Raw genomic sequence first — 72,089 nt, 5'->3', positions numbered from 1 at the left:
ACATGCACATGAATTTTGAGGGGCAGTTGCTCTGAGGGCACCCCCCCAAAAAAACAACAACTCACCGGCTATATGAAGGACTGAGAATAACAGGGTCTTTATTAAAATATATATATAAATAAGTAAAACACTGAAATACAGCACTCAATCACCTTAACTAGTACTAATAATAACACAGCATCTTGGCTTCAAACAAAACCAAAAATAGTGATAGGATTTAGGCATTTAACCATTTAGAATAAAATAATGAATGTGATGCATTACTTCCATCATTAATTCTTCTTGCTAAAACGAAACGTGAGAAACTAACTATCAGCAGACATGTAGCTTAGTTTGCCTAATGCCTACCTACCAAAAAAATGTTTGCCTAGGCTGCTTGTCTGCAAGCTATCTGTCTTATTATTTAGGCATGCAGCGCTGCAGCTACATAAACAGAGTTTGCCCTTCCCCTTCTTACTTTCACTTTTGAGGCCTGAATATGGAAGTGAATGACGCTTTGCGTTTTTTTATCTAGACCTTTGTGAAATTCTGCATTCATTGAATGATTTATTTATTTATTTTCCACCTTGGAAGGGCAACGTGAGGCGAGAAGGGCATCTGGGCAGTTGCCCGGGCAACCTGAGCAACCCCCCTGTGCACGTCCCTGGTAGGCAGAACCTCAAGGTGGACTGTGGTGAGGAAGGCGGGACGAGAGCCGTGACGCGGGGCCAGTGGTGTGAGTGATTGTTGCAATCAGCTGTGCACGCACCGGTCCCGCATCTCTCATGGAGGAGATTGGGAGCTTAATAGGACGACCGGCAGGATTGTTGACGAGAGAGGACCGGGCCCGGACATTGTGTTAAGTTTGTGTTTGTTTTATGGCCGGCAGTCGACTGTGAGGTGACTGCCGGTCTTTACTTCCGTGTTTATTGTTTGTTTATGTTTAATTAAAGTTTCATTGTTTGAATGTCCGCTGGTTCCCACCTCCTTCCTTCCCTTCTATGGAACTTTATTACACTGGTGCCGAAACCCGGGAGAAAGGAGGGACATGCTGTCGAAGTGCCCTCGCTGCCGAGGGACGTCCACCGACGGCTGCCCGAGGCGGTGGTGCTGGAACAAGATGAATCGGCTGGGACGGAGAGCCTGCTGCCGTGCTCCTGGCCGAGGTGGGTTGACCACCGTTCAAGGGAGTGGAGAAGTCGCCGCCGTTCGCCAGAGGCCAAAGCCTGCTGCCGTCTGCTTTTAAGGGGAGGAGCAGGGAATGGGGGACTTGCGGCCAGCTGCCCGAGCAGGAGAGGTCATCGCGAACCGCCAGGAAGCGGAGGAGGATCGGGCCGTCCCCCCGACGTCCAGCACCACCGCATAGCGGTGTAAGGGGTGATGGGGGTATGTGGTGAGGAAGGTGGGTCGAGAGCCGTGACGCGGGGCCAGTGGCATGAGTGATAGAGATTGCAATCAGCTGTGCGCGCACTGGTCCCGCATCTCTCACGGAAGAGATTGGGAGCTTAAAAGGACGACCGGCAGGACTGTTGACGAGAGAGGACCGGGCCCGGACATTGTCTTAAGTTTGTGTTTGTTTTATGGCCAGCAGTCGACCGTGAGGTGGCTGCCGGTCTTTACTTCCGTGTTTATTGTTTGTTTATGTTTAATTAAAGTTTTATTGTTTGAATGTCCGCCGGTTCCCGCCTCCTTCCTTCCCTTCTATGGAACTTTATTACATGGACTTTCGACTCAACCGGGACTCTCTGGAAGCTTTGATGAGGATGCTGCCACAAGATGAAGCACATGGATGGGGACATCTCATAACGTAAGCTGTCCCGGGCCTTTCAGGTGCCAGTATCGTCTGTTTGTAGGCTGGTTCACACAGGACCATAAAGATTGCATCCTTGCGCCAGCAGGTCATTCAGTTCCCAGATGCACAAGACCTTGATGAGGTTGTCCTTGATAAAATTGATGATATTGCGTCTGTGAAAGTCAGGAAGAGTGGTAGACAAAAACACCTTGGAGAAACTCAATAGCAGTGCAAAATATTAAAAGACAATGCAGAAAAGCAGAGCGCTTGTGGCGGAAGACAAAACTTGTAGTCCATTATAACATCTACAAAGACGCCATCCATGCTTTCAAAATGGAACTAGGTAAAGCTAGACAGACTTTCTTCTCAAATATTATGAACAGCAACTTAAACAACACCCGGACTCTTTTTGCTACTGTAGAAAGACTGACAAACCCCCCAAGCCAGATTCCCAGTGAAATGCTCTCAGACAGCAAGTGCAGTGAGTTTGCTTCTTTCTTCTCAGATAAAATCAATAACATTAGAAAGGTGATCAGCACATCCTTGTCACTCTAAAGGTCAAACAACAAAAAATCAAGTCAGAAATCTCTGTGTGTCTCTAGAGTCAGACCTTAGCTTCAGTAGTCATGTAAAAGCAATAACTAAATCAGCATACTATCATCTGAAAAATATTGCAAGAATTAGATGATTTGTTTCCAGTCAAGACTTAGAGAAACTAAGCATGCTTTCATCACCAGCAGGGTGGATTATTGTAATGGACTCCTAACTGGCCTCCCCAAAAAGACCATAAGACAGTTGCAGCTCATACAGAACGCTGCGGCAAGGATTCCGAGCAGAACCTGAAAATATGATCATATCACACCAGTCCTCACGTCTTTAAAATCATTGAAGGTCATTAGGATCGCATCAGCTAGAATTACCAAGGGTTCTCTCAAAGCAAGGAGAGTCTTCATTTAGCTATTATGCCAGTAGCAGCTGGAACCAGCTTCCAGAAAAGATCAGATGTGCTCCCACAGTAGTCACATTCAAATCCAGACTCAAACCACATATGTTTAACCTTGCATTTAATTAATGTGCACTGTGCCTCTGACGGCATGACTGTTTGTGCTGTACTGTATTTTATTTATTTTCTATTCTTAACTGGTTAAATTATTTTTTTCTTATTTCATCACTGTTCTATCAAATGGATGTTTTTAATTTCTTCTATGTAAAGCACTTTGAATTACCATTGTGTATGAAATGTGCTATATAAATAAACTTGCCTTGCCTTTGAAAATTTGGCCAACAGCCCCATGTTCTCCAAGTGTGTGGGTGCTATAGATGGATGTCATGTCCGCATAAAAACCCCCGCTGGACCCACTGGCCAGGACTACATCAATAGAAAACTCTTCCCATCCATTCAGATGCAGGCAGTATGTGATGGGAAGGGCCGGTTTCTTAATGTTTTTGTGGGATATCCTGGTTCTGTCCACGACACTAGAGTCCTGAGAAACAGCAAGATGTATAAAGATGCACTGTATCCTCCACAAGGATACTTCCTTTTGGGGGATGGAGGCTACCCCTACATCATTCATCCTGCGGCCATTATTACTCCATACCGGGAGCCAGTGCAAGGGAGAGTGCAGGCCCGCTTCAATCACTACCATGCCAAGGCTCGCTCCATAATTGAGCGGGTCTTTGGTATGATAAAAACACGCTGGAGGTCCCTGCTTTTCAAGTCCAACATGTTTACCAATTACACCAATATTTTTGTTTTGTACTCATATGGCAACTGCGTTTACCATAAATTGTCTATTAAGGCACATAATGGCACACAAATGATCAATGCAAAAACATACAAACAAACAAAAGATTGTGTTCAACTTTTTTTAATCAATTGTTCAAAGAGGTCAAGGAACCTATTTGAAGTAGATTGCATTAATTTGTGCATGGCTTGAAAACATCCCTCCTCTTTTTCTATTTCCTTTTTTAGAAAATCTAGCACTCTATTGGTTCTTTAATTTTTAGGTGGCGGGGGATCCGAAGAAGTACATTGTGTTTCCTCGTGAAAGTTGCCTGTGCCAGATGGTGCGGAGGTTGTGGAGTCCTCCTCCCTTTCCTCCACAGATGCAGATGGTGACAAGCCAGGCTCATTGGACAAAGCAGAACTGCCTGTGACTTCTGCGTCGCATGAGTCTATCAGAATGGGAGGCTCAATAGACGGCCTCCGCCCAATAGCCTCATGCATCGCAGAAAACCACGGCCATGTGGCTGCTGTGGCCTCCCCACTATCTGTTCCCGTTCCCTTAGGTGGACAGCGGAGCTCCTAAAATAAAATAAATATATTGTCTATTAAACTAGCAAGAAGAAAATTCACACAAAATGAAATTAATACATGCATTCAGTTTGTACCTTATATTTTCTTTTGTAAATTGTCCCATTTTTTGGAAATTTGGTTTGGTGTTATAATTCCTGCCAAACCAATCCTCTGAAGAACCCATGCTGTAGATGACATGACCACCACATTGGGCACTATTTTCTCTAATACATTAGAAGCTGTCGCACCTTTGAAGTAAAAAAAGAATACTGCACCATGAAAAATATTGCACCATGGTACAATAGCACCACTCCCGCCCTTAAAAGAGAAACCCGTTGACCAGAGCGCAAATGCAAAAAATCCCAATTAGAGGTCTTTAAAATTGCGTGGAAAGAGAGTGCAAACTGTTATAGAAAGGCTGAACACCCCGTAACCTCATAGAAACCAACAAAACAATCCAAGGTTTTTATTTAGCACAGTTGCTAAATTAACAAATAAACAGACATCAACTGAACTGGCTATTCCGCCGGACCTCGGTAGCAATAAATTCATGACATTGTTTACAGAGAAAATCTAAAATATTCGCGATTCAGGGATCGATTCTGGGACCCGTGCTGTTCTCCATATACATGCTGCCCCTCAGAAACATTATTAAAAAAACATGGAATTAGCTTCCATTGCTATGCAGATGATACTCAGCTATATATCTCATCAAGACCAGATGATTCAAGTAGTGAGGAGCAAAGAGATTTAAATCTCTATTATCTATTAAGGTGTTAAATAAAAACCTTGTGCTGGTTTTCTTCTATTAGATAGTATTCTTCTAATACTATCCTTCCATGCTATACGAAATACCTCTACTTTAGTTTTCTTAAAGCTGCGCTACATTTTTCATGCCGCTTTCTTTAGAGCCTGAGTGTGTTCATTATACCACAGTGTCATTTTTAACCTTCTTTAAGCGCAGAGGAGCAACTGTCGCACCTCTAGCGTTCATGTTTGCTAATCCCGGTGACAGACACAGTCTCTATTTTATGATGTTTGGGAGAAGGGATTATTGCCTCTTGTGCATTGTGTGTATTCTGCGACGTGAGACGGCGAGCAGACCATTGCTTATGCCTTTCTGTCTGCTTCCTGCCCTGGGCACCAGTGAGTCACGTTTTAGCATTTGGCGCGCTATGTGGTCACGTGACCACTTTCTGAAGAAAGCATGAAAATGGCTGGATTTGTGGAGATCCAATACAAATGTACCCCTCAGGGAGAAAAGAGTGAATTGTGTTTCACATTGGCTTTAAGAAGCAAGAGTAGTTTAAATGCTCACGTTTACAGTTGATATGATGAGTAAATTAATATATAATCACTTTTTGTTTAGAACATGATGGCTGTTTATAAAATGTCTGTTGAGTATTTAGTTGTTTGCTGAAAATGGTAAAATGAAGAAAAGGAGACTAAGTGTCGGAAATGTGATGTATTTTGATGTTGGTGATATTTGAGTAATGCACTGTGGGTAACGCAGAGAAAAGAATGTTGAGTAATGTATTCAAAATAATTGTTTGTACCAGAATTGTACTGGTTGTGCATTGAATAAAGAGATCAGCAGATGAGCTTTGAAAGAGCAGATGCGACTCCTATTTCTTCTGACATTATTCCTGTTTTAAATGGAGCAGTAATCTGGCTGCGGGGTCTGTGAAATCGATACCTGCAACAGAGTATTGGGAGCTCGTCCGGGATCGGCTTCACGTGACACAGGGAGGCTGATCCTGTCATCTCAGAACCGTCGGGACCAATTGGGGTTGGGCTTAAGGGTGGCAGCTGCTACATCCATGGGCGACAAGACACAAGGCATGTGCCAGGTGATCTGCAGATGATTATCTCCATCCTAAGGTTGAGGCTGCAATGGAGGAGAAGACGGAGAAAGAAGTCATGGAGGAAACGCTTGGTGTGGGACATCCGTAAAGATCTGACCACACTACCGGCTGACGATTTGTTCCACATTGCCAAGGCCATTGGGCCTGTACAAGGTAAAGAGTCATCTGAACTGGAGGCCAGATTGGTGACCACTCGTCAGACATCACATATAACAATGTATGCAGACCTTCAGAGAACTTCAGCGATACGACACTGTCAGAGCTGTGATAAGAATCATTAAACCCGGGATATTCAAAGACATGCTGATCCATAAAGACGACATGACGGTAAACGAGCCTCTGCTGAGGTTGGATAATTACCCAAGACTTGGGCGGGTTCCTGGCAAACATGTTCGTGTGGCCGAGACGGATCGTCCTCAATAGGCACTGTGACGGGGAGCTGTGACCAGTCCCCCAGACATCGTGACTGAGGAACTAGAGATCTGTCCCGCCAGGGTCGGGGCCCTGGAGGGGCGAGCGGGTCTGCTGACTTAAATCTTCACTGCCAAATGCACCGTTGTGAGGAGAGTGCTAAGGGCTGTGGAAGTGGCATGTCACAACGTCAAACTTTTCACCGCTGGCTCCAGCACATCACCTGTCCACCAACTCCTGGTACACAAGAATTGTCATTGACTATCTGTTTGTCTGCTTAAGATTTATATTCAGTAATATTAATACTCGTCGCATTATTTTTAATAAAATATCTGGGTTTTAACCTCCCATTACAGCCATAGTCTAATTAATTAATGGGAAACACTGAATAGGTTTAGTCAAATACCATAAAAAGACCAGACCCCTTGACACCTGTGAAACTTTTATCCCCAAACAGCAAAGATTGATTCAAGAAGTGAACATGTAGCTTTGTTTATGAGCCATTCTACAGACTTTGTGCAAACTGCTGTCCCATTTAAGAAGCATTCAAGTATTCAAATCTTAATTGTTTACTAAGATCCTTCAATCATCTTCCGAAACCCACAACAATATTTATAATATCAGTAATATCAATATATATATATAATCCTTATTTGTTTTACTTTCAATTGGGAGATGGGTCTCCCGAACCCAAACCCCAACATTTTAACGGATGCATTTTTTTCCATTGTTGTTTTAAAAAATACCTTTTTGATGTTTTAAAAAAAAGTTCAATAAAAAAACATATTTATTTCATATCGTATTTGTAAATTATCAAACTTTATGTAAAAATAATGTGTCCCAGATTGTCATGTCACTACCGAAAAAGTGGTTGTTTTAGTCAATAGGCTGTGACTGATTTTAACCACAACCCTATATTTTTTTATCAAGAATCTACTGCATATTATTAGAAAATTAGTATGTTATAGTAGTGATATAGTATGTAAGCTGTAGGTTTTCTATGAGATATTAACATTACATTTAGCAGATGCTTTTATCCAAAGCGACTTTAACATTATCCTATACATTTTAAATAGGTATCTGCAAACCCCTTGGATTGAACCCACAACCTTGCGTTGTTAACGCAATGCTCTCATAGCAATGCTTTGTGCTGCGTATGTGCAGGCTGTATGCAACGTACAGCATAGTCAGTTGTTTGTATTAACATTTAAAATTAAATAGTGTGATCACTGCCAAAATATTACCATAAATACTGAATGTGTGTCACGACTGAAACATGGGATGTTTTGTCAAAAATACACTAAGTACATTAAATTATCAACTAAGATGCTATGAACTTGTCTTGGTTCATGTATATAAAATGAATCCTTAACTTTGTTATGCCTTTAACAGAGAAAGATTGGATTCAAAATAGGCCTACTACAAATGTCATAAATTACATTTGAAATATTGTTAAAATTTTAACCATTATTGATATAAGTGTGAAAATTTTTAAATAGCAAAAAATGTATTTAAAAAGTAGATTTAAACAAAATCTTAATATGTAAATATAATCCTTCTCATTAAATTATATATTATTGTGTTTCGGTATGACCCAATTTGGGGAAAGGAAGACTTGAAATCAAAAACTTTCTGAAATTACAAAATGAAAATGAATCTTTGTACCTTTGATATAATACAATTTGCATACATACGAAAAGAAACATTCAAGGTAATTTTGCTCCAACTCTTTAGAATCGGCCTAATATCGCTATGTGTAGAAGAAACATTGGCCGCAGCTAACGTCACTTCAGTTCACTCACGAAACAGCCATGCATTCTCTCTTCACGGCTTTCTTGTAAAATACTACTACAACTACTTATAATAATAATTACAATAATAAGTAAACAAGCACACCACTCCGCTGAAAACACAACTTACCGGCAGCCACGAATGGTTTGTATCCTGGAAATGTGCAAACTGCTGAAGGCGTCTAAACGTTAGAGGTTATCCAAAATGAGGCCATCAGGGAAAAGGTCATCATGTTTAATCATTTCATGTAGGATTAAATTGTTAATTAATTTGACTAATAGTTAGATTGAGCAGGCCTTCACAAAAGGGCCTTTAATTACAAATCTTTTTTTGTGTCGTGACATAAGGGCACTTTCGGCATTAAGGGCCATAGAGGCAAGTGCTCAAGCACCCTCTGCCCCTCCCCCCTCTGCACATGCCTGATTCAGAGGTGGGCTTGCTGTTGTGTTTTAGATCATTGTCCTGCTACATAACTCAAGTGCGCAGGAGGTCACAAACTGATGTCTGGACAATATTCTTTATGATTTCATGGAGTCATGGTTCCACAATGATGGCAAGTTGTCCAGGTCCGGGAGCTGCAAACCCCAATGGTATGGTATGATGTTCTAATTATGAAATACTGTTTTTAATTTTTGCCAGATGTAACGAGCACACACCTTCCAAAAATTCAACTTTTGTCTCGTCAATCCACAGAATATTTGTCCTGAGGTTTTTGTAATCATCAAGATGTTTTTTTGGCAAATATGAGCTGATCCATTGTGTTCTATGGTCAGCAGTGTATTTGACCTTGGAACTCTACCATGGATGGCATTTTTGCTGAACATTGACCTTAACTAAAGCAAGAGAGACCTGCAGTTCTTAAGGCGTTGTTCTAGGTTCATTTTGGTAGGCAGGCCTTTCACCAGTGTTCCAAGCTTACTCTATTTGTGGATAATGGCGCTCACTGTGGTTCGCTGGAGGCTTCGAAATGGCTTTCTAACCATAATACATGCAATAAATGTGTTTTTCGTGGCATGATGTGTTGCATTTTGACATATCTTGGCTTTCTTCACTTTGTCACACAGGTTCTATTTAAGTGATTTCTTGATTTAACAGGTCTGACAGAATTTTATAGTTTTATTTAATTAACACTGCATATAGGAATTTATAGTCTGTCTGATATTTGACCTGTGTTTTGACTTCCATAACCTTTTATGTTTTACTTATAGTCAATGTTTTCTTGTACAGCTGCTTTGTAACAATGGAAATTGTAAAAAGCGCTATATAAATTAAGTTTTTCCTTGACTTGACAGTAATCAGGTGTGGCTAATACAACTTAAATTAATTACTCAATTGTTCACAATTTGTTCATGATTTAACAGTGGGGGCAATTACTTTTCCCACATAGAGACAGGTAGGCTTGTCCCTATGATAGTTTTTTCCTTTAATAAATGAAATGATCACTTAAGCATATATTTTCTAATATTATAATTTGTTTGATGATTTGAATCATCAAAATGTGACAAATATGCAATAAAAGAAAACAAAAAAGGCAATTTTCACAGCACTGTAATTTAGATACTCTTTACTCAAAAATAGAATTTACAATAACAAAGTGATTGCAAATTGTTACCTCAATTTTACTCAGCATGATTCTATAGGTTGTTTGTATACAGTGTTCTTTGTGGCAAAAAAAGATAAAAGTTCATATTCATGTTTAATCAACACAATACAAATGTTTTTTAATTTATTTAAGATCAGTTAAAAATAAAGAAATGCTGGAATAAGCCATTTTCATCTGTCTCTGCATTCCCTTAGTCTTTCATGTAGCTGTTGGGTGACTTCATCCTTCTTGAGATTTGTTTCTGTTTAAAGGCAAAACTGGAGTGGTCTCTTAATTATTTCTGTGGCTGTATGTTAAAAAAGATACTGCTTTAGATATGCAGTCTTGGGAATTTATGTTCCCAAACATTCATCACATCAGTTTGCAGTGACACATTTCCTCTTAAAAATATGGATGGATGTTAAAATGTGGAAATAATTGATTGGAATTGACATGAAATGAGAAGTGAGAAATGAAAGCAGACATGGCTTCCCATTAACAGTTTCAAAAACCTTAGATTTCAAGTCAACCTATTGGCAATAGTATACTTCAGATTGTCCATTGTACATTGCTGCTTTCTTTTGGTCACACAGTTGTTTGTTAAATAATGATCAAACTAACCTTTATGTCCTGGTGATGTCCTGCAATGAATGCAACTGTTTTGATAAGCTCCAATTAGCAGATCCTTGAGGTACAACACAAAACACTTAGCAGCAGGTGCACAGCTATGATGTATTGAAAGTGTATGCCACTTCGTTTTTTCAGGCAAGATTTCTCTCTATGTTGAAATGAAGGGTGAATGTTTAATGCAGTGCCCATGCAGAAAGCACTGAACAGAAAATCTTTTCATTTCAGTGTCTTCTTTAGCCTTTTGGAAGATGAGATTGCCAGTGCACCAATCCAATCATGAAGGAAGCCTTCTGAATATAGGTGAGTGGCACTTAAAATCCCACCAAAGACGTCCAGGTCAGTGTCATTGTATTTTCTATTTCTATGTTGATTTAAAAGAAATCAAAGGTTTTTTTTAATAGGTTTCTTTAAGAGAGAACATTGCTGCTTTAGAATAGAGACAGGCTTTTAGGTTGGCTTTAAGAATCTGAGTTCAAACGAGAACAAGAAATACAATAACAAATCAGTGTTACTGTATGTGTCTCCCTCTTCTCTATAGCAGAACAACATCAAATACGATCTTGGTGCAGCCGATGGGAAAAATAACATCTGCCTAAATTAAGTAGTCCCGGGATCATATATTAAATGGCTTGGGCATTTAACTCAATTAATTGCTGCCTGTGTATGGGTGCCTTTAAGTATATTTGGCATGCATCACGTATAGGAAGCTTCACTTCCTGCGATACCATTTCACTTCCAGTTCATTCAGTTCTATATACTTTGGTTGCATCTTGTGTTTTCTTAGTGGCTAGATTTCCTCCCGCCCATGTGTTACCATGCGCCACTAGGCGCTGAGTCAAATTTATTTACCTGAACAGGTTTAAGTCGAATCACACAGCAACATTCAGCTATCAGCCTCATAGGCTAGTAGCCTCGAACAACCGTTTAAGACCATTAAAATCTTCCTTCAACGTAAGCGGCTTCAGCAATAGCAATTCACTCAATGGCACCTCTGCAAATCATTCATCCAGATCTGTACTTTTTAGGGCTGTGTATTGTCAAGGGCCTTGCGATATGATAGCTACATATCACATTAGATGGGTCACAATACAATATATTGCAATATGATACATGTCAGCAGCCATATCACCCTGTAGCCCAAGATTAGTTGCCCGCAGGGGCGAGCCTGACAGTACCTGGATGGGAGACCTGCTGGGAAAAACGTAGGTTGCTGTTGGAAGTGAGGTGTTAGTGAGGCCAGCAGACGGTGCTCACCCTGTGGTCTCTGTGGGTCCTAATGCCCCAGTTACAGGGTCAATAAGTAGTCTCAATAAGCACAATTAACTACAGCGCCCATAAGGAGAAATTGCAATTATTTTCTACTATAGATTACGATGAACTATCTAAAATCATTAGATAATATAAATCAACAACATGCATGCTAGACCCTATAAATCTACTGAAAGAGATGCTCCCAGAAAGTATAGATTCTCTTCTTAGCATTATTAAGTCATCTCTGACACTAGGACATAAGGTGGCTGTTATAAGGCCCCTTGTCAAAAAAAAACAACTCGACCCTAGAGAACTAGTTAACTGCAGACCTTCATTGAATCTTCCTTTCATATCTAAAGTGTCAGTCTGCCTCTTTACCAGATGACCCACTAGGCGGAGATGAAACCCAAAAGGTGAAGCAGACACAGCAGATCTCAGAAGTCAATTTATTTCCCAAAGGTCACAGGGCAACTTTGTTGTATCCAATACAATGGAAGGAAAATAATAATAAAAGATACAATTAACTCAAAAAGACTCAGTCAGAGTCCATCCACAAGGAAAGTCTGACACTATGTTCCGGTCGTACATCTTTTGAAGTTGAGTCACAAGAATCAATAACATGAGTAGGGCAACGGATGGGTCACACACACTCAAACACCAAGCACAAAACAAAGGAAACAGAGAGCTTAAATACACTCTGCATAAACAGCACACAGGTGAAACTGATGCCATTAATGACACATGTGAAGGGCAAATAAGCACTCAATAGGGCCCCTAGTGGCCAAAAAAAGAACAACGGGTAAACCCTGACATAAAGTTCTGGAAAAACTAGTTTCAACTGAATTATGTTCCTACTAGTTTTCCCTTAAAAACGTCCATTCATTTAACTGTACGTTGGACTTTTTCAGAAGGGTCCGGAGCTGCTTCAGCTTACCCATATTATTAGGATGTAATGATAATAATTAAAAAAATGCATTTTATTTCATGGCGCCTTTCAGAACACCCAAGGTCGCCTCACAAGCAATATACAGGTCACTGCATAAAACAAAACAAACAACAAACCAACAGCATATACATGTACAGTGCAGATAAGTCCCAATAAAACATGTTATAAAAAAGCCTATATAAAAGATATGTCTTAAGACGAGTTTTAAAAGTCAGCAAGCACTCAGTATTGCCAACATCAAGAGGAATAGAGTTCCATAGGAGGGGGGCAGCATAACTAAAAGATCTAGCACCCATATGGAAGAGGAAAATTTCTGGTGGGTTTGGCAGGCAGGTAAAGTTGGGTATCATCCGCATAACAGTGAAAATTACTAAGAGGGAGCATATAGATAATGAAAAGAAGCGGGCCCAAAACAGAATCCTGGGGAACACCAGTGGTGACTGTCGATATTCTTGAACTAAAACCTTTTAATTGAATTTTCTATCTGACTGCGTCCAGATAGATATGACCTAAACCAAGATAGAGCAGTGCCAGTAATACCCATGGAATTTAACCTTTCAAGGAGAATCTGATATGGGACAGTATCAAAGGCAGCGCTCAAGTCAAGAAGGACAAGTATGGTTAAAAGCCCAGAGTCAGTTGCCAACAGTAGATCATTAGTTATTCTGACAAGAGCAGTCTCAGTGCTGTGGGGTGGGGGAAGAAAACCAGATTGGAATTGTTCATACAAGTTATTATTGGAGAGATGTTCATGAATTTGAATTGCAATACATTTTTCCACTACCTTAGAGATAAATGGTAAATTTTATACCAGTGAGTCTTTGTGGTTGTTTGAAAGGCTCTCTTTACACTCTAAAAATTGCTGGGTTATTTCTGTAAACACCTTTTTGGGTTAATTGTGCTGGGTCATCATTTTGGGTTGTTTGAGGTACTGTAGCGGTTTTAACTGCATGTTAAAATAATGATGAGCTTAGCACACCAAATAAAATAGATAATTTGTAATCCGCTATGGCATTTGAGTCCTTAGCGTACCAATTTACTTATTTCACAGTGGATGCTTTCCGGTAAGTCCTAGATTATGCAACTGTGTAATTTCCTTCCAACTTCTTATCTTTGGACGTTTAATGTGCACATTTGTCGATTCCAAAAAAGAAGGAAAAAATCTTCAAACCGTTTATGGCGTGCCACCGTTTGCAAAGGAGGGCCGTCGGTTTGTCTTTAAACTCTCCTTGCGCTGAATACATATCCACTGATTTGGGACGTAATGTCCACAAGGTTCACTTGAGAAAAAACTAATTCCTTCATGGCAATCCAATATTTCAACAAACACACGATTCCGCCATTTCCACCGAGCTCTGACTTCCGTTCCTCCTTTCTCCGATGTAATTTTCTCTCTTTTATAAAATATCCACCGCCTTCTCTCCAGACTTAATTATTTTTTTTCGTTAGGATCAATTATAAGATTAATTATTAAGATTAATTTGTTACAGATTTGTACCTTTTTTGTGACTTTTTCATTTGCTGAAAATGGTGTGACATTTAGCGATTTGGAGTATGTGAGGTGAAGAGCGTATCCATTACAACTTAATATGCGTTCTCTCCAGTCTCGTCCTTGGCCCGCCCCTCTCGTTCCTGTGTCCTCTCGCATGTGTGTGTGTGTTCATAATGTGTGTACTGTAGATGTGACTGTGTGGTGTAGGAATAAATAAAGTGCTCGCAACATTATTTAATACATCAATAATATTGTCTGTTTCAATGCATATGCGCCCCCTCCGCGTGACTTGAAATTATGGCCCCCCTTGTTCCGAGGTCCATGGTTTAGGTTTTTAAATGTTAATGCATTGTGAACTCGTAATTTATCGTCGTGTTAGCACATGGCCTGTTTAAGGTGAGCTTACTAAACTGTAAGTAAAGTTTAATGTTAAAGCCATTTTAGTTGTTTAAAACAGCCACTTGCTGCATCATTCAAGTGTTAAACATTATTATTGTCGATCATTTATGATAGGCGTGTGGCTATTTCAAATAGAAATAAAACCATAAAACTGTTTGTTTAAGCGAGGATGCCATGGTGTTTTACAGCAAATGGCAAACAATTACTAAATAGTATCTTTTTTTTAACAAAGCCTGTATGGGAATCATTGATAGTTTCCTATATATGACGATAAAACTGTATTTTGGTAAGCATCAGTGTGTGGCAATTACGCAAACACTCGTTGATAAGCAAGCTGTGAATGTTGCTGAGTTATGAAATGACAGTGTTGTTTATATGTTAACCAAAAGCAAGTGCAATGTACTCTGACCAACCACCCATTCAACAATTAACGTTAACTCCCTGCTTACAGGTTAGTTATGCGCAGGGCCACACGTAATCTGCTGACTTTTTTGTTAATTCCATGCAGAAACCAGGTTTACAATACAAATGGAATTGGAATAACCCGTTTTCAAAACAAAGCCATGTCTCTTTTATAGCACATCACAAAAAGGATCCAGAAAATACAGTGGGGCAAAAAAGTATTTAGTCAGCCACCAATTGTGCAATTTCACCCACTTAAAAAGAGGAGAGGTCTGTAATGTTCATCATAGGTACACTTCAACTATGAGAGACAGAATGAGAAAAAAATCCAGAAAATCACATTGTCTGATTTTTTAAGAATTTATTTGCAAATTATGGTGGAAAATAAGTATTTGGTCACCTACAAAAATGCAAGATTTATGGCTCTCACAGACCTGTAACTTCTTCTTTAAAAGGCTCGTCTGTCCTCCACTCGTTACCTGTATTAATGGGACCTGTTTGAACTCTTTATCAGTATGAAAATTACAGGCCTCTCTCATCTTTTTAAGTGGGAGAACTTACACAATTGGTGGCTGACTGATAATATAATCTTTATTATCAGATTTGAAACCAGTGACCTTGACTGGATCCAAGATTGGGAGGGCTTTGAGTAGTTTAATGCAAGGATGTCTTTCCATCACAGCCTGTAACTTTATGGAACATTCTGCCATTGCTTCCTTAAACAGATGTGAACAAGTGTGCCGCTCCTGGTCATTTGACTCATACCCATACTCAAATAGCATGCTGAGGTCCTCCAGCTGACTATAGATGGTAGCAGCCACAGGTCTGAAGGTTTCTTCCAGTTTGGTGACGGTGGCAAGTATATCAGAGCTGTGCTCAACGATGAAGGTGGCCTGGACTTTCAGAAGCTTCCTCCTCTGCTCCAACAGATCTTTAAGGTCCTGCACAGCTTTGAAGGAAAGTGGCAGTCTTGCTATGAAGTCATGCAAGGTATCCATGTTATGAGCCAGGTATTGGACTGCTTTTATCCAGGATCCCCATCTTGTCTGGACAGCAAACACTGGCATGAGAGGAGACAGGCCCTGCTGCATTATGAAGTCCCTCAATTCAAGACGACGTCTGGGTGCTTCGCAGAAAACTCGTTTCACCAAACCGCACATCCTATTGAGTTCTCCAAAGGTGTCTGGAAACACTTAAAACTAACTGCAGCAGGTGTGCCAGACAAGTAATGTGTTTGGCATTTGGGAAAGAGTCCATAGAGAATTGTGTAAAACGTTTTTTTCAACTAACTTTCAGAATACATGACAAAAGCACATTAATCATTGAAGCTGATGTTGTTGGAGTAAGACAGGAGATGACAGCATGTGAAACGGTGCTGAAATTAACCTTATCTAAAAAACTATATCTGCTGCAAGAGGGGGTTTGCCCACTGGCTGAAGGAGAATAGCGAGGACACAACGGCCACAAGCATCTGTTGTTTCATCTGCGTTTACATACACAGGGCATTCATGTAACCCCTGCTTGATATTCTTCAAATACTGAGGAAATAAATGTGGAAGGTAATCAGAGCGTAAATGAGATGGACCTGGAATAGCCCCTCCTTGTTTGCAATATTTAGAAGTTTTTTTTTCAAGAGGGATGTCTGCTTCAATGAGGGTCTTCAGAAAATCAAAGATGAATTTCTTTCCTTCTGCTGTCGATGGCGTCTTCGACATTCAGGAGGACAGAGTCTGTGCTCTAAATGATGCTAGGGGAAAAGTATTTTAATTAGAGTTCAATTATTGAATGAATGAAAATTATATAAAATAATTTCTTTAAAAGCAGATTATTAATAATTTTACTTTGAAAATTATAATAATAATAATAATGTCTGGCAACTTAAGCTAAATGGTGTCGAGGAAACCGTTAAGATAATGACACCACTCTCTTTTTTTTACCACAGAATAAAAATATAACTAAGAACTCAAATCCATCCACCGCTTCAGCTCAGTAATGTAAGTAAACAGTTATCAAAGAAGTTTAACTGTATATTTACTGCAATTAAATGTATATGCTGCTATAAACACAAACGGTCAATGTTGTGCTTAATTCATTATCCTCTCGCAGAATTTTGTTCAACAACGATTTCTGACTGCGATTAAATGTAAAAAGAGGGATTATTCTAATTGTGTCAGGTTTTGTTCGGGGGAGACCTGAAGGCAGTGTTTATCCAGTACACAGACAATTATGAGGAATGGCCATCTCCAGTACCGAAGTTGTTCTGAACAGGCGCTTCATCGGAGTGTTCTGGCACAGAGAAGCCACGCCCAACACACAGGATTAGAGACCCAGTCAGAGCTGGAATCCTGGGTGTGATGCCCTGTTTATGCTTTATATTGATATATTTATACCTGGAGTAAATTTAAGTAGCACTAACCGTAGTTCATTGCTGACATTGTGTTGCTCTGTCTCTCTGCATACTGTACATAAAGTTAATCTGTCAAAAGCAGTGAGTGGTTTTGAGAACTTTATAAAACACATTTGACATCACTTACACGCATTATAATTAAATTGTTACTTTTCTTGTCAATCCATATGCATTTTTACAGTGCCCTTAACAATGCACTTTCATATTAACTGAGTGCAGGCATGTGTAACACGTATAGAGTCTAAACGACTGCTGCCTTCTGCTTCAGCGCTGCTCCTGCAACGCAATGTAAATGCTCTAATCTTTTAACATGGCCACTTGAAAACATATTTGACTATTGGATTTCAAACTATTGTAAGCTTTTGACACTGTTTGCACTGATTCTCACATGGCAATAATACATTCTCATTCTAATTGTTCTAATGCTGCAATGTTAACATACTCTAGAATAGGAATCTACATTGCTTAATTCACACAGTTTTGTGTTTTTAAAGAAACTGATCTAAAAAAATCTTGTTTTATCCGTGTCTGTAGGTGTTGAATGAAATGTATGACAATTGCACAGATTCAAAAATTGTTTTAAAATAAAATTGATTAAGATTGATACTTGCAATTGCATTTGATTTGATTTGTGGAATTGTATTACAGAAAAATTATAATAATTTTACATTATTTTGTGTATTATTGGTAAAAAGTAGCAAGGCAATGAGACATCATATAACCCAATGTTCAGGCAATGTTTAACCCAAAAACACAGTTAATCTGACCCACTGGTTGGGTCAAACAAACAACCCAGCATTCTGGGTGAAATGGTTAAACCCAGTACTTGGGTCAAAATAACCCAGCGTGTGTTCTGTCCCAGCTGGGTTAAGTTGGGTTATGTTTTAACCAAGCAATTCTTAGAGTGTATGTTATTCCACAGATTCTCTTTTGGTTTGAGGTCTGTGCCTCTTCAGTAGTTGGATTTTATCTTTATATTTTGTCTCTGAAACCCTTCTACAGTAGATTTAGCTATATCGAATCTACCTTTCATATCTAAAGTTCTGGAAAAAGTAGTCTCAACTCAATTAGTTCCTAACTCCCAAGGAATGACATTAATGAATATTGTAATAAGCCTGCAGGGCAACCACCTAATAGTGCATTACAGTAATCTAGTCTTGATGTCATAAAGGCATAAATTAACTTCTCTGCATCTGATGGTGACAGCATATTACATAGTTTAGATATATTTTTAAGGTGAAAAAACACAATTTTACAGGTGTTTGCAACATGGTTCTCAAATGACGGAGTACTATCGAAAATAAAACGCCAAGATTCTTTGCTGAAGAAGAGGGTTTTATGGAACATCCGTCAATAGTTAAGCAGTATTCTAAACAGCCTTTTTCCACCTTAGAAAATTTCGTAATTTGGCCACATTTCTATGTGTTGCTGACGCAGAGAAACTTATTCATGCATTTGTGACTTCAAGACTTCTTTTAATCACTTAAAAAGCCTTAAACGGTCTAGCCCTTACCTACTTACAGAGCTTCTATCACACTACAACCCATCACGCTCTATAAGATCTCAAAACTCAGGAGTTTTGATAACACCTAGAATAACTAAATCCATCAAAGGGGGTCGAGGTTTCTCATACGTAGCACCTAAACTCTGGATTAGCCTTCTCAACACTATTCGAGGATCAGACACACTCGCCCTATTTAAATCTAGATTAAAGACGCATCTTTTCAGCCAAGCATTCATTTAATGCAATATATGCAAAAAAACACTTGGAGACTTCATTTATTAGATATTATAGTATATCGACTATGCATTCCACTATTCTTTCACTTTTCCGCAGTTATCCTGTTACCATCACCTTCAGGCCTTTTGTCAGTTGATCAGAGTCCTCTACCTCACATTGTTGCTGAGCAGTCAAGGTTTCAAACTTGGCTTTATGTTGTGAAATTGTAGTTGCAAACTCCTGGGTGAGTACCTTCAAAGCTTGGTCCTGCTGTTTGAGACAGTTAAACAGGATATCCCAGTTCCCTTTTATTTGTTCTGACAACTGATAAATTCCTCTGTCAGGAGTTGGGAGAATTCCAGGCAAGTGTTGCTGTGTTCCTGAAGGAGGTGAAGTTTCTGTGGAGGTGCACAGCTGCATGAAATCCGTCGGTGAGGGAGCCCTGTTGGTGGAGAAGCTTTTTCCCCTGGTGATGGAGTAGCAAAGCGCACCTGGGTTCTTGGAGAAGGACTGCGAAACAATGTGGGTGTAGAGTAGAAGGTGGTGGTCTGGGTTGTTGTGGGATTTGTTGCACTGGGACCCAGTTGGGTGTTGCGATGTCTGGAGGATCAATTACCACAAAAGTCGATGGTGGTGTAGGGGTATTGGCCCTGGTTGCTGTGTGTATGGAAATGGAATGGCAATGGTGAAAATATTTCCTGAAAATACTGTAGGGCCTGTCTCAATTTCTGGGGCCCCAAAATAACAAACTACAAAGAGGTTACCCTTTCACAATCCAGAAAAGGAAATACAATTGGTCTGGTATATATATTTTTTCTCTTTTCACAATTTTACCAAACTGTTGTGTAAACAACTGTGTGGCTGATTCATACACTTTCCATTAGCTGAAATACTGGACACAGAGTTCAATCAGAATCAAAAGAACCAGTTCAATCCAAAGTTCCGATAAATCACAAAAAGAGTTCAAAGTCCAATCTGATACAATCACGGCAACATATTCAAACCATCACAGATTCGAACAACCATAAGAAAAACAAATAAATTCAAAAATGATCTTATAAAATTCACACTTTTCAGATTACATTTTTCAAGGTTCAAGTCCATGTTCGGGCGCACTTGAACCTTGAAAAATGTAATCTGAAAAGTGTGAATTTTATAATATCATTTTTGAATGATGGTTTGAATTCTGTAACGGTGACAGCCTGATAAATAAGTAAAAAAATTATTTTAATTTAGATTTAATTCAGGCAATCCTGTCAATAGTTTAAGCAAATAACCCAGATAGCATAAATGCCACTCGTTACATCAACTCAGAGTCAAGATGAAATTCACTATAAAATCACAAAGGACATAGGATTTGGTTTAGAAAAAAGGTTGACTAATGCTTATCCACTGTATGGTTATATGGTAGGAGGAAGACGAATGGTAACCCTGAAGAGGCACATTCTCATATAAGGTAAAGTATTTATGAAGTTTTTAGTAGGATAACTTTAAAAGCAGTAATATTGATCTGGATTACCTTTCTCCAACTTCGTCTTGCACTAAGAACTTAGGTGTTCTCTGGGATCACAACCTCAAATTCGAAAAACAAATAAATGCAGTGATTAGTTCTTGTTTTTTCCTGCTACATCTTCTCTCTAAGGTCAGATCCTCTCTCTCTGAGAAAACCTTAGAGATTGCTGTCCATGCGCTAATTACATCGCGGTTGGACTTTTGCAACTCTCTCTATGGCATACCTAAACACTCTATTGCTCATCTCCAACTAGTACAGAATGCTGCTGCTAAGTTCCTCAAAAGAAAACGTAAATTTGATCATGTTTCACCTATCCTAAAATCACTGCATTGGCTACCTGTGCATTTTAGAATTGAGTTTAAAATTCTTCTTTGTTTTTAAATCAGTACACAATCTGGCACCGAGCTAACTTGAAACTTTATTTAGTACATTAACAACAAATTATTTTAGAAAAGAAGAGAAAAATGTCAACAGGATTGTTTTTGTTGGGGAGGATCATGCAAGAAAACTTACACTCAAGAAAGGAATCCCAGTGTCTGCCGATGAACTTCTCCATGTTTTTGGGGTGAAGCAAAAGTTCAGGCTGCAGTACAAAGATAAGCACTTTGGAAATGAATATGTGAATCTCATGTCTACCAGTGAAATTGAAGACAGGAATACCCTGAAACTGATTTTTCTAGTAACTGAGGACTCTAATTCCAGCATGCAAGAGACAGGCTGAATTTACTGCTTGCCTTGATGTTTCCAACGACTTGAAATACGTTGAAAACTCAAACTTGGGATGGGACATGAATATCCTGAAAAACATTTTCTCTGAACTGATGACACTGATGGAGGAGAATGCAAATCTGATGCCTTTCTCCTTCTTGAATCTCTGAAACGCTTGACACAAAATGTGTCAACCCTTGTGCTGTTTGACCCAGTGTTAACAACTGTTAAAGTTAAAAGTCAAAAGGGTTTTTGTAGTTCCTATGTTCTAGTAGAATCTTTAGGTATGTTGCATACCCTGCTAAGAGCTTGTTTAAGCAGCTGAAGCTTAAATGTTTTTATGTGAAAACTTGCTATGTCAAAATGTTAAAAAGTTGTTACTGTAGACTGTCAAGTTAGAAAAGCTTTCATCTTTTTTTTATATATATATTTGTACATTTTCTGTTCTTTAAGTGACTTGATCTTTATTGACCTAACACAAAATAAGCACAAGAGCTACTCATTTCATTTAAAAGTTCCAATTCAGGAGAAAGCACAAACTTATTTAAGGACTGAGCAGTAATATGAAACATTTGTGACAATTTCCAGGTGAGGAGAAAGCACAAATTCAACGTTACCTTGAAAATGGTAAAATACTGTTCAATGTTAAAATATGGTTCCTTGTTATTCCCGACATGCTGGCACACATTTAAAACAAACATAACTAGAATGTTAAAGGAATGAAACGGAAGTAAACAGTTGCCTTAATATGTTTGTATTCAGATTAATTGTAACTTTGACTCATATAACAATTGCAACACAAGAAATGCTTGGTAATTCAATTGTTTTTAATCATTTATTTAATAGAATTAAAGATATATATATATATATCATTATGTATCGCACAATCTTTAATCATACTTGAACAAACTTAATAAATATTATGTGAAATGATAATGTGAACTGAACGTGATGGCAAAGCTTAAACAAAAAAGTTTCATTTACGTTGGATTTATGTGAATAAATTGGATGGAAAATTGACATGTAATTGAAATAAAAAATGCAATTCCCTTTCTCTAATGAAATTAATTCTCATATTTTTTAAATAAAAGTTCTAAAGGCTTAATGATGCAGATTTACTTTTTTAGCCTTCGTTGATCATATTTACCTAGAGTATGAATAATTTTGAGCTCAAATGTATAACCTACTGCACATTACAATACCTTCAAAATACCATCTTTACCCCCCAAAACATTGCAGTGATTATAGCACATTTCATTAGTTTAACTTTGTCTTTATTATTTTTTTTTCACCACACTCTGTGTATTCACAAATAACGCACGTTTTTAGTAAACCATTACTTTAGCATACACGTTAATCATTTTTACAAGCACTGAGATACACTGGGATAAACATAAAATGGTCAGTTGTATAAAAGGAGCCAACAATGTCATTAAATCAAATAGAAAAACAAAGGAAAGACTTTTTGTTATGTCCCTACATAGCTGTTAACTTTGACGAAGAAATCCTTTCAAGTATGAATACAAACTACTATTAGTAAAAGTAACCTTCATTCTACTGGTGATCTCTTAGAAATTGGTCCATATAGGTAGCAAGAGCCTTTGCATCTTCAACAGTCACTGCATTGTACAAAGAAACCCGGATGCCACCCACAGACCTGAAAAAAAACCAATAAAAAATGTGAGGAAGGATTTTGCATGAACCACAATTTGTTCATTAATTAATCTGTATAAATAAATATGCTTCTATAGCTTTTATTTATTTGTCAGAGCAGATGAATACACTGATGGAAGAGAAGCAGGAACGTCTGGTTACAAAACTTTCTAAATGAATAGAAGTAGAAAAATATGTATTTTTTTACAATTATTCATAGCTGATGGTTAATGTACTGTACCTACATATTTCTGCAATGTTGGCAATGTCTGCTAAATAAAAAACTGTAAATGTAAATCAGTCACACGGCTCTTCCTGTTTAATGGGTTTAATGGTAATCTGACTACACAAGACTTTTTTACCACATTACTATAATGCATTTGTCATGGTGGTCTACACTGTTGCTAAATGGTCAAACTAAAAAGAGCTGACCATAAAGTTTCCATGATAATCTATGGATGTGGCTTTGTTAGTAGAATTCATTAATGAATAGATTTGATTGGGCAATAGTTAAAGTATTCAGGCACGGCATGCACTACATCTTGAATCGACCATAAAATAGCATGAATTACAAAGAAACATTCAATTAAAAAAAACTGTCCAAACAGTACCGGTGTCCTTTCAAACAAATCATGCCAAGTACCAAGGCACCATCCAAAAATTGCTTTTCAAGGGCTTCATCTCCTTCCTTCTTTCCAATGCGGAATGGGATGTTCATACGGCTCCGATAGACCGCATCAACAGGACATCTGAAAAAGTAAATGCAGGCAGTATACAAATGTATATTTACTTGTAAAATTGTGCTTTTAAATTCTCTTTGGAAAAGTTATGAAATTATAGAGTATGAGAAGTAGTACATGCACAATCCATAGTTATGGTCCAAAGTTTTAGAAATGTTTCACATTATCTTAAATAGTTTTGATCCAAATGTGTTGATTTGCCTAAATGTCTGAAATTAGTTTTGTAGACAAAAATATAAATGGGCAAATATGAACATTTCTTTTTATTACAAACTAAATTATTTAATAAGCATGTTTTTCAATTGGATGACTGACTAAATAATGAAAAAAAGAGCAGCCAAAAAAAGCACATAATAGAAACCACAAGAAGATGCTTGATAAAAAATGGCAAGAGAACATTTTTGCAAGTTCTAGGCAAATGGTTTCTCATAGTGCCCTTTGTGTTATTCCACATTCTGATTAGCTTTCAATTTTTTTTTTAAATGTGAAAAATATGAGGTGTTCTAAAATTTCGCACTGGTTGTGTACATATTTTACTTGGCTTATGATGATTATATGTTACCATACAAGTACTGCAAATGACTTTCCATTTGTTAAACATTGAAACAACATTTAATTAAGTCATTTTATGTAAAGTGGGTCTTTCTCCACTAATCACTGATGAATAGTTATGATTTATGTGCCTTTATGTGAAAGACTTCAACTGCAGCTCTGAACACTTTTAGTCAGCGCCAATGATTCTAATTTGCGGAGCCCGTCTGGTCAGCTGTTGGAGAAAAAAAAACAAGACCTGCAAATTCGTTCCCTCAGTTTAAAAAAAACATACTCACAGATTCTAAAACTGTTCCCACAGTTTACAAAACCATGCTCTCGGATTAATAAATTATACCCACGAGTTTCCAATCCGTGCTCTCAGTTTTGGAAATCTGTACCCTCAAATTCATAATCTGTGCCCACGCTTTCTCAATCTGTTCGCACAGTTTTGAAAACTGTAGCCTACTCGCGGAATTGAAGCCTCTGTCAAAAAATAAGATTAAGCTCCTGCAGGAAGATTAACCATGGGTTTATAAATAAATATACAAATTTTAAAGCTCAATAGCATTTAAAGGGAATGATTTCGCTGACAAACTGTAAAGTGTTCATCTGTGTGTCAGATAGAATGTACACTTTTTAGATTATTTATCCGTATTAAGATATATACGCACATATAGGGATATGTGCATATGATATTATTGTTTATTTTAATACTGAAAAATCGAAATGTTGTGCATAATATCTGACACATGAACATGGTACAGTTAGTTTAGTGGCTATAAGTCATTCCCTTTAAATGCTTTTGAAGTTGGAAAAAGGAATTTTTAAGATTATCTAACTTTAGAGACGGTCCCTAAATTCACAAAAATCGAACCAACTTCATCCCAGTGAGACGCGGCAATGAACGCATGCTTTATATGCGCTCAACTTATAAATTGTCTTAATGATTGATTATATAATCAAAAATAAGACAGTATACAACATTCGTTAATGTTCCTGTTGGATCTTGCTCTGTTCTAATGACAGACACAGGCTTCGATTAGGCTACAGTTTACAAGGCATTGCGAAAGCATGGGCACATATTATGAATTTGTGGGTACAGATTTCAAAAACTGAGGGGATGGTTTACAAAACTGAGAGCACAGATTTGGGTACAGTTTAAGAATCAGTGCGAAGGGCTTTTTAAACTGAGGGAACGAATTACAAAACTGTGGCCATGGATTTGCGGGCCTTGTTTTTTTTTCTCCGACGGGTGACCACACGGGCTCCATCCCAATAAGATTTCAGTAACACAACATAAGCTTCCGCTGTCCACGTGAATAAACAATGTAATCATTTAATAGAACAAGTTGCCTTGTTAATATTTTTGTCAAGACTTTGCTTTAAAATGTTAAGATATTTAGACTAAATATCTTAAAGTAATCTAACTGACGAGTAGAACCCATTAGAGTGGTTGATGATGTCATTTATTATGGCTGCTTTCTGTTTGTTCAGCTGTTCCATGGCATCTGCTCCTCCTTTGTTCCTGATCCACTCCAGAACCAAGCCCATGATGTAAATACTGTAAAAACATTAATTTAAAAATATTCATTAAATAACTTCACATTTTTCTATATAACTCGTTATACATATAAAGCACTCCTGAAAACGTAAGCAAAGCTGATCCAACGCTTGTCCATATTAACTTTGTTTCAGTTTTTTAGCACTAAACAAATATTCAGAAAAAAATTACTTGTATAACTGAATCACAATGCTAAACGAACATCTTTATAATTATACATGTAAGGTTAAAGAATTAAATAAATATAGCTGCAATCAGAAATTTCCGATGATTAGTTTCTACACAGCAGATATGTAAAAGCATAAAGAGCACAATATAATTGCTTATAACCTTTGACCCCTAGGAGTTGCTGTTACCAAACTTGTGTGAGAGGAACAATATGTGCCAGTGATGAAGCATACCAAGTTTCGTGTCATTACACAAAGTCGTGCGAAGATACAGCCACCTGTTCGTTGAGGCTGTTTATGAGAACCCTTGATCAATCAAAAAGCTTTTATAAACTTTTATTTAGGGGTGTCTCTAGAAGCGACGAAATTCAGTGTAAACCTGACAGCTTTTGTAGGAGTTCAAAAAACTATGTTTTTATTTTTATAATATTCAATTTGGCAGACAGGAAGTATAGTAAAATATGACAACTTTGACAATGTGATGTCTAACTTGATGTCGACTTCCTCATATGTTACAAGTATTTTATTACATTTAGTTATATCCCTTGACCTCTAAGGGGCACAGGCCTATAACTTTACAGGTCCTCTCAGAACATGTCCTTTATGAAATATGCCAAGTTTCATAGCGATTCACCATTGAAATCTGTAGCATTGAGTCCAGAGGTGGAAGTTTGACCTGGGCACGCATCCTTTCTCTAAATTTTGGGTGCTCTCTACTATGAGCATCTCATCTCTCCATTATGACGTCTAACATTCAGCCTCCACAACTGGTTACTCGGGAGCACTCTGTTCTTAAAAGTGCTGTCGTTGCTCGGCAAGGTTCGCATGTAAGGCAGGCGCAACCTGGTCGTCATCCTGCAACTGTCACATACACCTCAATCGCATGCTGGAATGTGCATTCTCTTGGCGTTAGTTCTGACATGGACTGCGTCTCACCTCGTAAATCAGCTTTAATTGATGCAGAACTACTCCGACTTAACATCTCCATCACTGCCCTGAGTGAAACTTGGCTCAGAACTTGGTGTTGGTTCTGTCCGGGATAAAAACTACACTTTCTTCTGGAACGGATACCCAGACGGTGCTAGACCAATGCATGGTGTTGGCTTTGCAATCCAAAACAAACTCCTGTCCTCAGTGGGAAAACCTGTACCCATCTCTTCGCGTCTCTCCTTACTGCGCCTGCACACAAACTGTGGCCCAGTTACAATGGTTAAAAAACACTGAAGTGTTACTTATTGGACCGAAAACCGCCATACGTAACAACCAAGAATACTGCTTAACTATTGATGGATGTTCCATAAACCCTCATCTTCAGCAAAGAATCTTGGATTTTTATCCGACCTGAGAACCAGGTCGCCAACAAAAATTTACAAAAATGTATGAGCATATTAGCCCGGTTCTGTCAACCTTGCACTGGTTACCTATAAAGCATAGCATTAACTTTAAATCATGCTTATTACCTGTAAAGCCTTGCATGGTTTAGCTCCTTACTACTTGAGTGAACTTCTCACGTATTACAGTCCATCACGTGCACTATGGTCTCAGGCGTCAGGTCAGTTGGTAATGCCTAGAATTTCAAAATCAAGTGCAGGCGGCAGATCCTTCTCCTATCTAGCGCCTAAACTTTGGAACAGTCTTCCCTGCACTGTCCGGGAGGCAGACACACTGTCAGTTTAAATCTAGACTAAAGACGCATCTTTTTAATCTTGCATACAGTACACTATCATAATATATATATATTTCAAAGATTTAGGCTGTACTAGTTAGATCAACCGGAACCAGGAACACTTCCAATAACAACTGATGCATTTGTTGCATCAAAGAGTGCAGAACAGTACTCTACTCTCAGCCAGTCTTGTCTCTTTGTTCCAAGGTAACTAGAGTGCGCAGGACGCAGTCCAAGGTTACCGGAGAGGGCAGGGCATACCCAGACCTGACAAATGCTGTGATGATAGAGCTGGACGAAGGCCGTGGTGACTCTACAAAACTTCAGCCGCTATTAGATTAGTAATGATCATCTTAAATCTAATTTTTTTTATTTTAGCCTTCTTGTGCAGGCACTGTCGAGCTTTTGCAGAGGCTGCAGCTTTTGCCAGAGGGGAACTGGAATCCCCTGGTTAGGCCTGGTTTCCCTCTGAGGTTTTCTTTCTCCTCCAGTGGAGTTTTGGGTTCCTCGCCACCGTTTGCATACTGTTTGCCTGGCCGGGGGGCTGCTAGAATTTTGTAGTCTTATTTAATTAACACTGCATATAGGAATTTATAGTCTGTCTGATATTTGACCTGTGTTTTGACTTGCATAACCTTTTATGTTTTGCTTATAGTCAATGTTTTCTTGAACAGCTGCTTTGTAACAATGAAAATTTATATAACTAAAGCTGACTTGACAATCATAGCCACTTACGCCCCTACACTGACTTCTGATCTAGATGTAAAGGAATCATTCTACAATCAACTGAGCTCCATTATTCAGATGACCCCCTCATCGGAGCGTTTGATGATCCTTGGTGACGTTAATGCCTGAGTAGGAGCCAACTTTATCACAGGGCCTGACATTCTGGGAAGCCATGGATATGGCAACATGAATGATAACGGTCAGCGCTTACTGGAACTCTGCAGCACCCACAAACTCGGTGTCCCTTCCTCGTTCTTTAAGGGCTCAAGCTCCTTCAAAGTCACCTGGTGTCATCCACGTTCTAAGCGCTGGCACCAATTTGACCATGTACTGGTGAAGTTAGAGTTAGAATTTGAGGGAAGTAACACACTGCAGTCAGCAGATTGTGACACTGATCGCGCCCTTCTACAATGCAAATGTGGTCCCAAGTGAGTTTCATTACGCCAGGCCCAAGCCTACTCCTCGTCTGGATGTTTCTGAAATCTATGAATCGCATCATGCGTTCCAGGAACTACGTGCTTCCAGTCTTAAAAAGACAGTTATCCTTGCCCAGCCTGCAACTCCAAACCCTGCAGTATACATTAACAACACATGTCTGTAGACAAATTCATCTACCTTGGTTCCACAGTATCAAACAATAATCTTGCCGCAGAGCTTGACATGCGCATTGGGAGGGCATCATCAATGTTTGGAAAACTGAGCAAGCGTGTTTGGCACAAGAAGGACCTCTCATTACTCCTTAAGGTCTGTGTATACCATGCTTGTGTACTTAGCACCTTGTTATATGCAAGGGAGACAAGGACAACATACAGGAGGCACGAACATCGCCTCAATGCCTTTCATTTTCGCTGCCTGCGTTCCATACTGGGTGTATGCTGGAAGGATCATGAGCAAAAAACTCTGTCGTACTTGAGAGAACTGGTTCCAGTGACCTGAACACCATTCTTCGTGAACGGCACCTCCGCTGGATCAGGCATATTAATCGAATGAATGACACTCGCCTTCCAAAAATTTTGCTATATGGCGAGCTGGCAAAGGCCCCATCTACGTTTCAAAGACATCACTAAGAGGGATCTTCAGGCCTTCTCCATCAACCTGGATAACTGGGAGACACTTGCAAATGACAGACCGAACCAGAATTACAAAAACTCTCAGGAGGCCTATAAGTCATTTTTGGAAGAGAGAGGCTCAAAACGGGAAGCAGTTCGTCGCACTTGATATTAACGGCCATAGTAGTAAGTAAAACAAAACAATAAACATTTTGAACATGCAAACAACAGCGCATTTAAGGCAAATACAGGCATAATCTGCTTTAATATTATAAAGAATATATTTTTTTAAATGTACAGTTGTCATTTACATAGATTACCATGCGTGTTCATTTTACACTAAAATATGCTACTTGTGCGTCAGTGAAAACCACTTCAGAGCGTAGCCTCCTCGTTAGCGTGTCCGTCGTGGACCGATTGCCAGTATGAGGATCATTCGGAGCGGGATTAAGATTGGTGACAAACAGCTAAATCAGAATTGAGTGCATGCAGGAGACCCTATCTTTAAGCTAATACGTGACGTTGAATGTGACAGAATATCACTATTATTATAATCATGAATAAACGCGGACTGGAGAAAATAAACTCCACAAGGCGAAAATGTAACATACATTTTTCTCTTTTAACATACATGAAACGAAAAAACATAATATTTGCCAAAATACGCACTTTAGCCTATATACCGTTTAATCGGTATTCAATTAAAGTGTGACAAAATAGTTTATTGACCTGCATTTAAATGACATGCATTGAAAGTTTTAATTCTCTCCATGTCAGTAGGCTACAGGCTTTTAAAAATACAGGCTGTTTTTTACAAATGTACAAATGTAAAAAACAGATTCCACTTCTCAGTTGACGGGGGATGGGGAGAGGTGTGAATGTCTCACAATTTGAAAAGAGCAGAGTGTAGAATTAATGCCTTACCTACAGGGTGACAAATAAACATAAGAACGTAACACTGATAAGAAACTAATCTCCACAGATAAACGAATAATTTCCTAACCCTATAAAAATAAATCAATTATTTACACGTTTAGTGACCTATTAAACCAGCATCAGTGCAACAATTGTAAAAAACAAGTACAATAGCTTAAACTTTCAAAAATGACATTCAAGATTTTACTGGAATTAAACATTCAAAACAAAAGCAGCTAAATAAAATAACAGTGTCCAAATAAATTTGGGATTAGCGATTTATACTAGTAGCCTATATGACCTTTTAGGTCTGTAAGAGTTTTTGTATTGTAAGAGAAAATGTTATTAAATGATAGTAAAAGTGTGTCTATTACACTGAAATCTTAAAAAATATTTATCAACAATGAATTAAAAGCTTAAAAAAGAATGTTTCATTATTTATTTAAATTATGTTAAATGAAAAGAAAAACATAGCTTTTTAAAATTATGTCGTAATTTAAGGACAAGTTATAACTAGGGTAAGATAACAAAACAAGATAAGATATAAACTTCACAAGAAGTAACCTTTTAAATGCTGCTACTGCTCATGCAAATTGAGATAGCACAGTCTCACATTGAGGCTGGCAACATATTCAAGAACCGAGTTTTTCCGGCACGTAGCAGTTTTAAAGTGTATTTAAAATAAGATGTTTATCTTCTCAATAGTTGGCTACAAAACAAATAAACAGTTTCTGATATTTTGGCAGATGATTGCTTGGTCGATTTAATATTATGATCCGTTTTAACTTTCTTATGGTAAAAAGGTAGTTTGAAAAGAATGATACAAGAACCATGAGGGGGCAAACAAAGAAAGGGGGAAAACCCGTGGTTCTCATCACGTCCTCAATGCCATGGCATATACTGCCCTGCAAAAGCAAAGTGCAGTAACAACACAAACACTGAAACTGAGAAAAATGCCTTAACATTTTTCACACAAGCCAGTCATTGCACAACATCTAGTAGCTGCAATTTTTACACTCTTGTTGCTTTGAAACGGGAGGACACTGGTCGAAACACAGAACAGATGTTACAAAGCCCATTTCAAACCTTATCTTAATTTTGGCCAAATGTGTAGATACAGCTTTTTGCCTTTGTTGGGCAGTATACAGTATTTCATTTGGTGAAAGTTCTAGTGGTATTTCTTCTGTAAGGGGGTTAATATGCTGATAATCCAAGGATATTATAGAACACATTCTGTTTTAAAGGAAATAAAGCTAATTTGTTAGAGTTGGGTTTTGCCATTTTTTATGAATTACGCGTTACACACGAGCAAACACGTGCAGAGATTTGCACAGGCAACTCTCATCTCACTCTCTGTATTTCAAAATTGGCACAGAGCGAAAAAAAACATTAAGATCAGTGTGCAACCCAGCAAAACATGTGTCCCTACATAATTCTTATACATTGAAAATGATTGAAACCGAATAAAGATTTTTTTGTTATGTATTAATGACTAGGATTGAATATAATTATTAGTGCCGGTGGAATTAAGTTCTTGTAACTTTGATATGATACAGCGTTTGTCTTTTACGCCTAAGCGTCCTAACTCTTGCCCTCTGCTGAGTGACGCAAGGAGCTTGACGCATCAACTCATGCTGAGTGAAGATCTGTGAATAGACTGCCACTCAGCGGTAAACAAGAGTCAACACACATTAAAGAAGTACCGCTGCAGGGACGGCGGAAGGATCATTCTGGTTGAGTACCAAATGTACCATCTAAGGCTAAATGTAAATCTTGCTTGCAATAAATCTTTCAGAATTCTCTTGATTACATATCGAGGCATACTATTATGCATTCATGAGTGTGGTGGTGCTCATGGGTTCACTACAAAAATAGACTACACCACTGGCACTGACATATAGTGCAACTGCACCTTTTATATAATAAAATGTAATGTTTTATTTTATGACTCCGGTCTGTTTGGCACAAGCTATTGTTGTCTTGTGATTATTCTCTGCATATTTTGTGGTCTTGCAGCACATGACCTTTGTTTTGACGGCTTGCCATGTGCTACGTTGTCATTGTGGCGTCTTTTTCTGCCCTCTCGATATCAAATCATTAGTTCATTGATTGCTTCTTGGCCTAGATTGGCTGCTCTATTTTGCTACCCTGTGTGCTCTGTCTTGTGCCAGTTCGTGTTCACACATTTAATACCTCTGGTCTCTAGCCAAGCCTAGCACTGGCTTTTCAACTCTCACGTACCTAGTAAGTGTGATCCTTGTTGCTTTAGTTTTGTTGAGTTTTGGCCATTATACTCTCATCCCCTTGGTTTCTACTATGGCTGCTCATCTGTCTTCCGGAGTTTGTTCCTCTTCTCAGTACTCCCCCCTCTTGACTTTCCGGAGTACACATTTCAACAGTGTTTCATGCATTCTGACTTCTTTACAATGTTAAATGTGCTAGCTTCTCATGCTTAACATGGTCAACTTCGAACATTAAATTATGTTATATAACTACTTTTCTTAGTCCCTTATAGAGCAATTCTCCTGGAAATGTATGCCTACGCGTCTACCGGCTAGAGTGGGAGAAAGAGAACACCCATCAATGTGCTTCTTAGAAGTTAAGCTGTGTTTTTTTGTTCACTGCATTTAGGTGAGGAATGTTATATAAACTGTGGATATAACGTTGGATTTGGAGATCTTTTGAAACTGATTGATGGAGCGGTCCCAGTGCGGTAAGTGAACATGAGTAAAGTGTCTGTGTTTTTTTGGCAATCAGCACGTGCATTATGCTATGGCAGGAGACCAAGGAGGACCCCACTGCTGACACAGAGACATAAAAAAGCAAGACTTAAGTTTGCCAAAATTTACTTGAGGAAGTCAAAATCCTTCTGGGAAAACGTCTTGTGGACAGATGAGACCAAAATAGAGCTTTTTGGTAGAGCACATCATTCTACTGTTTACCAAAAACGGAATGAGGCCTACAAAGAAAACGACACAGTACCTAAAGTCAAATATGATGGAGGTTCAAATATGTTTTGGGGTTGTTTTGCTGCCTCTGGCACTGGGTGCCTTGACTGTGTGCAAGGAAAATGAAATCTGAGGAGTACCAAAGGATTTTGGGTCGCAATGTCAGAAAGTTGGGTTTGCATCCGAGATCGTAGGTCTTTCAGGAGGACAATGACCCCACACACACTTCAAAAAGCACCCAGAAATGGATGGCAACAAAGTGCTGGAGAGTTCTGAAGTGGCCAGCAATAAGTCCAAATCTAAATCTCATACACCTGTGGAGAGATCTTAAAATTGCTGTTGGGAAAAGGCACCCTACCAATATGAGAGACCTGGAGCAGTTTGCAAATGAAGGGTGGTCCAAAATTACGGGTGAGAGGTGTAAGAAGTTGATTGATGGTTATAGGAAGCGATTGATTTCAATTATTTGTTCCAAAGGGTGTGCAACCAAATATTAAGTTAAGGGTGTAATTTTTTGAGTTTTGTGTGACATTAGGTCAAATTAGCGTCAAACTACGCTCTAACATTTGTTGTGTTAAAACAACAAGAAGTCATGACTGGACAATATAATGTTTACAGTTACCTAGATGTGTTAAGAAAATACAAATATCAATGGAAATAATGCCCAAGGAACTAGACCACCAGGGGTCTCTGGCAAAGTGAGTGAGGATGGCTTTGAGTGAGGATGGCGCTAGCAACCGTGATTGCAGTGACTCTGAGCCGGCCTGTGAGCACCAAGACCCTCCTCCTCACAGCCGCGAGAGTAACAAAGTACTCTTACACAGTAAGAGTTAAAAATATAAAACAATATAAAAAGTGATTCGGTGAGAAGTGTTCATCTCTTTTCTCTTTTAACTTTCCATAACCACTGCTCAAAGTGCACTCCTCCATAAGGGATAGTAGTCTCGTGGTAAGATTTGCTCCCTTACCAGCGATTTATTGAACACTCATTTCCCAAGCGGCCAGATTGTTTCACGAGAGTGGTTTTCATATTCACCATCAACAGGACACATGGACTCAGGCAATGTATCTTTTTATTTTTTTATTATTTATTATTTTTTTATTATTATGCTATATTGCCTGTAATACAAAAAACTCTCCTTATTTGGAGATGTCAGAAGCTATTTTAGATGTTGAATCATGGCGTGAAAAAGCGTTTAGTGCTGTTAAAGTAACTATTGTGCGCATTTATGTGTTTTAAGTGCAATTTTAAATCCTGTGTGATGGCCATACAGGTGCAACACTGTTATATGTGGTGCCAGTGGGACCTTTGAGACGTCTCTGCCCAGGGCACATAAAAGTCATGATCCGTCTCTGGAATATACTTGAGAAATCTTTCCAAATTTGTAAAGGTGCCAATAATTGTGCCATGGTAAATTGGAGAAAAACATTTGCTTCATAAGTGGGGTTACGACTTTTCCCAACTGAGCAGAATGTGAAGCTATTACTGTTATACAGTTTAAACCATACTTTGAAACATTTTTAAAGTACCGCTGAACACACAAGAAAAAGACAATTATAGGTATGCATTTGTATTACAAAATTGAATGTAAAGTGTCTCTCATTTGCATTTGCAGTAATGTTCAGTAATTTAATTTAATGTTTAAATAAAATTTTCTGGGCTTGATGAAGGCCTGCCAAGTTATTCCAGAGTCCTCACTAAATAGTTTCTTCATGGACCTCACAATGTGTATGCCACAGAACATATATTGGTAAACATAATGAACAACTTGGTAAACATAATGAACAAGCAAAATAATTACCTGAAACATGGAGGAGTATTGTAGAGGGAGTTGTTCCCGGCCTGCACCTGGTAGTCTAGTATAAAAGGGCACTCTTTCAATGCACTGCCCAACAAATCCTCTCTTACAATCACAACAGTCACACCTGCACAGCCAACATTCTTCTGCGCACCAGCAAATATCAGCCCAAACTGTGGAAATAAACAATAAAAAATCTACATCCAATATTAAACAATTGATTTACGTTAGCAACACAGCTAGGAAGTGTTTTAAATTGTCACTTTGGTGCTACTTTTATGACAGTATAATCAATATAAAACAAAAAATGTATTACGTTAATTCAGTTCAAGAAGAAGCATTACCAACCTTTGACACATCTACTGGCCGTGAGAGGAAGTTGGATGACATATCACTGACAAGAACCACTTCCTTTGTGTCAGGAATGAAGTTAAACTCAACACCATCCACAGTTTCATTGCAACAGTAGTAAACATAAGAAGCTGAAGGATTTAATGACCAAGTGCTTCTGTCTGGTATGTCTGAAAAAATAAGTTTGATAAAAATTAAGTTTACACCAATTATACACAGTTGCTATATCTTCAACACAACAGTGTACCAGTCAGCTATTAAAACAAACTTAATATTCTGAAAAAAAAGAAAAAAGACTACAGTTGGTTTGTCGTCTCTTTACAATTATGTTTTACAAAGTTAAAGCAACTAAACGTTAGATCACAACTGGTAACAAATAACATGTTTTAGTGTAGAGCTAGCACATTTTAGCTTAACCACATTTTACATTTTAGCATAATACGAACACAATTAAAATGATGATAAATATGATTTTAAATAATTAGCAATGCTATTATGTTGTTAGTAGGCATGACAACAATTTTGACTTAGCTAATCGTAATTAGCATGTAACATGTTGGAGGTCCTGTTTGCTTGCATGAGTCAAAAAAGCAGTTGGTGTATGTACCGTCACAGAATTATGGATACACAGGATTTATTTAGAAACATTAACTACATTATTAGCATGATTAAAAATACATCACAATATAACGACTCATCTTTGTTATGATAATACAACTGTTATCAAACAAATGTGTAAACATTTCTTCAAACACTATTTCTTATACAGGTATAGGCCCTATTCAATGCATTATGTTTTTTCCTCAAAAATAGAATTGTTATAAAAAAAATATTTTAATGTGATGGTAAGCAGATAAATTTGTTGAAACGGCACAGTGATTACAAGTTGTCAATTTAACGATATATTGCGCGCTATATTTTCTTGTTGTCGGTAGTTTTTGTTGCAATATATCGCCCTTGTGTTTATACATGCATTTGTTTACATGAAAATGAATGACATTATCATTTTATCCGATTGTGCTGGCTCTGTTATCCGAGTCTTTGCTGTTTGTCTTTGTATCAAAAGAGGGGCTCGCACGCACACACAAACATGTGTACAGTCGAACACACGGACAGACAGCAGCAGATGAAAAGACTTGAGGAGTTATATTGCATTTCCTGATGAATAAAGCCATTTCGGAATAGTAATCGACTGGTGTCAAAGGCACAAACCTCCCACTCTGATATGAAAACAAAGGAGAGCGTGAACAAGACTCTCTACTCTTTAAATACTTAGCAATTTTTTGCTGTTTTCGTTACCTATCGCGACAGGGCTAAAAGGACGCCATGTCAAAAAGGTTGCCAACCACTGCCATAGATAAATATGACCGAAGAAGGCTTTGAAAATAAATCTGGCCCATTATGTGATTCTAGCAGGGACAGTCAGGTTTTGATACGAAATTGCTTTTTAACAGCAAACAGTATCAACAGATAAGGTTGAGCAATGTGTATTAAAGAGAAAAACATTTCTTTAAAAATTATATTTTTGTCCCCCATATAAACTCTTATATTGTAATGAAAGTACATGTTTTTGTACATGTTTTAAGTAAAATGCAGATTTATTTTCATAGCCTTTGGGGATTATATTCTCAAACATTGCTTATAACATATAACTCACGGTTATAACAATCCAGTTTTGGATGGATCACATTCACTTTTCCATACTTCTCTGCCTCTCTGGCAGCCTTAGCAGACCAGGTTCCTGTGACTAGATAGTCAGCACACCTGTCTTCCTTCAGACCAATCAGATTTAGAGGAACTGCACTGAACTGTCCCGACCCACCACCTTGCAAGAACAGTACTTTGTAGTTTTCAGGTACATTCCTGTGCATAGTAAACAGTTAAAACTACTTTGATATTATGAACAAAAATTGGGGTTGAAAAATACTGCTTCATGAATCCCACACAAAATACTTACAAAAGTTCTCGCACAAGATTTTCAGTAGTGTTTATGATCTTAGTGAAATCAGAAGATCTGTGGCTCATTTCTGGGTTTGACAGAAAAAAAAGCAAAGGCCTGATTATCCTTACCTCAAAAACACAGTATTACAGATGTACAACTTGTATATTAAAATAAAAGCCTTACCAAGTATGCTTATACCAGTACCATTGTAATTCAGCAGCTCCTTTTGTGCTTTGAGTAGAACCTAAAAAAGAAAAAACATGCATTTACTAACTCCTGTTTGTGTTTAAATTGTTGCAATTAGTTTACAATCACAAACTCATAAGATAAACATCATCCCAATCAGGTGGTCAATCTGGTCTGCCAACCTAAAACGGATATATATATACACATACACATAAATATACTGTATGTATGATATACTACCAGTTAAAAACATAAAAACATTTAATTATTGATTGAAAATATATTGATTCAAAACATCCTGGCAAGCCCTACAAAATCTACAGAAGTTAGTTTACGTAATCAATAATATTTTGAATATTTTAACACAATCGTGTTTAATGGGACACTTGGGAGAGGTTAATCTCAATGATCAAACATTGCAAAGACTCCAAAGTTAATTTATTGTTCAAGTGACAAGTAGGCTCTCAGGCAAAAACCACAGTCTGGAGAATTTCCAACACACAACACAAGCTGTCTTTAAACCAGAATGGCCAAAAGTAATTGATATTTGGCCCAGATATTGTTGCTCTCTGGGAAGTATTTTATTTCAATTATGCTTTGCTTATCTTACTTAGTTTTTTTCTACAATTAGTAGTTCATTAATGTCTTTCAGTTCATTTTAATCATTTCTGTCTCACACATTTCAATTGCCAGTGTTCCTCATAAAAAAAAAAAACATACTAAATATCCATCAAATAAATTGTGAATCTTTTGATGACTTTCCATATCATTGAGACTGGAGCATGGTCAAATATAGAGATGTTTCAAAATTTCCAAGCCAGGCTTCGGCCTTCAGAACAAGATAAAAACTGTCACAATAAGTTGTTTGTGATAGACAAAGACACCAAATTTAATGACAACTGCCTCTGCATCACGTTTCCTTGATGTTTTTGGCCATGCATACTAGGAGGAAGGTTTGAATTAAGACACTTTAGGGGGCAGTTTCTAAGAGAGGGATTCGTATAAACTAGGACTAGGATTTTGTTATATTAGGATATTAAAGTCATTTAAAAAAAAATACTTTACAAAATAAAACATTCCTGGTGTGCATCACATGCCAAAACAATCACACGGACACATTAGAAGATCTCAGGGCAAGTTGTTTTTATCAATGTTGTGAATTATTAATATCACATATTGATGCTTTGGGTTTGTATATTGTGGGAGCTATATTATGTAAATATGCACTACGCAATTTCTAGCCTGATAGTAAATTACACGTTATTGGTTGCGTATACAGAGCTCACAGATGTGAAGCAGTTTCCACCGGTGCAGGATCTCTATGTGCAGGGCAAAGTTACTGACCAAGTGAGTTTGCTCCGTGACTTGAACCTACCTCCAATGCATATCAACATGTATATATGCTATATGGTGAAACCCTGTACATAAATAAATGGTAAAAGACATTTCTTAAAGAAAGATCACGGCGATGTCAACTCCCAAGGCACCTTGACAATCAAGATACCTCTTACATTTAAGTTAGTCTGGGACTAGTCTCCGTGCCACTGGTAATACTGAAACACTTTCATTTTGAGACATGTCAGTAAATTTATGCTAGCATGCATCTGAAATGAGTTCATGCTTCTTTCGCTGCTCGGACTACAGTCTGAAAGATGTTTAAAAGAAGACATAAAACTTTATTTACAGTAAAAATCCAAATGGTCTTATACACTGTGTGCACAATTATTAGGCAAGTGATTATTTTGACCATATCATCATTTTATCCATAATTTCCAACTCCAAGCTGTATAAACTTGAATGCTTATTGAATTTAATGCATATCAGGTGATGTGTATTTGTGTAACGAGGGAGGGTGTGGCCTAAGGAGATCAACACCCTATATCAAGGTGTGCATAATTATTAGGCAGAGTCATCTCTTAAGAACAAATGGGCCACAAAGAGATTTAACTGATTCTGAAAAGTCAAAATTTTATAAAAGTCCTTCAGAGGGATGCAGAACTCTTGAAATATCTAAGATTTTGGGGCGTGATCACACACCATCAAACGTTTTGTTGCAAATAGTCAACAGGATCGCAAGAATCGTGTCGAGAAGAAAAGACGCAAATTAACCGCCAAAGATTTGAGAAGAATCAAACACGAAGCTACCAGGGACCCATTATCGTCCAGTGCTGCCATATTCCACAACTGCAACCTACCTGGAGTGTCAAGAAGTATGAGGTGTTCAGTTCTCAGAGACATGGCCAAGGTTAGAAAGGCAGAATAAAACCCAACCACCTCTGAACAAGACACAAGTTGAAACGTCAAGAATGGGACAAGAAATATCTGAAAACAGATGGGATGGGCCGTGGTTGGATCACTAACGGACACAGAGCTCCACTTCGACTCAGACCACAGCAAGGTGGAGGTGGGTTACTGGTATGGACACTTATTATTAAAGATGAGCTAGTTGGACCTTTTCTGGTAGAACTCCCAGACATACTGCCAATTTTAAGACACTTTCTCCAAGCAGTGGTACAGGAAAATGTCTGCATCTTTCAAGAAGACTTAGATTTTTATACAAGACAACGCTCCATCACATGCATCAAAGTACTCCACTGCGTGGCTGGCCAGTAAAGGCCTGAAAGATGAAAAACTAATGACATGGCCCCCTTCTTCACCTGACTTAAACCCTATTGAGAACTTTTGGGCCCTTCTTAAGCAGGAAAAATTTACAGTGAAGGTAAACCGTACACATCTCTGAACAGTGTCTGGGAGGCTGTGGTTGATTCTGACCAGATCAAGAAACTGACTGACTCTGTGAATGGAAGGCTTGTGACTGTTATCGAAAAGAAGGGTGGCTATATTGGTCACTGAGTTTTTTTTTGTTTTTTTCAGAAATGTTTATTTGTAAATTGAGTTTGCTTATTATTCTCACTTTAACAGGTGAAAATAAACAAGTGAGAGGGGAAAATGTTTGCTTTTCATTTAGTTGCATAATAATTCTGCACACTTATAGTTTCCTAATAACGGTGTACATACAGATATTCTCTTAAGAAAGCCAAAACTTCACTTTTACTACTAAAATGTTCATGTTTGAGGGATAGTTAACATTTCGGATTGACCAAGAGCACTGTAGTTGTACAATAACAAAAGTAATCCCCTAATAATTGTGCACGCAGTGTAGTTCAAAGTAGAGCTGCAACTAACGATTATTTTAATAATCGATTAATCTGTCGATTATTTGTTCGATTAATCGATGAATCGGATACAAATTTTTAAAAGCATTCATTTTCAACCCTTTATTGAAAAATAGAACTGACATTGCAAAACATATTTCAAAAGCTTTATTATTACTTATTATATTATTATTACAGCTGGCTGTGGTTTACATGATGCATTTCCCATCAAGAAGCCTCTCATGGTTTGCTGTATTTTTCTGGAATTTTTTCGGGTCTCTCTGATGGTCTTTCCTCTACCTCCGCTCTGCTTTTTTAATTTATTTTTTCTCCGCTATGCTGCGCGGCGCGATCAACTTTTTTTAGTCCTGTGACACACCAGATGCGTGGCGTGAGCGTCTCAGAAGCCTGGCGTGACCGTTTTTAAATCGGCTCCCATGTTAACAGGTTAGAGCTTGCACACTGCCTGCGTGAGACGAGCCGCACGGAAAACGCGTGCATGCTAGGAATTGAATCGACGCCTATTTTTCACGAGACACGCAAGCGTGTTGGAAGCGTTTCCAGGCAAAATAGAATAGGAAAAGATGTTTATATGTAATTTTGTACACGAATACATATTAATGAATGCCATTTTGATGTTTGAAAGCTAATCATCATTTATTTGAACGTATTTTCAAATTGAATTTCATTAAACCAACATCTACACGTTACGGGGTTTACATGTCCACTGTAGAAAACATCAGGACTTAAATCATGTTTATAATGCATTTTTGGAGAAACAACAAGTGAATATTGAAATAAATCATACATTAATATTCCTATTAAGTATGAGATATTATTACTAAAATGTTGCAAATGAATACTCCAATTAACTACTTTTTTCCATAAAATCTTCCTCCAAGAAAATGCTTAGGCTATATCCAATGAAAAGATACATTGCATTGAATGGGAATATTAATTTATGTCCATCTTAAACACATATTGCATAAAGTAAACTCGTGCATCAATTGATTACGTTACATCTTTAATAACATATCTGAGAATCATCTTAATACGAATTGTGGTTCGTATTAAACCCCAAAATGTATTGGTGACTGAATTATTTTTGTTTTTTATGCTCTTAACAATGTGATTAAAAATGGAAAAAAATATGACACACTACAATAACAACGTAGTCTAGTGTGTCATCTGAGTGACGGTCCAACATCAGGTAATAAATCTACAAAACATTTGGAAATGTTATTTAAATAAACAGACAGCCTACTTACTCATTTTTCGGATTTTGGAAGGTGTAGGTTATGTGAAAAGAGTTTAAACATGTTGTGAATACAAGACCCTTGTCTGTCGGCGGCCTCCCTCTATGTCACCTTTAGCAGCAGCAGCGCGCCAGCGCCGCGTCAGGCACGGTGCTGGTGTGCAAAGATACAGAAAACACGACGCAGCCGCCACAGAGCTGACACGCAACAGAAACGCCACGCTCACGCCACTCAAACATGTGGCGCGCGTTATAGTCGCGCGATACAACGAATCGATAATGAAATTCGTTGCCAACATTTTTAATAATCGATTTTTATCGATTTTAGCGATTCGTTGTTGCAGCCCTAGTTCAAAGCCGAATCAACAGCACTAGTGTGCGAACATTCAGTCTTTAAAACAGATTAGAATACTCATGGATGAGGTGATCAACTTTGTTTACAAACAGTGGCAAAAAAGAGCTACACAACATCTAAAATATTACCATCCCCACCAGTTTTGAGCCAAGAACAAAACCCACACCTGAAGATGGGGAGAGGTCTTATAAACATGCAAGCTTGAAATGGTTCTCAAAGATGTGCTGTTTGAAGAAAAGTTTGCTTTTGGTACTCATATACTACGACGTCATATTTTTGCTTCTTGCTCAATATTTTCAGAAAACGGTTGTCTTTTTCTTTCAACCCAAACTGTGATTACTGTTTAATATACAATAATTTTTAAGATCTTTATTATATTATTTCACAAACAGTAACGAAATTAGGTGATGCAGTAGGGCTGGGCGATAAATCGATTTTATCGATTAACTCTAATTTGACGTTAAGGGCAATTTGTTTTTTCAATGAAAATCGGTTTTCTCTTTAACTTCTACGACCGACGCTCCCCTTATGCTTCAAAAGTTCAGAGTGGGATCAGCCCTCCCGCCGCTTTCCTTAAAGCTACACAGACAACATGGCCGTCAACAGGGAAGAGCTCGTTCCAAAGAAAGGCACAGTTACATCCGTTGTTTGTAATTGGTTCGCTTTTTCGGTGTCAGACACAGAACAAATAACGCCACATTGCAAAGTGTGTTTTAAAGCTATTGCTACCAAAGGCAGCAGCACTACAAACTTGTTCCACCATCTTAAACATAGGCATGCAGCCGAGTGGGAGGTGTGTGCCTCTGAACGAAACGAACAAGACCGCAGTTCAAACACACCCGCAAAAAAAATAAATACAGTCTTGGAAAGATTTTCGAATTGTGTCCCCTATGACAAGAAGTGGCCCCGGTGGAAAGCAATCACGGATGCAGTGGTGAAATATATTGCAAGAGATATGGTGCCCATAAACACTGTGGAAAAGCCGGGGTTAATTAACATGCTAAAAGTTCTCGGCCACAGGTATGTGCTACCAAGACGCAAATACTTTGCCGAAGTTGCCTTACCTCGCCTGTACAACAGTACTTGTGAAAAGATCGCTAGAGAGCTGGATGGGGTGTCGTTTTACTCCTCCACAACTGATCTGTGGTAAGTTGTTCTTTTCAACCTTTTCAAACAGTTTGGAGATGAAAAGGAAGGTTAGATACTAGTCTAAAAGAGTTCATATTGGAGGGAATCCAAATCAGGTTTCTTTAATATAGGAGTGACTGCAGCAGTTTTTAATGGTAGCGCGACAGACCCAGAGGAGAGAGAGCAATTGATCAAGTGAGCAATAGGAGCGGAGATTGAGCGACTTGCATTGCATTTTACTATACATTTGTTTCTAGGTATGTGCAATCCTCTGGGATCAAATTTCACCTTGGCATTGCTAGTGCCATGCTCCAACCACTGAGCACAGGAAAACATTAACTCATCTCTAACTCTAGGCCATGTCCAAGGTCCTTGCTGGCTGTCATTAAGCCTCTAATCAAGAAACCAAACTTAAATCCAAGTGAACTAGGAAACTATTGCCCGACTCAAACCTCCCATTAGGGATATGCACGATTAACCGAAAATATATCACGTGATATATGCCCAAAATGCTGCTGCATCCGAAAGCCAGATGGCGCTCTCGTGCAGAAACTACAAATATGCACTGCAAAAGACCATAACACATGTAGTTCTAGGAAATACTTAAGGACATGTTTTTATTAGGGATGCACCGATTGTAAGTGGTTAACATAATAGAATCCATCACATACCAGTAGACACCATTATGGCATCCAATACAATTCTCATTATAACATTAAATCCTTAAAATATTCGATTATGTTTTGGGCAAAGTTTGATTGTTCTTTTTAAGCAGGGGTACAATACTGAATTGCATAGAATCAGTGGCGTAGCCAGGGGAGGGGACATGGGGGCACTGGCCCCTCTTGAAAACTGATTGGCCCCACATTGTGCCCCCACCCTTCTACTTGTCTGTCACTCACAAATTCAAATTATAATCGTTCAGTTTGTAGTAATTCATGATTGCGTCGCGATGCTTCTCAACGAGGACCAAGAATAGGAAGCTGCTGTTTTCCAACAACAACAAAAAAAAAACACACGGTAAGTTGATCTATTTTATACTGCTTATGTTTTTTCGATTAGCGAGTTGTTGCAGTGCAAAAAGGGTTTGGTATTACTAACGTTAGCAGCTACCGTCTTTCGGTGTTAGGACAGACCAGGTTCGATGAAGATGTTATCTCCTAGAGCAGACTAAGATAATGCTAATCATTATATTTACTATGCACCTGACCTGATGCTGAATGTAACATGGGATTTACTTATTTTTTGGCCGCAACAGCGCAAGTGATATTGCAAGCGAGGTGACGAAACAAATCGTATGATCTATGATGTTTATCTAACGCTACACACTTTAAGGTGAGACACGGCAGGCAAAAACATAGTTTTCTATTATTTTTTACTTGTCAATTTTGAGATTTGGGGCTAACGTTATTTGTCTTCAATAACATGTCTTCTTTCAGACTTGTGGTGAAAAGAAAAGTCCACAATACACACGTCTTTATTTTGCTACACCTTTAGTCTATTTTCGTCTGTAGATTTTTTCCTAAATTCAACAAAAGTTGGCGTTCTAAATCACCACCATGGTGCTGCATCGCTTTCTGCACCGTGTCATTTCGTCATCATAAACCGTTGGATCTCTCTCTCGCTCTCTCGTCATTTCCTTTTCATCAGCAACCAATCGTGAAAGTAAAATGTGGCATTTAACTCTAAAAGCGAATCTCATAGCGGATGCCAATTTCCGACAACGTAATTCGTTCAGACGCATCACGTGACATGCTCTGACATTTCCACAGTGTTTTTGACTGTTTTTCTGTTCAGTTTAAGCCCATAAATACCGAGTTATAAGTTTTAAAGTGTTTTAGTGGGTTTGTATTGTTATTGTTGTTGTGGTATGGTATAATCAGGGCCGCACATTTGCTTAAATCACATTAGTCTCTATATTTATATATTGGTACTTTAGTATATTGGTCATTTCAGGATCATACAGAAAAAGTGCACTCCTGAGTGTTATTCTATTAATGCATAAAGTTATGTGGTTAAAATCCTTGTAATTTACTAATATGCCTTTGTGTTATAGCTGTCTCTAGGGATGAAACAGATGAGAGTGAAAGTGATGTGGAAGAGCTGGATACGTCCCCACCTTCAGAAGCTGAATTGTACTTTTTTTAAATTAACCAGATACATAAACCTATTATAAGCCACATTTTACAACTTATGAACTTTATTTGTTTGGTCAGTATTAACAGTTGTTTGGCTAAAATTAATTGTATCTAATTTCTATAACTTGATGTTTACTTTTCTTGCCATCTTGCTATACAATATATTGTAGTTTTCTTGAATTTTGTGTCAAAGTAAATAATTTTTTTTTCAAATTTAGTGTGTACTGTGTTTTCACAGAAGTGTATTTATTACAGTTTTTCTTTCACTTTTGTAATGTGAAAAGTTAACACAAATTGTTTTGTTTTGATTTAGAGCAGTGAATAACTGCTATTAAAATATAATAGGGTATCACTGTTTATTACTGAATTTAAAGGTTCCTAAACTCTTAAAATGATTTTGATATACAGTTCACACAACACAAGATTGGCCCCTCTGTATTAATTGTGGCCCCTCTTGTGCCCCCCTGTTGAAAAAATCCTAGAATCGCCTCTGCATAGAATCATAATTTTTTTAATTGCATCATATTGCATTGAATCACATTGTGTTGAAACACGGAAAACACAATCGAATCGAAATCGTATGAACTGAATTTGTTTCTGTATCTTTCATGTATCGTTTCATTGGCTATGCATCGAGATGCGCATCACATCAGCCTCATGTATAGAGATGCACATCCCTATTTTAAACACATCTTAATTTTTTTTATAAAAAAATATTTGTCTTTTTATCATTACGCACTGAACCATTTAAGATCATCTAATGTGTTTCGATAAGGAATGTCTCTTACTACAAACTTTGATAATTGTTTGGGTGAAAGTGTTTGACAATAATTCTTTGTTTGCCTTTACCTTACCTTACTTACTACCTAAATTTAATTTAATTCATCAATATTAAGAATTACGAACACTGAAGCACCATTAGGCTACATAATAGATGCTTGCCAAAGTGAATAATTTAACTTTCATTTGCCATTTGTTTGCAGTTAATACATGACAAAAATAGAAAATAAATCATATTTTTATATTTTCCTCTCGCTGAATAAATATATTGATGTTTTACTGCTTTAAAAATCATACATTTTATATTTTGTGAATAAATCAAGATGTGGGATATTTGGAACACATGTGGGTTTACGGCTTAAATGGTACCAAGGTGCCAATTGAGCCCATGCCAGACTTTTGACTTTATTTGTAAAATAGCTTACATTTACATTTATGTATTTGGCAGACGCTTTTTTTCCAAAGCGACTTACATTGCATTGTCCTAAACATTTGTTTATAAAGTATATGCAATCCCCTTCGATCAAACACATGACATTGGCGTTGTTAACGCCATGCTCTGACCACTGAGCTACAGGAAATCTTTAATTTTATATTCTAAATAGCATATCGACTATTTAAACCATTTTCAAATGAGAGATACATCTTGCATTTACACTTATTAGTTTTCTTATAAATTATACCAACATCTATGAAAAACACCTAAACATAGATTAAGGTTGGATTAATGGGAACCCTAGCTCCATCTTAATGTCTCGTCTTCCAAACGTTTATATCACCATAAGCAAACACCATCCCGTAGCACTTAAATGTATGCGATAAACAAAATAAGCTCTGTCCTTGAATCTAAAAGCTGCAAAACAATGTTTCTTGAAAAGTTTAACTGGCGTTTGACTGAAAACCTGCCAGCTCAAAGACATTATACAAAATACATGGATACTACGTTTGGCTGATGCAACATACGATTTTGGAGACATTGCGAAACATCATCAAGCTTCTGTCTTACCGTGCATCCAAAGCCTGCACACCGCGTTGTTACAAAATAAAAGAACGCTACTGTGTAATACACTGTGTGTATTTTTTTATTATTTAAAATTGAACCTAGCTTACGGTCCCTAAAGTTCGATGATGCGTATATAAACCTGTGCAAGTTTCGGTAACTTTTGCTAAAGCACAAGTAACGTTTATTTTGCAATGCATTTACCGATTGTGGAAGTTTAGCAGGTCCTGCTCCAAAATTGATGGTCTGTTTGTTATCCATCTTTAGAAATTATACTGCGATTGCGTTGTTTTGAAGCTCCTTTTCTTGACCTACTTGTTACATCTGATGCCGCTGAACTTTTACTCTCTTTCCATACACCTAGTATGCAAGCTTTTTGCGTGTTTTGGTTGGCTCTCTGAATGCGGAACATTTTGCTTTTGGCTTCCTGATTGGCCAGTGGTGCTTTGACGGCGATGCAATTGGACCATAGACATAAGAAATCGAAGGCTTGTTCGACTTGATGTGCGGCGCCGCAAGATACGACAAGCGGATGACATCAAAGTACCGCGAGATGATTCGAAAAACCAAAATAGTTGAGAAGGGTCTGTCTGCAGACCAGATGCACTCTCAGGGGAGAGGCACTGTCAGCGGCGCATGCGCACTCCAACAAATACACTATTAGACACGTTTGTGAATCAAATGGACCTACAGGCCAATTGTAAGTTTATTTATTCTCATACAATATTAAGTCGAAGTGAAAGTGAAAGTGTTGTTTTAACTATATTCAATTCGAACAAGATTAAGTCGAAGTAAAAGTGTTATTATGAATTATTTGACAAATGTAATCGAAATGTCTTTAACATTATCAGACGAATGTTGTAAGTATATTGATTTCATTCATACAGTATTAGATAGATGTAAAAGTATTGTTTTAATATATAAGATAATGTTTTCGAAAACTAACTTAATCCTTATAATCAATGATACCAGATATATCGCATCTATGATACTTGGGTAACGATACCTGTTAACGTTATCTAAAATTAATTTTGTAGCGTTGTTTGAAAACTAAATATTCAGGTGATTCGGATTATTTATATATTCAATAACCTTGTGCATACAGTACATTAGCTTGTACAACCTTATATTTCTACACAGCAATTATTATTTATTACGTATTTGTTTTTTGTATTTTTGACAGGGGCATTGCACATAGGATAAAATGGACTGAAAGGTATCTATCCATCCATATATCCGTCTGTCTATTCAAATCTATCTATCTAAATCGTATCCTATCATCCATTTATCTATCGCATCCATCTCTTTAAGTCTTATGTATCTATCTTTCTATGAAATTCTGCTTATTCCCTCCTTTAATTATATTTAAGGGTTTTCCAGTCCAATCATATGGCAACAACTGTGGTGTGTTTATGTTGATGGTTACATTATGTTTGTAGTTAATATTATATTGTTTTGCCATAATACTGACGTCTCTTTCATTTATAGTCTGCATTGTACATTGTGCTGGATGCCCCATTTGACTACACAATTGTAAGTATTAGTGCAGTTTTCAGTAACTTTGAGATTTTTTTTGAGACAAAGGGCATTGACTTATGTTTTGAGCAGCAGGACATGGTAGAGCTGAGGAAAAGGTGGTGCGTCATGTTAATGGAGAACTTTGGACTGAACCGGTATGGAATTGTTTGTATTTTGAATATTTAAAGCTTTTATGAGAAAGGAATTATCTAACATTCAATCGCTATTTTCCAGGCATGGAAAATTGTTTGCCCACTATACAGAGGAGTCCAAAGCCTTTCTGAGAGGTGATCAGCAGCCTGTATTTAGGTTGCAAAACGGAAGTTGGAAGAAATCTCTCAGGTAAAAGCATAGACTAATCATAATGTAAAGAATTGCATGTTGTCATGACTAACTTGGTAAACTTGGGCTGTGTTTTCTCCCCTAACAGGAAGAGCGTTTTGACGGACAGGTAACTTCTCAGGAAACTCCTCAGGAAAAGTACCAGTAACCTTAAAAAGGTAGTCCTAAAGGTAACTAAAATTAATATTTGATTTTTAGGTAGATGAAACCAATCTTTTCATCTGAGTTTGCATCAGAGAAGCAGGTGGTTCAGTCTCCACGAAAAGTAGGTTTTGTTAGAGAGGTTGTGGCCATTATTGTTCAGCATATTTTTATTTATCATCTTCTGTATTGTTGTTTCTTAGGAGCGTGTCATGACGGATCTTAAAACTGCCAGTCAGTGGTGCTTGGAACTCTAGGGGTTCTTCTTGGCTCAGTTCAGCTTCCAATTATAATGTGCAGGGAGGATGATGAGGCTGCAGAGGCCTTGGAACAGTTCTTCAGTACACATTTCATAGAACATGATAGTGTAGAGCCTCTGATGTTTGTTTTTATGCAGGAAATGCAAACATTTTTAGAGAATGTGGTGGACAAAATGCATCATAGAGTCTTTTGTCGAGTACAAAATTGAACAGTGTTGTTCATTTTTTGTTTTGTGTTATGATTTTATGTTAAATCTTTTCACAATGCCACATATGCATTGAAAACTGATATGGAAGCCTCAATTTTGCAAAAACAGACGTGAGTCGTCCTGCTCTTTATTTATGTATGTATATATATATATATATATATATATATATATATATATATAGTATGTCTACATAATAAAACTTTATCATTAAACCATTGATTAACAAGCACCTGTTTATTGTAGAAGGAGTCATTTATGTATATGTGTGTTTGTTTATAATTTTAGGCCGGAAGAAACGTGTACAAGAAAAGGTTTTATTTAGTAATGTATTTTCATTATTAGTGTAGATGTTCAGCAATGTATTTCAGCTATAATTATAATAAATACCTGGCCTTGACCCGAACCACCAGTATTCACGGTACTCTTAAAAAGCAGTAACCTTTACATTTTATTAATAGAATCTTATGTGCATGTAATGTGCAATATGAAAAACATTTGTTATGACCTCTGTCTCTCAAAAGCAACTTGCTTTTTACTTCATTTACCATTTGTTTATGCAATCCTTGAAAATGTACATGTTGTTGTGTAAGCTGTTTATTTGGACATTATTTGACAGTACATTCTGTGATTATTATTGTAACCATATCCATGTAAACATTTTATTTCGATTACATTCACTTCGTCTGGCGAACGCAATCTCCTCCATTGTTCACGTTTGCAAGCGACAAAACAGCGAGATTCACAAAGTGTCCGACTTCACTTGAAATATTATACTTTTTGCACATTGTAACAGACTTTAATGCTTTGGCATTGTTAGAAGAAGATATGGTACCCAAATAACATTTAAGGTCTTTGCAAAAAATTATAAAAAGAGGTTTGACAGACAAAAACTTACACTTGTGTACAAAAAACTTGGCTAGAAAAATAAATAGATTTATAAGAAAATACTTGTCTTTAAGATTTTTTTCAGATTTATAAAATCCAAATAAGATATCCTTAAACATCAAAGAAAAGTTGACTAATAAAGAAGCACGTACAAAAAGACAACATTTTTCCCAAAAAGTAGCTTAATGAATACAGTCCCAAAAAAGATGAGGAACAGACTCGTCTTCCACTCCACAGAAGGAACAAAGGGGATCCAACTCTGGAAACATTTTTTTGATAAAGACTTTGACTGGTTAAAATCGATGCAATAACTTGAATGATACCTCTTTAACCTTATTAGTGATTAAGTATTTATTGGATAGAGACCACACTTTCTTCCAAGGAATATCATTAAAACTATTACTCCAATATTAAATTATAGAAGGGACAGTTATAAATATCACTCTGAAAAAGTTGTCTAATCTTTCTATTCCTAGTAGAGGGACAGGATAAAAAACAGATCCTCCCTATTGCAGTTTCGCATGGATGCATCCAAGAGGTAGAAGAGAGTAAAAAAGAATCAGCAGAGTTTCTTAAAAGTGCAATAGCTCCACTGGGGATGGCATCCATCACTATGGCAAAGTCTCGTGGAGTGACAGGAATACAATATTTCGTCAAGAATTCAGTATAAGAAAACAAATGACCATTTGAATTTAAAAGTTGAGAAACCAAAATAATATTATTATTAAACCAATCTGAGAGGAAAAGTGTTTTATTTTTATATCGGATATCATGGTTATTCCAGATAAAATACATGTGGGGACTAAAATTATGTTTATAAATCAAGTGACAGGCCAGAAGCACCTGCCTGTGGAAATTTGACAATTTGATGGGCAATTTAGAGATATTATAATTAAATACTAATAGAAAGAGGAGTTTAGAAAACTTTAGAAAAAATATACTTTGGAATAGCATTCCATATGGAATCAGAATCATTCAAGAACTGCCTAAACCAATTGATCTTAAATGTATTGTTCAAAGAAGCAAAATCAAGAAAGTTAAAACCGCCCTGTTCAAAGCTATTTATGACAACAGATTTTTTAATGTAATGTCTCTTGTGTTTCCATAAAAAATCAAAAAGAACAACATCTACACAAATTGTCTTGTCCACATGTAAAGAAAGAGCAGGGTAGGTCAATCTAGAAACAACCTCCAAGACAGGAATTTGGAGACAGGAATTTAACCTTTTCTTAGCTTTAGTAATTACTGGATCAAAGTTTAAGTTTCCTCTCGCATTGACATCTTTACAAATCGTAATACCCAAATAATTCACTTGAGACTTAACAGGAATATTATGCAGGAATGGAACAGAACAAGACTTTAAGGGAAGGAGTTCACATTTATCTATATTCAAAGATAGACCAGAAGCTTTTGAGAACACATTAATAAGATCAAGAGCAATGGGGATCAGCAAGTCGTTTTAAAAAAAAAGTGTGGTACCATCAGCTAATTGAGTTATGATAATCTGTTTATCTGCTATATTAATCCCTTGCAATTGACTATTCCACAGGGAAGTAGTAAGGAGTTGAGCAGCCATCAAGAACAGATAAGGTGATACCGGGCAACCCTGGCGCACCCCTCTAAACACATTAAGTCTTGGAGAAGTACCAGCTTTCAGATTAATTGAGGAGTTTCCATTTTTGTATAACGTTCAGACAGTTTTGCAAAAGAAATCACCAAAACCAAATGTATATAGGGACTGTAAAATAAATTCATGTTCAAGGGAATCAAAGGCTTTATAAAAATCTAAAAATAGAATCAAACTTTCATCTCTAATCAGTTCATCATAGTCCAACAAATCTAAAACAATGCGTATATTGTTAGCAATATGCCTTTTTGGGATGAAGCCTGACTGAGTTTCGTCAATTATTGAGTCCAGAACCCGTTTAAGTCTTTTGACCAGTAACAAAGCTAATATCTTATAATCACAGTTTAATAAACAGATTGGATGCCAATTGTCAATCAAAAGAATGTCATTCTTAGGTTTAGGTATTAAAGTAAGTAATCCCTGAGATAAGGTAGGCGGAAGTGTCTCAGACGCAATACTCTCCAAATCTCCTCGAAAATACATTTCGTTGCACTGTACTTGTATGTGTGTAATGACAATAAATTGAATCAAAATCAAATAAGTTTCAAGCAGGGAAGGTGTTAACTCAACAGCAAAACTTTTATACAATTCGGCTGTCAGACCATCTGTGCCCGGAGACTTATTGTTCTTTAGAGCTTCAATAGACTCAATTATTTCAATGATGGATATATCACTATCGCAGATGTTCTTATCTTCATTAGATATTATCCTAATATCTTTCAAAGACTGGAAAAAAGACAAAGCTGAGTCTTTGCAAAATTTAGAGTTATAAAGATTAGAATAGAAGTTTGCACAAAATGTGCCGATTTCCTTAGGATCAGAAATAATTGTGCCGTTTAAATTTAAAGAGTTAATTGTTAAATTTCTAAAATTATTTTTTTCCATTCTGAAGAAATAAGCTGTACTTTGTTCTCCTTGCTCTAACCATCTTCTTCTAGAGCGAATAAAAGCGCCCTCTGCCTTATTCTTATAAACTGAGTCTAACTGAGTTTGCAGATCAATAAATTCTGACAATTCAGTTTCTGACAATCCATCCTGCATTTTCCCAGAGAGAGACATTATTTTAGAAATGATAGTCTCCTCTTCAAGTCTTTTACGTTTAGCTAGAAGGCTGCCAAAATTCCTAGCACACTTGCCAATTTCATGTTTAAGAAGTTCCCAATTGAGACCATAATTATTCTCCTTTTGTGCTTTGATCCAGTAATTTTCAATCAAGAATAAGATATCTTTCCTTAATTAATCATGCTTAAGCAAAGAAGAGATAAGTTTCAAATAAGAGGCTCTAGGTCTTGAGGAAGAGATAACTGATGATAGAGGGGATTGGATAAGAGTTGCTTTATGATCAGTCATGCGGGAAGCGAGAATGCTAACAGAAACATTAAAATCCCTAACAGATTGTGAAACAAGCCAGTAGTCTTTACGGGACTGTCTAGAACAATTTTTATTACTCCAAGTATAGGATTTAATATTCTGAAACTTTTCCCTCCAAATATCAATAATATCAAATTTATCCATTAATATTTTTAATTTAGGATTAGCAGAGGCAGACTGTTTAGGTGGCAGTCTATCGAGATTATTGTCAGGTACAATATTAAAGTCCCCACTAACGAAAACTAAGGCATTTGGGTAAGCATTAAGACACAAGAGATTTTTCCCTTCTATCGCATCAATCAGTAGATCATTCTCACGAGAACTATTATACCCATAGATGTTAATTAGTATTACCACAGTATTATTTAAACAGATGACTATAAGCAGAAAATGTCCATTCGGGTCGCTAAAGTAGTGCAGAACGTCCCCTGCAAAGAGGTTTTTCAGAGTCAGAACACCAGCTGAATGCTCCGAACCGTGAGCCATCCAAACATCATTGTTCCACAGATTTTTCCAAAAAGCAGTATCGCTGGCAACGGAGTGGGACTCTTCAAAAAAACAAAAATCCGTCCTGAACGATTTGGCATACAGAAACAAAGCCTTCCGTTTAGTAATGTCTCTTAGACCCCTGGCACTGAGAGAAATAATAGAAATAGACATACAAAAATAACTCTTTGAACAATGAACAGCAAATAACCAAGCTTACTGAGGTTGGAAACACAAAAGCAGCAGACGACAAGGCCATATCAAGCACGCTTACAGCCATCAATAGCCCTGCTCCATAACGAAAAAGAAGAGCTCAAAACAGCTCAACGTTATTTGGAAAGAGATAAACTGTCTGAACAGGCTTAAACAGGGTTAATTTCAGAGCCTTCAATGAATGCACGGTGTCCGACAAAATGCGCCCTTTTCCCTTCTTGCGGGCCTTTTCAACAGCCAGCCACAGCAACTGCCTCCTTTCTCGGTCAAAAGCAGTAAGATCCTCAGTAAATCGAAGACCCTTCGCCCTCAGGAACTCTGACGATTTTGCCGCTCTCCACACGCCATCTCTCATCACATGTGAGGAAAACTGAATGATGATCGCGTGCGTTCTTGAAGTATTCAGAAGCCTCTTCCCTATGCGGTGGACAGTGTCGATCTTATCTGGAAGAGTTTTGCTCTACTCTGGAAAAATGGCTGTACAGATGCGGATAGATTCGGTTCTGGCATTTTCCTTTTCAGGTACTCCATGCAAGCGCAGGTTCCAGTGGCGAGAGTATCTTTCCATGTCTGCAATTCTGATTTCGCAGAGCTCCATCTTTTTTTCTTCAGTATTTAGTCTACTTTTTAGGCCGACTTTCCCCTTAATATCATTCAACTCAGCACATACAAAGTCCACCGTTTTTTTTAGCCCTTCAATTTTAAGCGCGTTGTCACCTGACCGGTTCACTTGACTACAGCGGAATCGGTTTGTTGTATCACTGCACTTGTACTTTCTTTCATATTAGTGTATTTTATTCATAGCATACATTGTTACTTATCACTGCTGTTGCTAAACTTACCCTGATATCTCAATGACCATCTCCTGGTTGTCAGACATGGGGGACTCGAGTCACATGACTTGACTCGAGTTAGACTCGAGTCGCAAATTTTAGGACTTGAGACTTGCTTGATGAACATTCATAAAAGACTCGACTTGACTTTGACTTGATATTCATGACTTGAGACTTGACTTAGACTTGAGTCAAATGACTTGAAATGACTTGATTTTCTGTTTATTTCTGATATTGAGGGGGAGTTAACTTTACGATTTTAGAAAATCCATATACAGATGAGAAAATCTGACTGGGTGCTGTTGCATGCGCGGGAACCCGTTGATTACCAAGTGATGCGACAGACAGCTGCAGTAAACGAGACTGGCTACGGCTAAATGCCATGGATCCCTCTGGCTCTGCACCGAAAATAATAAAGTTTGGCTATAAGGATTACACATCTGACCAGGCAAAGAAGAAACGAACAGCAGTTTGTAAGGTCTGCAGCGCAAACATTTCCGACACAACCACCACCACGTCGAATTTCATCAGACACTTCAAATCCCACAAGGAAAGGTAAATTATGAAGTCACCCTAATCTTTTTAGCTAGCTAAACCATAGTGGCTAGTCAGAAGTAACGTTGAAGTCAGACAGAGACAATTATACTTTTAAGTTAACAGGAAGGAAATTTGACTAAAATATGTTAAATGGCAACGTGAAACATGTTCTTGTCTAGCTAGCTAGTATTATATTATATTATATTATATTATAAGTATTATATTATTATGCTAGCAAAAACGTTGACAACGGCACCGGCACGAGCAGTAAAAAAACTCTGGGCCGCCGCAAATCGGTGATCTATTATCTATCATTCATTCATTGTGTGGGGAATTGGCAAATTGGCGCCCCTGCATGCTGAAAAGATAAAGGTATGTCTAGTGGTTAGAGCGCCCGACTCTCGTTCGAACAGGCGCCGGTTCGAGGCCCGCGCAGGGCAGGTAGAACCGACAACTCTTATACAACAAATTTGGTTTTAAGTCAACAAACACGAGATCTGTGTAACTTATCTATATTATATCACTGCATTGGCCTACTGTATTTTAGTGTATTAGTAGAGGTTATTATGTGAGATCTACCCAACCATCAAAGGAGGCAAGGAATGATGAAAACTGCCTTCCAGCACAGCTCTGGTGCATGAAAGCTAGGCCTAGCTAAACATTACATTTCAAGTAATTTAGTTAACACTTTACAAAGTGACTTACAACAATAAAGGTACAGTGCTACTAAGATAGTGTTAGTGCAAAAATAAAAACTACTCATATACAATTGAATAACAGTTTGAAACTGTTAAATGTCAAAATGTTTTATTTAAAATGACAACTTTTTATTGCTAAACTATGCAATGAATATATGGTCTAAATCTGTTTTTGCTTCTCTTCCCTTTTTGCTGTTTAGATATGAAGCGTATGTCCACACCAAGGCAACCTTCGGCTCAGCCTCCAATCTCCCAATTTGTTGAATCCAGGACTGTCCCACTCTACAACACCAATCACCCCATGCAAAGAGCCATTACAAACTCAATACTTTCAGACCTCATTATCAATTGCAACATGCCGTTGTCTATCATTGAGCACAAAAGCTTCCATCACTTTTTATCAATAATGGACAGCAAGTACTCCCCTGTAAGTCGAAGAACGATAACGTCAAAGCTAGACGATGTAGTGGAAGAAAGGCGGGCAAAGTTAAAAAGTGACTTGGCCAAGATAGACAATGTGTCAGCGACGGTAGACATATGGTCAGACCGTAGGATGAGAGGATTTCTAGGAGTCACAGCTCACTGGCTCAGTATTGAAGATGACAGTCTGCAATTGAAATCCCAGTTGCTTGCGTGCAACCGCTTTAAAGGTTCCCATACAGGAGAGAGAATTTGTGAAGAGTTTGAGCAAATATGTGAAGAATTCCAGATCAAGAGAAAGGTTGAACACATAATCTGCGATAATGCCGCAAACATGAAAAAAGCATTCAGTACATGTTTTCCAGGTCAAGAAGAGGCAGAAGATGACCTTGATGATTCTGACATTTGGAACAACCTGACAGTTGAAGAGCAAGAGAGGGTTGAAAAAGCACTCTGTTCCAAATCCCAAACAAGACTCCAATGTTTTGCACACACACTTCAACTGGTTGTAGGAGATGGCCTCAAAGAGACCAAAGTAGTTAGTGCAGCACTTGCCAAAACCTCCAGGTTGAGCACCCTGCTCCACACAAGCACATCTTTCAAGGAGAACTTTGAGAATGAGTTTGGACAGCGCGGAATCCCTGCCTCTGTTACCACGCGCTGGAATTCTACACTGAGACAACTGAAAGCGGTGCTTAGCTGTGACCACCTAAAACTTTCTACACTTCTTGCAAATGTGGGACACAAGGAGACAGTATTCACAGCTAGAGAGTGGAATCAGATACAGGAACTTGTAAATGTCCTTCACCCTTTTGCAGAAGCCACAGATCTCACACAAGGAGAAAAAAATGTGACCATAAGTGCTGTGGTGCCCTGTGTCCTTTCTCTAAATCACCACCTAGAGAATCAAAAACAGGACGTGTGCTACTTGGGTGGCTTGATCTGTAGCTTGCAAAGATCCCTTAAAAGAAGATTCAGAGGGATCTTTGTGAATGTGAGGATGGCAGATGTACAGGACAATGGGCCATCAGAGCCTTTCTCTGACCCTCTTTACCTGAAAGCTGCTCGCTGGATCCTTCATTTGGCAACATGTGGTTGACCCATGACGTTTTGGTCCCTGAAGATATCAAGGAGTCTGTGTCTATGATGATCAAAGGTATGTTATATTTTTGATAGTAAATACAATTTAGGCTAATCAACTAGGATTAAAAATAAAATCTCAGTACATGGTACAGATTGCCATTATGTGGTTGCCTAACCTAGCTGTGTGTTATGACTGTTTGTCTGTTACTCTATATTTCAAACCTGCATGCATTTTGTGATCACAGTTTTTGCTTGTGCATTTCAGACTTGATTCTCAAAGAGGCAGAAAAGGCCGCCCCAACATCACACCCCCATGAGCAAGAGGACGGTGTGCTAACAACAATGGCAGACCCAGAGCATCAGTCCGGACTGTTCTCAGCATACCGCAAGAAGAAACAGAAGAGAGATTCAGGTTCCAGTCCCCATATTCAGCTCAACCACTATTTGGACATTTGTGATGGACAGAACTCCCTTCAGTTTTGGGCCATGAATAAGCACACCCTCCCCTCTTTGTTCAAGGTGGCGGTAAGAGTTATGGCTATCCCTGCCTCAAGTGCACCTGTTGAACGTGTATTCAGCCATGGCGGGGTGATAATGAGACCCCATCGCTCACAGTTGAGTGACAAAGTTCTATCAAACTTAATTTTTTGCAAATGCAATGCATTGTAAGTAGCTTTTGACCTTTCACCTTCACTGTTTAGTGAAGGTTTAAGTGAGACACATAACCTAAATAGATATATGGGGATAGACATGCATGGATCTTCTCTCACACACACACACACACACACACACACGCAGACTTAAGTATGTTAATAAAACTAGGCACACACATACATCCACACACACAACTGCACTCTTTCTCTCTCACACACGCACACACACGTAAGTATGTGAATAAAGCTAGGCACACACACACAAAACACACTGCACTCACACACACATACACCCACCAATAATAACTTTTCACTCTCTCTCAAACACGCACACATTCACTCATAAATACACTGACAAATATTAAAATATACTATTAATGTGATAAATACACTCAGTCAATCTCTCCAGATTATATAAAGGTGGTGAGATTCAGCTACTCTTAAAGAATATGTTTTTTTTCTTTAAGAGAAGGAAAGGTTAAATGTGTTTCTGTCCCATAAAAGTGAGGCATGTTTGAAGAATATTATTTGACTTAGAAACCATTATACTTGAATTTTTTGAATGAATTTCATGATTTGATGTCATGTTTGAGGCATATTGAACAAATATGTATGTTGATTTATTGTTGGCCTAATATCAGTTTTAGGCTGTTTTGTTATCTTTATAAATTTAAACTGTTCAGATATATGTGGCTTGGACGCAATGTCTTTTGAATATTGAGTAGGAAAAAATGCAAATAAAACTCCAGCAGTTCATAACCACTGTCTTCAGCTTGTTTAAAAATGGAAACTTTTGTATGACTTGACTTGACTTGCTTGACCAAAGCTATGACTTGACTTGACTTGCTTGATTGTCACACAAAATGACTTGGACTTGCTTGAGACTTGAAGGTAAAGACTTGAGACTTGCTTGTGACTTGCCCATGTGTGACTTACTCCCATCTCTGCTGGTTATTTACTTGAAGATCTTAAACCAAAACACTCAGCGCCGTTAGCATAGCACAAGCGTGCTAGCGGGCTTTCTGTTTACACTGCTAAATATCATCTCGCCTTCTAGTTTTCTTGTGTGCTAACGGTTTCTCTCTTAAGCGTATACACAAAGAATCACCGAGCAGCCTTGGTAAGTTGGAATAACTCTTCAAACCCGGTGAGTTATGGCTTCTTCTCTTATTATTGTCACTTGCACCTCATGTCATATGTTTAGCTTAGCCTTCTCTGTCAGCGTGAGGGCATTACATGCGATAAATGCAGGGAAATAGCTAGGCTGACAGAGAAGATCTCAGAATTAGAGTCTCGCATCCAATCTTTATCTGAGGATAGTAAGAATGTAAGGAGCTTAGAAAACACTTTGGATGCGAGAAATATTAGCGCGCACAGTTCGGTTCCGGCTGAACAACCCCCGCAGCTGGGAAGCTTTGTGACTGTGAGACGGTGTAGTCGCAGGTCAAAACACCACTCAACCGTTCCGACTACAGTCTCGAACAGGTTTGCCCCGCTCAGTGACGCACCGACTGAGAAACCTGCTGAAAGTGCCCTACACTCAAAAAAATTAACTTGGTTGGTGTCAGTTTTACTAAATAATTTATTGTTCACTTTACTTAAAAAACACAAGTAACTGCATAGAATTAATTTAACTTAGTAATTTCAACAAAAGACCGCGTCTTGTCATATTTACTTTAGACATTTTTGTTCAGTCAACAAATCATTGTTCAGTGAAACGCACAAATACAAGAAAACCAAAACGGTATGTCCCTTTGCACACACCGTATGCAAATGCAGCAGCGCCAAAGACAGACGAACGTTGAGGAGCTGACAACAGTGGCGACTTTGTGAGGTATGAATATTTTGTTTAAATCATTTGCCATCCTGAAAAATAATACCCAATAAAACACTATGTAATTGTATTACTTTAATTTGTCAGTTTATGTCATAAGCTGCGGTTAAACGAAATGAATTCATTCCGATAGATGATTTTTTTTGTTTGCATGAACGCAAAATAACGTTAAGTTAATCAGATTGATGTGCGCGTTTATGTTGCTTATGACACTGAAATGTATATTTTCATATTTTCACGTGCGTATAGGACGCACAAACCATTACTCAGTGCGCGGTTATGTTGCTTATCACACTGAAATTTATATTTTCATATTTTCACGTGCGTTTACTCCGTCATTACAGTTTCAGAAAGCAAGCGATCACGTGATTTTACATGACTCGGAGAGCTTGCATTCTCAAAGCACTTTCTGTGTATCTTAATGAAGATAATGAGAAGCTCATGAAGGAATGTATAGTAAGTTATCCAAGGAATTATTTCTAATCATAGAAAGTTCAGTATCTACTAGACTAGATATTAGTCTTGCCATGATGTCATAATTTTCATGCCGGTATGCTATCTAGGGGTGGGAGATATGGCAAAAAATCTTCATTGCAGCCAAACGAATTTCCCTATTTTAAAAACAAAGCCTTACAAAGTAACAAAAAGAATGGCGGACATTTAGCCCAAAGTGGCGAAGATGGCATTCAAAAAAGAAATTAAATTTACAAATGAATATTAAATGAACAAATGTACTTATGGTTGCATGATACTACGATATTTATTCAAAAGCAGATCGTGGAGACAATTTAATCGCCCATGATCAAAAATAGTGACATCGCACACCCCTAATGCTATCCTTAGTTCAAACCGCTAATACTTGTATTGGTGCTGGTTGGACTCTATGGGTTAATAGGTGGGGCTATTTGGTAATTTTCAGTGCACAATTGCATACACAACATAAGGCAGTTTGATTCTAAACTTTAAGTTGTATTTTTATTTAAACTAATATTAAAATAAAACATTAAATTACACACTTAAATTAGTTCAAGCTAAAATTAAGGACCCATTCAGTATGGGTGCATGCATATTCCGCATGTTTCTTGTAGTTAGAATCAACAGAAAAGAGGGAGCATATATGTGATCTAAAACGCATATTAAAAAAATTACGCTTGCCACATATACAGTGTAAGAAGCCCTTTAAGTGACTGTCATTTTTTTAAACCTATTCTATTCATTATGATATTAATATAGGACGTGTTGTTGTCAAAGTAAGTTTCATGTTTTAAAACTAATTAACTTTTGTTATTTGTTTTAGGACAATGACTTGGAGAAAGCTGAGAGAGACATGGCTAATACAGTCATTGGAATTTTCATTGTCCGAGCTGAAGGTGCAGGACCTGAACAACCACCATTGGATGTTGGGATCATTGTTGAAGGAGTGAAAGTGCTTCAGGATCTACGAGATGTCACCAAGGCTTGTGCTCTCCTCTTGGGAGTAATATATACCTTGAATCTTAGCTATCCATGTGATCTCAAGTACACCTTTGAGTTTCTTCATAAGGTGTTACTGGAACTTGATGCAAGCAAACTTTCACACAAAATGCAGGTACTTAAAAATAGTTTAATTCCAGTACAATACTGCTGTTTGAAAAACAATATTGTTTTTGTGTTTATTTTTTTGTATAAAAAAACATGCCTCATTCCTTTCTATGAGGGTCAAGTTCTGTAGCACTTTGGGGTGCGTTAGACACGAATTGTCAAGCTTGTAGAATTTATTGAAGAAAAAAAAAAGTGCAAGACTTGTTTGTATTGCAAATAAAAAGCTATTTGTTTCTGAAAAATTTTAAGTCTGATTATTTAATGGTTTTCAACACTTGTATAGCTTCTATTTACAAAGCAACTGAAATCCTTAAATGTTTATTGCACACTAAATGTTCGTAAATTTAGCATAACATTAAGTATATTTAAAAGTGACTTTACTAGGATTTATTTAGTTCATACAACATACCATTATGTATATGTAATAGTGACTTTACTAGGATTTCTTTAGTTCATACAACTTAACATTATGTATATGGAATAGTGACTTTACTAGGATTTCTTTAGTTCATACAACATAACATTATGTATATGTAATAGCGACTTTACTAGGTTTTCTTTAGTTCATACGACATTTATATTGTCAACTTTACACAAACTTTTTTAGTAAATACAACTTACATTTTATTTGTTGAGATTACTTGACAAAGCTCTGTGGAACCCACTTGACAAAGTTTTTTTAAGTAAATCCAACGTTTTATTTTTTTGAGTGTAGTTATCGGTGATTCTATTGTTCGGAACGTTAACATAGAGACACCAGCCACCATAGTCAAATGTTTACCGGGAGCCAGAGCGCCTGACATCAAGTCAAATTTAAATGTGCTGGCGTAGGCTAATCGTAAATTCAGTAAGATTGTTATTCATGTCGGCACAAATGATGTTCGACTCCGTCAATCGGAGATCACAAAAGATAATATTAAAGAGGTGTGTGAGCTCGCAAGCACGATGTCAGACACTGTAATATTCTCTGGCCCCCTCCCCGCTTATCGTGGTGATGAGATACATAGCAGATTATCATCTCTAAATGGCTGGTTGTCTAAGTGGTGCCTGCAGAATTATATAGTTTTTATAAATAACTGGAAGAGTTTTGAGGGCAGACCTGACCTGTTGAAAAGTGATGGTCTCCACCCCTCCTGGGCTGGAGCTTTTCTACTGTCTAGAAATATGGCACATAGTCTTAATGCTAAAACTTGACTCACTGGGGCCCAGGTCAGGGAGCAGACAGAATGGCTTAACCAACGGTCTGCTTGCCGTCTCACGTTGCAGAACACACTAAATACACAACATGCGATAATACTTTCTCCCAAACATCATAAAATAGAGACTGTGTCTGTCCCCCGGATTAGCAAACATAAAATAATGCGTAAACCTCTCAAAGGTAATTTAAATAACGTTAAACTAACTAAACATGAACATAATACAGATAATCAACTGTTTCGACTCGGATTGCTAAATATTAGATCTCTCTCTAATAAAGCACTTTTTATCAACAATATGATAACAGATCATAAAATAGACATGCTTTGTCTAACAGAAACATGGCTAAAGCCAGATGATTAAATGAGTCTGTCCCCCAAGATTATTATTATAAACACGAGCCTCGCCTAAAAGGCAGAGGGGGAGGTGTTGCTGCACTTTACCGTAACTCTTTTAGCATTTCTCAGAAGTCTAATCCTAAATAGAATTCTTTTGAAGTCATGGTACTTGATGCATCAATACCTAATACTAAGGACAAAACATCTTTAAAATTTATTCTGGCTATTGTATATAGGCCTCCAGGGCACCACACAGATTTTATTAAAGAATTTGGTGGGTTCTTATCAGAACTAGTACCGGCTGCAGACAGAGTCCTTGTTGTTGGTGACTTTAACATTCATGTAGATAATGATACAGATGCTTTAGGAATGGCTTTAAAGACACTCTTAACTCCATGGGCGTTAGTCAACATGTGTCGGGACCTACTCACCTTCGTAATCATACTTTAGATTTAATATTGTCTTACGGTATAAACGTGGGCGACGTAAAAATTGAAGAAAGAAAGCGGCATGAAAAATGGAGCGCAACTTTAAGAAAACTAAATTAGAGGTATTTCGTATTGCCTGGAAGGATAGTATTAAAAAATACAGGAAAGCCCTAAAAACGTCGAGATCTGCCTACCTTTCATCACTAATAGAAGAAAACCAGCATAACCCTAGGTTTGTATTTGAAACAGTGGCTAAATTAACAAAAAATAATTCGTCAGCGACTTCTGATTCTGTATACCAGCATAGCAGTGATGATTTTATGAACTATTTCACAAATAAAATCCAAGATAATAGAGAAAAAATTATAACTATGCAACCAGAAGTGAATCCCGCTGAACAAACGGCTAACTACAGCGCCTCTAAGGAGAAATTATGTTTATTTTCTACTATAGATCACGATGAACTCTCTAAAATCATTAGATCATCTAAATCAACTTCATGCATGTTAGACTCTATACCTACAAATCTACTGAAAGAGATGCTCCCAGAAATTATAGATCCTCTACTTTACGCATTATTAACTCATCTCTGACATTAGGACATATGCTTAGAGCATATAAGGTGGCTGTTATAAGGCCCCTTATCAAAAAACCCCATCTGGACCCTGGGGAACTAGTTAACTACAGACCTATTTCGAATCTACCTTTCTTATCTAAAGTTCTGGAAAAAGTAGTCTCAATTCAAATATGCTCCTTCCTCCAAAGGAATGAGATTAATGAAGATTTCCAGTCTGGATTTATTGCGCATCACAGTACAGAGACTGCTCTGATTAGAGTTACAAATGATCTGCTTATGGCGTCCGACCGAGGTTGTATCTCCTTATTGGTGCTGCTAGATCTTAGTGCTACATTCGACACCATTGACCACAGCATGCTCCTACATAGACTCGAAAATGATGTCGGTATTAAGGAAATAGCTTTGAAATGGCTTAGATCTTATTTATGCGACCGTTTTCAATATGTAGCAATAAACAATGAGGTATCACGCAAATCGAAAGTCCAGTACGGTGTACCACAGGGCTCAGTCTTAGGGCCTATGCTCTTCGCATTATACATGCTACCTCTAGGAGATAAAATAAAGCGACACGGAGTAAGCGTTCACTCTTATGCTGATGATACGCAACTTTATATTTCCTCGAAGCCTCATGAAACATAGCAATTCCATCGAATAGTGGAATGCATAGTCGATATAAAAAGGTGGATGAGTAGCAATTTTTTATTACTGAACTCGGACAAAACTAAAGTGTTACTTATCGGACCGAAAACCGCCCTACGTAACAACCAAGAATACTGCTTAACTATTGATGGATGTTTCATAAAACCCTCATCTTTAGCTAAGAATCTTGGCTTTATATTCGATAGTACTCTGTCATTTGAGAACCAGGTCACCAACACCTGTAAAATTGCGTTTTTCCATCTTAAAAATATGTCTAAACTACGTCATATGCTGTCACCATCAGATGCAGAGAAGCTTATACATGCCTTTATGACATCAAGACTAGATTACTGTAATGCACTATTAGGTGGTTGCCCTGCAGGCCTATTACAAAAACTCCAACTGGTCCGAAATGCGGCCCGAAAAGTATGAGCATATTAGCCCGGTTCTGTCAACCTTGCACTGGTTACTTGTAAAGCATCGCATAAACTTTAAAATCTTGCTTATTACCTATAAAGCCTTGCATGGTTTAGCTACTCACTACTTGAGAGAACTTCTAACGTATTATAGTCCATCCCGTGCACTACGCTCTCAGGTGTCAGGTCAGTTGGTAATACCTAGAATTTCAAAATCAAGTGCAGGCGGCAGATCATTTTCCTATCTAGCGCCTAAACTTTGGAACAGTCTTCCCTGCACTGTCCGGGAGGCAGACACACTCTGTCAGTTTAAATCTAGACTAAAGACGCATCTTTTTACTCTTGCATACACTAGACTATCATAATATATATATTTCAAAGATCTAGGCTGCACTAGTTAGATCAACCGGAACCAGGGACACTTCCAATAACAACTGATGCATTTGTTGCATCAAAGAGTGCAGAACAGCACTCTACTCTCCGCCCGTCTTGTCTCATTGTTCCAAAGTTACCAGAGCGGGCAGGACGCAGTCCAAGGTTACCGGAGCGGGCAGGGCGCAATCCATTCCCAGACCTGACAAATGCTGGACGAAGGACGTGGCGACTCGACAAAACTTCAGTCGCTATTAGATTATTAATGATAATTTTAAATCTAACTTTGTTTTTTATTTTGCCTTGTTGTGCAAGCACTGTCGAGCTTGTGCAGAAGCAGCAGTTTTTGCCAGAGGGGAACTGGAATCCCCTGGTTAGGCCTGGTCTCCCTCTGAGGTTTTTTTTCTCCTCCAATGGAGTTTTGGGTTCTGTGTTGGAGCTGTTAACATGCTATTGCTCTTTCTGTCCGCTAGAGGGCGCTAGTTCCATAGTTATAGTGGCAGTACAGCTGCTATGCGGTAGAGAAGAAAAATCCTTTCGTTTCCTTCTAACGGCATCCTAATGTTTGAGCCCTTTGAGTGGCAATATGAGTAAGTTTATAGTTTAATAGTTCAATTAACAGATATATGTCCAATATAAGTTAAAATGTGTTTACGGATGTTGATTTTGTGTAAACATGTTACAGGCTAATTATAAATCTATGTAAAGATTTTTTTCGTTTTACTATTTAGCCTTTATGCACTTTATTGCAATAATAATACGATTTAATTTTATTGACTTTGATTTAGTCTTTAAGTCCTTGTTTTTTGTGCTTGTATCTTTTAGTTTCACACTTTTTTGCATTAAATCTTTGCCGAATACAACAATTGCCTGTTCCTTGGAGGAAGTGATGCAAGAGAGAGTTTAGCTGGCTGTGAATCTCGATATAGAACACAGAGTTACGTCGGGTGCAACAGCATAGGTTCCTCGCCACCGTTTGCATACTGTTTTGCACTGTTTGCCTGGCCGGGGGGGCTGCTAGAATTTGATAGTCTTATTTAATTAACACTGCATATAGAAATTTATTGTGTGTCTGATATTTGACCTGTGTTTTGACTTCCATAACCTTTTATGTTTTACTTATAGTCAATGTTTTCTTGTACAGCTGCTTTGTAACAATGGAAATTGTAAAAAGCGCTATATAAATAAAGCTGACTTGACTTGACTTGACCCACCATTTTCTCCAGGGCATCCGAGCGACTATTTATAAGCTGTGAGAGAGTGGAAACCACGGCATCGTCTTCTGCTTTGCCTTTCTTTGAAGGGGGCTTACCTGGGCTCTCTGGAAGCAGGGTAGATAAGAGGATTTCTCTTATAGCTCTCAGTGTTTTGCTCGCATCGAGTGTATATGTATGTGCGAGAGTTTTATAGACTTGTGTGTGTGCAGAGTTTATATGTATGTGCGAGTGTTTTATAGATGTTTTTTGCACGCATCGAGTTTATATGCATGCATTACTAACATAATATGTATTGTTTTTCATATGTGTTTGCTTGAACATCCAATACTATACATGTATATGTGAGCAATGTATATGTGTGTATGCACGCTTTTATATATGTTTTCAAAATCGCAGTTTGATTTAAACTCTATACGGCTCCTCATATCCTCGCTCCAGCCACTCACTCGCTCTGGTTTCATTGGCGTCAAAAACGCGCTATTCGCGAGTAGTTGGACGCTTGAACATTTTGTGTCATTCGCGTCATTCGCGCCATTCGTGCGTGAAATTTGCGTCATTCGCGCTATTCGCGCGTGAAATTCACTTCATAGGAGGGTCTACTACTACTAGAGCAGGCTCCTGATTGGTTAACGCGACGCGAATTTCCGCCAAAGTTCAGATATTTCAACTCGCGCGATTCGCGTAGTTCGCGTCATTCGCGCCGCCTCATTCGCGCTATTCGCGCCGCAAGCGCGTCTATCGCGTCTTTACATTGACTTAACATGTAAATCACTCGCGCTTGACGCCTCATTCGCACTCGGTGTGAACACACAGTAACAGTGTGCTCTTTAGCACCCTCCAGCATGTTGGCCACGCCTCCTAATTTGCATACACTCCTCAATCCTCAAATGCCCAATCCTAAATCCCCAAAACCTCAAACCTAAATGGCTAAATGATTAAATGCCCAATCCTACATACAAAATACCCAATCCTATATACCAAATGCCCAATCCCATATACAAAATTCATTTTCAATTGGACTTTTAGTTTCAAATTTTGACTTTTAGTTTAGGTTGAAAACTTTCAGTTTTAGACTTTTAGTTTATATTGTGACTGAAATATCCCTCCATAGCGTTATAGCGTCTGTACACGTTACGTCTAAAGACATTTCTGCCTAAATGGCCTTCCATATAGGTCTGCAGCCTCCCCATATAGCGTAAAACAGTCACAGGCAGCGAGGCAGGAGTGACGTGTAACGTGTCAGCTGTCACCTGACACGCAAAGATTTCACCTCCTCGAGATGTACATGCATGTCCAACCCCCTTCACGTTTCCGTATTGTCTGTTATGTAATCGTAAACTAGGAAATTCTGCATGTAGGCTACATCTGAAACACGCGGGTGCAAGACAAAAATGAGTGAAATAAAACAAGATGAAGTGAACTCCACAAATCAAAAGGTTGCAAAAGCAGATGAAATAGACTGGGCTGCAACGAAAGCGCACTATGAAAACTTGAAATCGAAGAAACCGAGACCCGTAAGTAAATACTTCAAGACCCACCCTTAGGCAATGTTACAGTACGCGCTACTTTAGCTGACGTGAACATTTCAGTCATTTCTTTAGATGTTGATGACAGTTATTATGTTTTTAAACAGCCTAAACCAAAACATGCAGTTACAATCGCTGTTTCGTCTCGGACCTTATTTGATATGGTGAAGGAGAGGAAGCTATTTGAGGAAGAAGGGCTTGAGAAGTATGTGGAGTATCAGCAAGAACACGAGAATGAGCCGCTTAAACCCGGTCCTGCTTTTCCTTTTGTTAAGGTAAGAACTCTTAACACTTTAGTCTATAATAAATAAGAAGGAAATATGTTCGTTTGACTTAAGAGGTAAAGGGTGTTTGCACTGGCAAACCAGCTTTACGGTGTTATGGATCAACTGGGGATCGTGTTAACTGGGGACATGCGCGTGCACGCATATCATTTTACCTGATTTCTCAGCAGATGTAAGAACGCGACAGGTTCGCGAATAAAGCACACATCCCTTTAAATGTTAATTCTGTTACCTATATGAGATCGATTTGATTGTTCGGTTCATGCTCCCGTTTATAGGACGTTCACTAATCGTTTCATGGTTGACTAAACCACGTTAAAATTTGACAGCCGTTTCAGTGTTTATAAAACTTGTCAAGGAATTTAGGAAAAAGGGTTTCGATTTTAACTATTATTAATAACTAGTTTTATTACTTTTATTTTCTCTTTTTGTGAAAATAAGTGAATTCTTAGACTTTTTGGCAAAGTTGTAAGAAGTCTGTGGATGGAAAGCCCATCTTTACATTTAAAAAAATATGAAGGAGTCATCCCTAGAGGTGATGTGCTCAAGGAACTACCCACACCCCATAAACAGGTACAGCCAGAAGGGAGCAGAAGTTTATATTCCCCTGCAGCATTGAGAAGTGGGATGTTAAGTAGTAGGCCAGATAGCTAGGCCAATTGTTTATTACATTTTTTTGTGTTTTCCCAAAAACTGCAAAATATGACTTATTCCAACAGTTTAATAGGGTGACAATATCTTAATTAACCTTAAATGATCAATTTTGTATTTCATTTGTCTTGCTTTCATATAGCACTACAGTTCACAACATTAGAAAGTTCTGTTTTAATTCAGAAATCACTGGCACAATTTACCCCAGCGTATTCTCCCCAAAGGCACAACTTACACAACGTCAGGGTCAAGTTGTGTCACAAGACCACTTTTTCCCCAAAAGCTATATTTCTGAAACAATTGATTTCACATCCAAAGTTATTGTTCTCAGGGATGCACCACATCTTGAAATATATGTACATTCTCAAGTTAAAGGCATTTCAGTCATGACCTTACTTTAAAGTCACTTTGACTAAAAACTGGCACAACTCACCCCACTTTCCCTAAAGGAGCGCAGATACATCCCAAGTTAACACAATCCCCAGTTGATGGAACTTCAAAAACAGCAACTTTTTATGCAAATCTCTGTAGTATTTGAACCCATTAATTAGTGAAGTTTAGCAAAACATTTATATTATTTTAAGCTCTCTTTATATGAAAACACATTTATTTTGCTTAACCTCCTAATTGAACAACCTTTTATATTATTTTACAGCGTAGTTAAACAGTATTCTTCCGCTGCCTAGCTGAACCAGCTTTATTGTTTATTTACCAAAGAAGAACTGGTTGAGCCTGCAACTAAGTTTTGTGTCTTTGCTGGTGTCGCCCTTGGATTGCTCACTAGACATATGATATATATTATGATCAGAGCCATATCTAGAGACTTCGAAGCCCCATGAAGTAAATACTGATGTGAGTCCCCATAACATGCTTGTAAAGTAAACTCACAGAGCAGCTGGATATGAAGTCCATGTCTTTTATAGTGAGACGCAGATGCTAAAAACTCAATGAGCATCACAAGTGGTCCCTAGCACCAATATAACAACGTCAAGGTGACCCAAATTTTGATTTCCTGTCTCGAAGGTAGTTTGTCGGTCCTGCTCCCCTATCTCTGCTCAACCCTTTCAGGGCTCCAGACTGCGTCAAAAATGGTCGCTTTTGCAACCAAAAATATAAATTTGCAAGTGATATTTTTGCAGAGATCGCCACTGGTGACCATCAAAATTGACTTGTTTTTAAAATTGGTTGCAGCTGGCCAATTTCCTGCACGCTCAGTGCCAGAACAGCTCTCCGTTGTCAGATGTCTTTACAAAAAAAACACTGTATGCAATGCCTGTCATTGGGATCATCAGGTGGTGCAGCATTACGCCATAATGGAGCCGCTGTTTCGTTATCAGCACATGAGGCACTGAGGACAGTGTTGTTTATTTCTTCCTAAAGAGCTATAATAGTAGCTGTATTAACTGTATCTCTCGGCTGTTAAGGTGTTTATTGTTTTTGTTGCATCCATGTATATATTTATATATGTATATATATATATATATTTCTTGATAAGTTTCCTTAATTGAACGTGGTGTACATCATTGTAATGTTTTTAGCCAGGAAAAATCCTAAAACTATGTGATTTAAAAAATTTAAGTTAATGTTATGTGGTTCTAAAAACGTATATGGCGCCTGTTTTTCCCCTATAGGAGCCAATGGCTCCATAATTTGTTTTTTATCTGGAGCCCTTACTTTCCTGTCACCCCTCTACTGTCCTATCCCAGTAAATACAAAAAGCCACTAAAAATATAACTTGCAACCAAGGTCCCAACTGTCATCCTTACCTAATGCCCGGCCTCACCACAAGAGAATTGTGACGATGTATTTTCATAGTTTTTTTATTTTCTGTTTAATGCAAAAAATAGCTGTGTTGCAATTGTTCATACTGTTAAAAGAGCTATAGAGTGAAATTGAATTGAAAACAAAAATATTGTATTCATACAGGCACTGATGACCGTAAATGAACGTCTCAGAACTCTCTATCCAGACAGTGAAGAGCTGTTTGACATCGTTCTCATGACAAACAATCACGCCCAGGTTGGGGTGCGACTCATGAACAGTATAAATCACTATGGTATGCCTATTATTTCTCACCGTATTTTGTAAACTGTTCTATCAGATTCTTATTAAAATGTTTTATCTTCTGGCTCATCCTGGCATTGTAATGGCATTGTGATGACATATCAACATTTTTAAAGCTAGTAGTAAGATGTAAATAATCTTTTTCCACTCATCAGATCTGACCATAGAACGCTTCTGCATGACTGGAGGTCAAAGCCCTATCGGCTACCTCAAGGCCTACATGACTAACCTGTATCTCTCTAAAGACACCAAGAAAGTCCAGGAGGCCATTGAGGAGGGTAAATTGTTAACAACTGTTCTGTAATAAAGTTTTTAACTATACAGTTAAATTAGCCCCTACATGTATACATTTACAAAACAGGGTCACACTTGCATAATCTTATTGACGTTAATAAATGTGAATGAATTCATGAGCATCAGTTCACACGTTCATAGCACATTTGGATTGCTTTAGATT

At 37.9% G+C, this 72,089-nt stretch overlaps 2 protein-coding genes across 3 annotated transcripts in view; one reads left to right on the top strand and one right to left on the bottom strand.

The window, feature by feature from the left end:
• Positions 1-22,473: 22,473 nt before the first annotated feature.
• On the bottom strand, positions 22,474-47,868 carry psat1 (phosphoserine aminotransferase 1). Of its 2 annotated transcripts, XM_079478674.1 has the most exons (10): positions 47,437-47,593; positions 37,419-37,479; positions 37,251-37,320; positions 36,951-37,156; positions 35,291-35,463; positions 35,070-35,115; positions 34,946-35,000; positions 25,544-25,672; positions 23,449-23,586; positions 22,474-22,841 (listed from the first exon to the last, which is right to left on the bottom strand). In XM_079478674.1, the coding sequence occupies exons 1-10, from the start codon at positions 47,491-47,493 to the stop codon at positions 22,739-22,741; spliced, it is 1,038 nt and encodes a 345-aa protein (XP_079334800.1). In that variant the 5' UTR covers positions 47,494-47,593; the 3' UTR covers positions 22,474-22,738. The 2 variants fall into 2 exon arrangements, with proteins under 2 accessions (XP_079334800.1, XP_079334799.1); XM_079478673.1 differs by having other exon boundaries at positions 34,946-35,115; positions 47,437-47,868.
• A 20,456-nt stretch (positions 47,869-68,324) lies between these two features.
• Positions 68,325-72,089, top strand: part of LOC306890066 (cytosolic 5'-nucleotidase 1A-like) — a 10,027-nt gene continuing 6,262 nt past the window's right edge. The window contains exons 1-4 of the mRNA XM_079449553.1: positions 68,325-68,621; positions 68,741-68,908; positions 71,495-71,624; positions 71,788-71,910. Coding sequence (XP_079305679.1) covers positions 68,499-68,621; positions 68,741-68,908; positions 71,495-71,624; positions 71,788-71,910 — 544 coding nt within the window. The 5' untranslated portion in view covers positions 68,325-68,498. The remainder of the gene's footprint in view (positions 68,622-68,740; positions 68,909-71,494; positions 71,625-71,787; positions 71,911-72,089) is intronic.

The sequence above is a fragment of the Barbatula barbatula genome (genome assembly GCF_947034865.1).
Source record: "Barbatula barbatula genome assembly, chromosome: 2".
NCBI lineage: Eukaryota > Metazoa > Chordata > Actinopteri > Cypriniformes > Nemacheilidae > Barbatula > Barbatula barbatula.
Note: the sequence above shows the minus strand (reverse complement) of the source record. Positions and strands in the feature narration are given on the sequence as shown.

Bases quoted from the DNA above. Each gene is read 5' to 3' on its own strand.
- psat1 (XM_079478673.1), bottom strand. From the start codon at position 47,493: ATGGATAACAAACAGACCATCAATTTTGGAGCAGGACCTGCTAAACTT. The intron at 37,321-37,418 runs GTAAGGCTTTTA...TGTCAAACCCAG, and splicing joins TACTGGTATAAGCATACTTG to AAATGAGCCACAGATCTTCT. The intron at 22,842-23,448 runs GTACTGTTTGGA...GTTTTTTTTCAG, and splicing joins ATTTGTTTGAAAGGACACCG to GTCTGTGGGTGGCATCCGGG.